Source organism: Lepidothrix coronata, unplaced genomic scaffold, assembly GCF_001604755.1.
Source record: "Lepidothrix coronata isolate B3197 unplaced genomic scaffold, Lepidothrix_coronata-1.0 Scaffold43, whole genome shotgun sequence".
Taxonomy (NCBI): domain Eukaryota; kingdom Metazoa; phylum Chordata; class Aves; order Passeriformes; family Pipridae; genus Lepidothrix; species Lepidothrix coronata.
This window is the reverse complement of record NW_016690223.1, coordinates 5,105,381-5,177,469: the sequence shown is the minus strand read 5'-3', so window position 1 is coordinate 5,177,469 and position 72,089 is coordinate 5,105,381. Positions and strand designations below refer to the sequence as shown.

At 39.8% G+C, this 72,089-nt stretch overlaps 1 long non-coding RNA gene across 1 annotated transcript; it reads left to right on the top strand.

The window, feature by feature from the left end:
- Window positions 1-39,163: 39,163 nt before the first annotated feature.
- On the top strand, window positions 39,164-46,404 carry LOC108496782. Its single transcript, XR_001874582.1, has 3 exons — window positions 39,164-39,269; window positions 43,868-44,107; window positions 46,268-46,404. It is a non-coding gene; the product is annotated as an uncharacterized LOC108496782 (long non-coding RNA).
- Window positions 46,405-72,089: the final 25,685 nt, after the last annotated feature.

Sequence of the window (72,089 nt, the reverse complement as noted above, 5' to 3'; positions counted from 1 at the left end):
TAATCAAGAGATGGAGTCAGAACACCTCTGTGTCTGTCCAGCTCTGCTGGTCACTGATGTCCTTTTTAACGAACTACAGCTCAGAATCTACCTTTGGTTTCTGTTTGTGTTGGGAAAGGTTAGGATTGTAGAGTTTTCTGTCTCTCGACTCCCTGTACACCACTTCAAAACCAAGAAATGGAGAGTGTTAGGGGTGTTGGTGTCTAAGATGAAGTATTTTCTGATTCTCTTAAAAGTGATTTCTTTCTGTGTTTCTCACAGGCAACAGTTCTATTTTTACATTGTAAAATATTGAAGTAGCTATTTTCTAAATTTTGCTTACAGTTTCATTTGATTTTTTTCAGTAAAGTATGTTTTCTTCTGTGCACATTTTTCCCGAGACAATCTTATTGTACTGATTTTTTCCTAGTTCTTTTGTGTTAAAGCTATTTTGAGGTCATTTTTGTATAACTTAATTTATACTTTATCCCTATGTTAGAGCAAGCTATGGAGTGGAAAGTGCATGCCAAAATGTATGAAAATTAAAAGTAGTAAGATGGTATTTTTAAGGTGTATTATGAACAATACCTCTCCAGCTGATTGACATAAATCAGGTCAAGTTATCTGTTGCTAAACTGAAAGTGAAATTATAAATAGTGATGCAGAACAGCTAGAAATATTCAGGAGCTTTCCCTGCTCTGTTTTTTAACCCTTCTATGATGTTATGGATAGTATACATTTATTCATTACAGTCAAAGTGGAATGTGGGGAGCACCAGCTAGAAATAAGTATGTTTTAACCAGCAGTTCTGGAATTCTAATAGATAAATAAATCTAGCATTTTAATTCTGAGCCATTAATTAAATATTACGGAATGTTGGAGACTGGTGAAGCTCTGTAACAGTGCAGAAGTCCCATCATAATACAAATATTTAAAAGTATTATAAGGGACTATTCAACACTCAAGAGAATAGCTACTTTTGCATAAGTCTTGGCAACAGAGTAGAACAGTTTGGATGCCATCAACAAAAGGTTAGAGACAAAGAGCATATTATTGTCAGTCAAGATGGTTTTATGGAAATGTGTTTTGTCAAACAAAACTGTCATCACTTGACAAGATCACAGATCTGGCTGATAAAGAGAGCAGAATGAATATAGTGTACTTAAATTTCTCAAAGACATTTGTTCTTATCACTCTAACATCTTGATGGGGGGAACCAATGAAACTTGGCTCTAAGAGGTTATATATTAGATGGATTAAAATCTGGCTTCATAACAGATTTAAAAGTTGCTGTTGGGAAGAAAGCAGGGTGTCTGTTTCCTGACAAGGTACCTCAAGAATCTGTTTGCTTTATATTATTCAGCATTTTAGCAGTGTTCTGAAATGTTATTTAAATTATTTACCAGCAAATAATATTGTGATTATACTACTGCATTATTACATAATAGTCTGAATTATCCAAGTCATCACATTTGAACATTTTCTACAGATAAATATTAACATAGTATGTGTAGGAGTAGAGAATATTGCCTATACCTATTCCAAGAAACTCCTGAAAATGAATAACTTAGAGCAGGAATTATGAAAGTGAGTACCTATCTTGATACATGTTTTTAATGAAGTGATGTGCAAAAAGTTTCTGCTATGAACACAGGGACTCTGCTAAAAATGGGAATAGTAGGTAAACATGCAGATGTAGTTTTACCTCTGTATGCAACACTGGTAAGAGTGCTATATTACTATGTCCAGCTTTGGGCTTTCTACTCCAGAATCAATATGACAACATTGGAGGAACTTCAGAGAAGGGCATAAAAATGATCTTTAGCTGGAAATGGATTTGAAGACATCGATATATTCCACTTATTTCTCAGTAGTCTAAAAGTTGACTTAATATATACACATAACTCTAGATTAGAACATGGTGCCCTGGTAGGGGAAATTTTCAACTTTCTTTGCAATACACAATGAAATAGGCAAGTTTACTCTAAGAAAGATGCAGTATTTAAGTGAAGGTATTTTCAGACAGTTTGCTAGAGAATGTGGTGTACTTGCCCTCACTTCTGATGTTTTGACATTTTAAAATTATCTTACTAAAAAGCATACTTAAAATTAATTTCTATAAAGCTGTGTTAAAATTGAAAGAGGTGATGCTAAATGAAGCCTGCAGGCATTAAAACATGTGAAAAGACCTGGGGAAGCATGCTGGTTTCACTGAGTTTGTTATCAAGGCTTTGTCTAATGGCAACATCCTAAATGTGTTGAAGGAGAGTGTGAGGCAAAATGTAAAGCCATGATTTGGAGGGAGGAAGAGGAACTGAAGTAATAAGGAGAGAGGTATTAGTGAGATAAGAGAAAAAAACCACAAACTGTTCAAAATGTCTGGAGAAAAGGCTAAGAAGAAAAGAGATGTTAGAGAATGAATCACTCCAAACAGATGCCCCAGTTTTAGCTTTTTTTTTTTTTTTTTTTGAGATTCTTTGTAAGCTCTCATGGCCATAACTTAAAAAAAAAAAAGTTAAGCCAATTATTTGTGTCTTGGGAACTTCACCAGCTAACTGAAACTATGCTTATCCTGCAGAGCAAATCACACCAGTGACTACAAAACAGCTTGAGATGCAAGTGTGTTTCCTGGCCTATGCATGCTTTTGTGTGTGTGCACACAGTTTTCAAGTGATGTGAAAAATGGTGCTTTGTATCAGTGGGGATGAAGGGTGCAACCAGGCACTCCTTGAAGAAAGGTTTGTCAGTTTGTATATTACATTTATTGTGAGTAGCTATTCCTTCCACCTTTTTTCCCTAGCAAATCTTTGTAACAGTAAAGTTGAAAGACAAGCTGAAAATCACATTCATATGCATGAAAAGCTTTTGAAGCAGAAAATTTTTTTTCAAACTTAAACCATGAGGACTGTAATAGAAAAAGACGAAAGCACTTTTCATCTACTGAACTCGCCTTGGTATGCTAAGGTTCTTTGTGCATTTGTAACCAGCTACATGCCAAAGCCAGCTGTTCTGGAGGGAACTGAAGTGTGCCAGACTTTCCCTCTAATTTGAACATGTGGAACATCTTCATGTCTCAGCAAAGGCATGTCTGATAGGCAAAACAGTGTGTCTCAAGGAAAAGACTAAAGGAAGTGGTGGCTGGTATGCTTCAATCCCTCATCAAAAATATTTTCTGATAGGTGTAAGGCAATGCCATAATAAGCCTCTGGAGAAAAACAGCTGCTGCTGAAAGTATCTGCACAAGATCTTCTGTGAGTCTTTAGCTTGGAGTTGTCCAGGTGTACGGCCTTACTGCCATATCAGGGACTGTTGCAACCATTTCCTGATGCAGTTAGCTTTTTGCTTGGTTTCCGTCTTCCCCCAAGATCACAGAATCTTAGAAAAGATTAGAAGGGTTAGAAGGGGTCTCTAAGCATATTCTCACCCAATATCCCACTGAGAGTAGGATTGCTGGTACTGATAGCCGGGTCAGCTATCAGTGGTTTTATTTAGATGCAGCTTGGAGATTCCCTCATCCTTCTGGGTTATATTTTCCAATGCTACACTACTCTCCTGGTGAAGAAACTTTTCCTCATGTTCACTGTGATCTTCCCAAGATGCTAAAAGCTGTGGCTTTTTTTCCTTACTAAATTTCTGAAGTTAATAAAATGTGCTACTTGCTGTTTTTTCTGGAGCAAAATTTCCTTCCAGTGCACTGCCAGGGCGTCACCTTCTAAGATGACTCTTTATGAGCATTAACGGGCAGTTTAAGTCTCTGTGGTCCATTCTTTGTGCTGGCAAGTCTTCTGAGAATGCAGCAGTATGGCCCCTTTCCATTGTTAAATGATTCTTTAATATCTATGGGCATCAATTTGACAGGAGATTACTATTAAAAGAAACGGCTGTAATACTCATCATAATCAGAGCCATTGCACCTCCACTGTTAATTTAGCTCACTTTGCATTAGATATTCACTGAACTGGTTAAGATAACTTCAGACATTTAATCACTGCGGTGTTATTAAATAGTTGCATAGTAATGTGTTCAGATGACTTGTAAACCTCATGCAATCAGAGGCCAGTTGGGCAATCAAAGCAGGTTAAAAGGAAAAGGCAATTCTGTCTTGCTGGCTTTAGCTATTTTATGTTAAAGTAAATGAAGCATGTTTTAATCATGGTGGGGTGGTACTAGATTATCAGCTCTGACACTGATGCCTTTGTTTTGGCCACAATATAAATGAACCCAAGTATGTTTCTGATGTCCTTTTCCTTTTTTTTTTTTTTAAATCTATTTGTGGTGGGGGTTGTTTAACCCTAAAATCATTACATGAAAGATGACAGGAGATTCAAAGAGATAGCTTATATAGTTTTTCCAAACTAGTGTTTCTGGTCTGGTGAGAACATAATGCTAATTTTACAAGAAAAACAGGATTAAATTTATTTTTAAGTTTTGTTTACCTTCAGTTGCATTTTTAAATCAACTTCATGATACTTCCTGAGCATAACACTTGATCTCTATTTGAGAAATACCACATGCTTGGTGGCATTCAGTGACAAGAATGAATGGTAGGTGATGGAAAAGCTGAGCAGAAGGAGTTAGAAGTGTTTGTATGTGACACATCACAGGAGGTTCTTGTGTTAGTTTGGTATAGGACTAACTGTATTCCATCTTGCTTTGTACAGTGGAAGCCTTGGCTTATTGTGCATTTTACTAAAAAGGGAAGAATGTGAAATACGCAGTCTCCTTCACTATTGCAATAAGCAGAATTGCTGTAGGATAGATATTTATCTTCGGGTTGCACAGTCTTGTCAAATCAGACTAATATTACATTATCAGTCAGATGTATCATCCATATGTCTGCCCATGCTTGCAAAGATGCAATGTGGAACAGAACTAATGGGCTTCATCCTTCTTCTGATAAATCCATTTCCAGGGCAAGAAGTGCCTGTGCATTTTTCAAAACTTCTTAAGAGCTGCTACCCCCATATAGTGTTTGGTCTTTTCCCTTTCAATCACCGATGAACTGCCTCCCCAGCTTGTTTTGGTGTGGTGCTGGTGGGGGAAAGGGAATGAAGTGCTGCCTTCTTTTTCCTTCTAACGAGCAAAATTCTTGACCATTTCAGTTTATTAAATATTCAATGGCACTTTTCCAGGGAGTGGTTTGTAGCCCATGTGTTTTCTCCAAATGTCTTGTGAAACTTCCCTTGTGATTTCAAATTAATATGGCTTTTTTTTTTGGTCATACTGAAATGTAATTTAATACTGTCTTTTACAGTTGTGCTCAGAGATGGCTGGATTTCAATATTAAGTGAACTGCACACTGGTGCTTATATAAATTATAAAACATGCTGAGATCTCCAGGGAAAGAGAATCATTAAAAATAGGGACTATTGCTGCTATTACTGTTGTTACTAGGAGTAATTATTACCTTTTTATTTCTGGAAATTCTATACAGCATTTTTCCTATAGGAGCTCTCCCTGTCTTGAGGTTTTTCTAGTGGTCTTTAAACTTTAATCTGCAGCCTTAGAAAACCTTTTAGGTACAGACTGAGACAGATTTTGTTACCAAAGAAAGCCCTCCTGCTGATGGAGCTCTGTGTTTAATTCTTGGCAGAGCTCAGGAAGCACTTGGCTTTGTTTGCCTGCTGTTGGTCTTTTTCACGTAGCCTTATGTGAGATCGTGAGAATTCTGAATTGCAGCTCAAAGGAAAGAGAAGCACAGTGTATTACAAGAATACTGCAAATAAATTATTCTATTTGGTTTAAAAGCTTGCAAGAATTACACAGAATATTCTGAACTGGGAGGGACTCACAAGAATCATCAGGTCCAGCTCTTAAATGTATGGCTCATATAGGGCTCAAAACCACAATCTTGGCATTATTACCACCATGCTCTAGCTAACTGAGCTAGTTTCTTAGTTTGATAAGCTTTTTTAGACCTGTATAAATGATGCACTTCCTTTTAGCAGCAGGACTAAAATGGTGATAATGTGGTCAACTATTCAGTGAGGTTAGTGAGATGCACATCTACACTCTTAAAAATGCATTTTGGAAGAAATGAAGGAAGCATTACACCAACAACTGTAGCACTGACATCTTTGTTTTCTTTGCATTTGTGTGTTATATAGTTTTTCATTACTTATTGAATACACTCTTATTGTGATACTGCCTGCCTCTTTGTAACAGGAACTGAATACAGCAGCAAACTAGTTTTGCTGTGGCTTATTGACAGTTTGAAACTAACAAAGATCCACTGATATAAGGGAATTTATATTAATTTATAGATATAAGGGTTTGCTCACTACTTCTGTTTCTTTCAGTTCAGTGTGTCCTCCTGTGCCCCATGCATTATAATCTTGCAAACGATTATTTAAATCAATCCTATCTGTGTCAAATGCTGGACATCTAAATGTGGACATTTATCTCAGGCTAGTTTCCCCAGGTTTCATAGTGATAGCAATGGGTTCTTTCAGGATGCAGCTAAGGACAATGTCATTTAAGCTGTAGCTATAAATTGTCTTTTTAATGCTCGTATTGCTGTCTCTGAATGGTATGAGGTGATTAACCTTCTAATTTAGACACCCAAAATCACATGATATGAAACCTACTTGCTTTTGGCATCTTACCATACTCTGCAGTATCTGGATACATGTTGAATGCTAACGATTCCACGTGCTGCTACCCAGAGATGACTTGCCATTATGACAGAAACGTGCTGTTATCAAGCAATGATGACTCAGGAGTGTCCCTGTAAGATGTCACAGTGTTGCATGACAACATCAGTTGTGGTCTTCAGGCACAGTCACTAAGCAGGTTCTTGTGACATGATACAGCCACACTATCAGATGGTCTTCTGTATCTCATGATAGGAGTGGAGCCGTGCAGCCACTGGCCAATAACAGTGTAGTTTGACACTGACGGATGAAGCTTTTTATATTGCGATGCTTGCTTATAATATTCCACTGTGTTGAATTTATTCACCTTGTGTGCCTTATGCAACAAGGCCATGATCCCAGATGAAGTCTGTGTTACAAGGAGTAAGAATGAAATACCGTACCTGTTATTTACACCTTCCTTTCATTTGAAGCAATTTAATTTCTGCACAGAAGTGTTTAATAGACTACTAAAATAGCTCTGAATTTGTGAGATGAAAACACAAGCACAAAATCCAACTACAGCAAGCTCTCTGGAAATTCTTTTCATTCCATTTTAAATGTGCTGCTGATGCCCAGCTGGGTGGAAGAGGAACCTGGTATGTACAAACATGGTAGATTTGTGATAGGTGACAGTTTATAATCGGAAGTCCAAAAGATGCGTACTATATCAAGTGGTGGGAAGAGAAGTGCTTTTTGCTTCTGTATGCATTATTAAGGATAATAACCATTTGGTAGGTGGAGGACTGGAAGAAACTTAGTGACTCTTTGTCTTTAATACCTTCTCTTTATAACAAATCTTTAAGTTGAAATATTTGAAGTTCATAAAAAGCTGGAAATTGTTTCAGCTTGGTTGTAAGCGCCCAGTTAATTTTACAGTGGAATCATGGATGGTTTGTTAGTCCTTTTTATCACTAGCATACCTTCTTGTTTTAAAAGTGAGGATCAGAAGATTACCTGGTTATTACCTTTGGTTCCTGACTGAAGGATTTCAGAGTATGATGTCTGTCCACAGAGCTAAGGTGGGATGCCCTGGTCAAAGAATCACTGACATCAGAGACTACAAATAGCTTAGAGACAGGGGGCACTGAAGGTTCATCCATTCGTTAGTTCATTCACTGTGCTGCAGAGACAGAAGAAGTTTTCATTGCACTGTTACAGCCTGGGGGCCAACCTGCTGGAAAGCAGCTCTGTGGAGAAAGATCTGGGGGCTCTTGTGGACAGCAAGCTGTGCATGAGCCAGCAGTGTTCACGCTTGGCCCTGCTGGCCACGAAGGCCAATAGTACCCTGGGCTGTATCAGTAACTACATTGCCAGAAGGCTGAGGGAGGTGATCCTGCCCTTCTACTCAGCCCTAGGGAACTTGCATCTGGAGTGCTGTGTCCAGTTCTGGGCTCCTCAGTACAAGGGAGTCATGGAGCACCTGGAGTGGCTTCAGTGGAGGGGAACAAAGATGATTAAGGGACTGGAGCATCTCTCTTATGAGGAAGGGCTTGAGGGAGCTGGGCCTGTTCATCCTGGAGAAAAATGACTGAGAGGGGGCTTAATTGATGTATATTAGTATCTGAAAGGAGGGTAACAAGAGGATGGAGCCAGGCTCTTCTCAGTTGGTGCCAAGCAATAGGACAAGAGGCAACAGGCAGAAACTGATGCACAGGAAGTTCCACCTGAATATGAGGAAGAACTTCTTTACTGAGCACTGAAACAGGTTGCTCAGAGAGGTTGTGGAGTCTCCCTTATTGGAGATGTTCAAGAACTGTCTGGATGCAATCCTGTACAATGTGCTCTAGGATGACCCTGCTTGAGTAGGGAGGCTGGACCAGGTAACCCACTGTGGTCCCTTTCAACCTGACCCATTCTGTGATTCTGTGAGTCTGTGAATTCTACTCAGTTGGAAATTCTTGGAAGAAGAAGTGGTGTTTACAAGAGTATTTATTTGTCTATGCTTTAGATCTGGATCTGGATTTTTGATTATTTGCTCCCTAAACACAAAGTTTTAAGGTTAGTTGGATTTAACCTGTTAAGTGTAGAAGCTTACTGAAAAATTCAGAAACAGGGTGATTTGGTACAAATCTGAATAGTAATACAAAGTCTGGATCTTGGTTCACACCTGAAATTTTTTCTCTGGCCAGTTTCTGTTTCTGAAGCTATGAAGTTCCCAAGCAATGGACTATCACTGCTGTTTTGAGAGGATTTGTTCCACTGTCATGTTTTCATTCCCATTGAGTAATGGTGTCCTCCCTTTCCAAACTTCCCAAGCATTTCCATTTGAGAGGCAAGACTCTTCCTCACTTTTTTTTCTGCCAGTGTGACTGGGAGTACTTAAGCACCCATCACATTCCACACAGCAGAACTGCAGGGTAAAGTTATCCATTGATCCATCTGCCTACCCTCCTGTCTGCGGGGGACTTTTTTATATAAGCTTTTATGGAGAAAATAGTATCACTAAGAAAACTAGATTTACTGATTTTTTTTTTCTCTTTTGGGATCAGCAGTCTCCCCCAGTTGGAGATATGACATGCTTGACTTTAGTAAACTCATTCATTCTGTCTGTCTCCCTCTAGTTTCTGAAGTACAGCTTCATATTTTGGTCATTTCTGTCCCAATGGTGCATCTGCTTCCATTTTTGCTTCCACTGCTTTTATGATTCTTCCTGAAGTGTCTGTTGATGTGACATTGGCTCAGTTGCCTTTTTCGCTGTCCTAGATGTCGGCATTTTAGCTGTTTCTAATTAAAGACACAGGCAAACAGCAAAAGATTCCAACAATCACAGCACTGTTATCTCCTCATCACTGGTCTGTCCCTGTACCTCCCTCTTACTCAAGCAGTTCTTACTGGCCTTTTCCTCAGCTTATGCATTGTTATCTGATTCATGCAGATAGACTGTATGCTATTCCTAAGAAGTTAATTCCACTTTTCTGAAAATTCCCCATTTCCCTTACCTACTGTGGTGTGACTTTTTGCCTGTCAGCCACTTCTGTTAAATGTAAAGATGCTCTTCCAGGAGAATCTGTGGATTTCAGTGACCACAGACTCACATGTTTGAAAAAAAAGAGCAAAAAGAAAAAAAGCAGTTGGTCTCTGAGGTACCTAGGACCAAACTCATAACTGGATATAATTGATATAATTTACGGAACAAATAACAATAGTGACAAATGCTGACCATGCGTATCAGTTCTCTAGCTAATGTAGTAGAGATTAGCCAAGTTAGGTTGGGCCCTATTATTTCAAGTACCTGATGATCTGTCGAAGGAAGGATGTTATTCAGAATTTGTTGCATATCCTTGGTTTTCTGTATAGTTTTCTCTGTATTAAGTACTGAGCCAGAGCGGGTCAACACTTGTCCTCCAAACACAAAGGAGACGCACAGCCTCTGGTCTATCACTTGTTATTTTCCTGATGGTTCAGGATAAGACCTCATAGTAACTCAGTGTGTTCTTGGACTGAAAACAGGGTCATGGAGAGTGAATCAGTCACTTCCTCTTTGAAGTCTGTGGTCAAACCTGCTCATAACCTGCCTGGAGAACCACATATGAGTGGTTATTACCACGGAGGTAGATCCTATTCTCCTAATACCTGGATCTCAGCTTTGACATGAGCCTAGAGAGGAAGAATCCTTTGATTCAGATCGGGAGCTCCATATGTGCAAACCAAATAATGCCTTTTTACAATAACAAATTAGTAATTCTGAAAGCATTGACCTCTTAAACTCTACTGTGCCTCCCTAGGATGTGTGTGCAAAGGATCAACCTTCATCTTCCATATGGACTGTAAGAGTCAGAAGCTTGTTATCCAGCCAGTTAGTGCTGAGAAGGGCTGTCCTGAGCTGCATTTCTCCCATTTTCTGGTTTCACATACTGTCTACAACCTGCTGCCAAATGTGAACATGTTCCTGTGTGCCTGAGAGTTAATGGAAGCACACTCAGCAACATACAAAACACATTTAGACTCATAAAACATAAATAATACCATTTGGTGGTGACATGCTTTTTTTAATGGATGGATCAGTCGTATTTCCATGCCATTATCTAAAGTCCCTGCCAGATACTCATTGGCTAAAGGCAACTAATGAAATACATTTTATCTTAAAAACCCTTCAAAACCTCAGAAAACTTTCTAGTTGTTTTTGAAAGCTGGTTCTCACTGAAATGAAAGGACCTCTTTGTCTACCCAGAAATATCCCTTCTGCTGCCTCTTCAGAGCCAACCACACACAATTGTTTGCACTGTATGAGTAAGGGCAGGACATTTCAGGGAAAAGAACTCAGCAACACTTCCAGTTGATACTGTGACCCTTTTAAACAGGGACAGACGTTCCTCTCTCGACCCTACTGGACCCTACAAAGGGAAAATGGGGTAAATAGAACGCTTTTACAGGTTCTAGGTTAGAATGGGCACTGCATTCCCAAGGTAATTAAAGCCAGTGGCACAAAATGAAGCACTAATTTGTTTAGTTGAATACAACAGGCCAGAGTTTGCCCTTCAGTTAAGTGCATTTGACTGTAAAACTAGACCAACACAAAGAAGGTTAGAAGGAATACATTCATAGAGTTATATGAGCCTTTTGAGCACTATGCATTTCTGAACAATTTTAATAATAGTTCCCAGTTAGTTACTTAGTTGCTGAACTTAAATTTATCTTTCCCCCAGAAAATGTTTCTGTGCATGTGGACCTTCAGATAATTCAGACTATGATGCCAGTATCTATTCATGTGGCTTAATTTGTGGTCTGGTCACAAGCATTTGGTGCCTGTGGCATCCGTCTCACTGATACTCAGCCCAAGTCTCCTGGTCTTGTTTCTTTATTGTGTAAAAATTATAGAACAGTTATCTGCATGTTACTTTGAAATTGAATCCTAAAATGTGACTATTGCAATTAGGAACTCAGAATTCCATTACTCTCACTGTAGAGCCTCTGTTTGTACATCTTCATGACCATCTTTCTTCCTATATACGTTCACCACTTGATGGCAGTACAACAACACTTATGGAAATAGTTCGGAAAAGCTTGGTTTGAACGCTTGCAGTAGCGATGAAAATGCATCATTTATGGCAACTGCTTACTTAAACTACTATGTGCCTTGTTTAAGCTGGCTACATCTGTGTAGATTCTATCGACAAGGCCCCAGCTGTGAGATTTTGGTAACGCGTATGTCCTACTTAACTCCATCTTCCACAAACGAACACTTCAGCTCCTTGTTTGTAGTAATATTACCTTTACACAACAGGCAAGAATTTTTAGCAATTAAGATGATGTCCTAGTGTTCTCTAATTTGTGAAAGCAATGCATGTAAAACAGCACTTATATTTCATGAAAAGCTAGAACCTAATCTCCAAGAACAAAGTTGGAGAAAATGTAGCAATTAAGAGACTAGAGCCATACCAGTGACCACAGTGGTTCACTTCTGGATTGGTTTGGTGCATACCCAGTTGTCAATTCAGTGCAGTGGAATCTGAGACACCTTGAAAACAATCTTGTTCTGTTTCTGATGCTTTGATCTCTTGTGCTTAATTGATGCTGACAAGTGCTGGAGAATATCTGAGTGCAGTGACCTCTTTTTCCTGTTTAATTTTCTCATTTTAGTTTGAAACTGGCTCTATGCAGTATATAAATAGTGAGGCTATTTACATACTGTGTTCAGTTCCAGAGGATCACCAGGCAATTTTCAACTTCATACGCTTGGCATTACTAAAATAAAGCTTCTGGCATAGATGCTTTGGCTGTAGTTATAGACAGAAATACGGACCCTGTGAAAAAGTGCCATGGGGATCTTTTATGTATCAAGAAAGAATAGGCTTCTTCTAAAGCCTTTTTTCAGAAATGGTTCTTTCTGCAAATCATGTTGCATAGTACTGCCTACAACTGCCTTAGAAGGATGAAAGGTTGGGGCAGCCCTGTGAGCATTTGACATTGAGTCTGGGAGTCTAATTATGTCAAGCCTGATGATGAGACTCTTAAATCATACTTCTGGCCATTTAATTAAAGCAATCAGGCATAAGACTGGCTGCAGAACCACTTATGGAGAGCATTTCCATCCAAGGCTGAAAATTAAAGGAAAAATGGTGCTGAGCATGAGTGAAACAACCTTAACTAGGCTGGGCTCTTGTGACTGTAAGGAGGTGGGTTGGGTGAGAACTGACATTAAAGTGAGGATTCTCAAGAAGTGGAAGTGTTAAACTCTAAGAGTAATCTGCATAAATCAAATGTTTTCCTGCTTTTACTTCTTTCATTTTATGAAATCATCCTATCCATGTTTTGTAGTACTTACTCTGCAGATAAGTGTTTGAAAACAAAGTTCTGTCTTTCTGCATTTTTTGTTGGTTATCCTACAGCCGTGGAAGGGTGCAGTAAAATGCATGAGGTGCAGTCCTAAAAGCAAGAAAACCCAACTCTTTCTAGGGTGGAGTACACTAGATTGGGTTTATACACTGCCATTATAGGTGTGTATATATATATATATATATATATATATGTATTTGTACTGGTTGCAGTGAGGATGAAGTTATCAAGTTAACTTTCTTCATAGCAGCTCATGTGGTGCTATGCTTTGTGTTTTTGGCTAAAACAGTGTTGGTAACACTGGTGTTTTGGCTGGTGCTGAATGCTGCTTGCACAGTGTCAAAGCTTCCCCCTATGAGTAATCTAGCAGTGGGCAAGAGGTTGGGGGGACACAGCTGGGACAGTGACCACAATTAAAAAAATGGATATTCTATATTCTATGATGTTGTGCTCAGCAATAAAAGCTCAGGAGAAAGAGGAAGGGGGGATGTTAGTGGTTATGGCATTTTTCTTCCAGAGCAACAAGTGGCTCAACATCTGCCTGCCTGCCAATGGAAAGCTGTAAATACCTCTATTTTGCTTTACTTACACACACAACACACATAGCTTTTAGTTTTCTTATTAAACTGTCAATAGCTCTTTACCTTCCTTTGATTTTTTAATTTTTTTTGGTTCCTGTCCCACAGGACAGTTGAGTGAGCCAAGGAAGGTTGGGTGTTTGGCTGCTGGCTAAGATCAGTTCACCACACTATTAAATCCTTCTCCTCGGGATTTTTGTCCAGTATTTTTTGGGAATTGCAATCATGCTGCCTTTTTCCTTCACTTTACCTAGCTTATCCTCCACTCCTAGATACCCACTATCCTCTACTCTTAGATAGGCCTGCCTGCAAAACAGGATCTGATGAAGTTGACGAATCTGTAAGTTGGAAACATAGTTTTTCTGAAAGAAGTTCCTTATGGACAGGATGGTACAAAGGAGAATATTCAACTGTTTGAAGTGAGAAGGTGTGATGACACTCACTAATGTCTTCTAAAGATTCCTAAGTATGAGGTATGTATTCCTAAGCAGATAGGTTTTGAAAAGCACCTGGCTAAAAAGCATCAGAATCTAAAGCCCTTTTGTGAATACTCTTGTTTCTGCAGCAGGCTGCACTAAAAAGCTGGGTCTGAGCATTAGGGAAAAAAAGTGGATCTGAATCCTTACTTTACAATTTATATTGTTATCACTTCCCACAATAGAATTTGGATTAAAAGATGACAGTGAAATTAGAGTAGGTTACAGAAGTTTGTTTATTGTTTCTGTTACATAAAACTTGATGGAATTTGCTTTACATTTTTGGACCAAGTCAAACCCGAACCTGCTTAAGAAGTTTAAAGTAAGTGTTCAAATTCTCTTAAATGAAAGGGGTAGTAGGGTCAAAAAATAGTGAAATTAGAGATTTAGATTTTTCTTGTTTCCAAACATCTAATGTAACTGCTCCAAAGTAATCTCCTGCACTACCAGGACAAGAACCCTGTCTTTAGAAATATGACATTTGAAATGTCCATCTTTCCATGGGAATCCGTAATTTGCCAATCTTATTAAAAAAAACCCAAAACCAAAACCAAAGGAAAGTTGGAAAAATAAGAAAGCAAAAGGATAAAAGTTGGTATGTGAATATTAGACTCTTAGACCTGTACCTATTGAGTAGCTGACCTTTGCCTAGGTGCATACTTGGACATTCCAAGGTTAACAGGGGCATTGCCACTGTGAGATTTTTTTGGGGACTCTGTGCTTGTTTCTGTTACACAGACTCTGTCCCAAAGTACGTACGCCAGTGTTTGAATTTCTAGTGTTACTAATTTCACATGGTGTTTCATTTCAATAGAAAGACAAAACTCTCAAACCACAAATAATGAATATATTTCTTCTTCTTTATTATTATTATTTTTCTTCTCCTTGTAGTGACATTAATAATACACTTGCATGTGGTTCATGCATCATCCTGGCTACTAAAAAATGAAACATTAGGCCTTGCAATTTTCCTCTCCCCTGCTCTTCCCTTTGTTCTCTAACAGGGAGTATTTTGAATGTCTTCAGTTCACGAATAGCCAAGTATCTTAGGATCACACTAAAGAGGCTAGTGGATTTTCTCCACTTGATTATGTCTCAGAATCACTTGCTTCTCTCCTTAGTCCTAATATGGAGATCATCTCTGGTCTGGGAAGGTCATGCAGAAAGTGTTCTCAAGATTCAAAAGAGCAAACAACACACAGTTTTCACAGTCATAGAATGGATTGGGTTGGAGGGGACCTTAAAGATCATTTAGTTCCAACCCCCCTGCCATGGGCAGGGGACCTTCCACTAGGCCAGGTTACCAGGTTAATCAGAGCCCCGCCCAGCCTGGCCTCCAGACAAGTATGCCCTCTTTGTGACATCTGATTGCTTTCTGCCTGCTCAATTACTGACCTCAAGCAGAATAGAGTAGGGGTTGTAGAAGAACTTTGCATTTCTCAGTCCTTATGACTGCACCCTGTACACAGAACAGATTCTTCATAATTTTAAGGAATTTGCCTTGATAGTAGGATTTGTGAAGCTTAGTTTGTCTTCAAATCTCAGGCAAATATCTGTTAGTTGATATGAATTTTGCAGTTTCAGGATTAAGCAGTCTCAAATTGCCAAAGCAAAACATTCCAAATCCAAACTGTTTTGTTCTCTCAGCAATGCAGAGTGAAGGCACTGCCTTTGCATCATAATCTAGCTGCAGTTCTTTGGAAACTGGTTTCTGGCCTGTGACTCTCTTGATGAATGTGATCAGTGTTGAGTTTGAATAAAAAAACCTGAAGACATCAGTAAATTCTATGCAATTTAGTGTTTTGGAATATATTGCACATAGCATCCATGAAGCACGACAGATAATTACTTCCAAGGAGCTATCTGAAGCAGATCTGCCAGTGCCTGTAAATTATAGCAGGTATTTCCCAGTCAACTGTGAATAGAGCTTTAGGTAAAATACATCTTGACTGTTAGGCCTGAAACCTCATTAATCTACAAAACTAGTCAGGATTTGGTAATGTTAAAACTTTAGGATCAGGAAAAGTGGCAACTTACCTAATGGAAGTTCACTGGCTGCAGAACATCACAAAATTTGTTCACCTCAGGCAATACTGAATTCTTAAAACTTACTATGAGTAGTGTGGGATGCCAGGAGAATGAGAGGTTTATACAGGTGTTTTCCCACTTGCCAGGTTAGTTTTAATTGCCATATGTGGAAGCCAACTTGTATTAAAGTGAAAAAGCAATGTGAGCCAAATTCAGAGGTGGCATAAATAGAGTATAATTTACAAACAGCTACAGCAGGGTATGTGCACAGCAGTCTTATGTGAGCCATGCACTGGGGGGCACAATGGCCAGTCTGTAGGCTGTGGATTGTGCTGATAGCTACTTCAGTCCAGTCCTTCCTTGTTTAGAGTTTGAAATCATCCAGTCCACAGCAATACACCTGACTAGTACATTTTCACTGGCAATTTGTCTTTAGCTCTGAATTCTCTCTACCATCTTTCAAGTAAATTTTTGTCACTCGTACAGTGTGGTCCACGGGCTGGAGGACAGTGATGGAATCCCTTCCTAACTGCTGTGATCCAGCTGCATCTAGAGACTTGTTCTGTGATAGGGACCTCTTTCTCTCTGCTGAGTAACCTGTGTGATGGAAGAGATAGAGTATCTTTTCTCCCTTTAAAAAACAGACCTCCAATTTTTTAGGTTGTATTCCATCTTTCACTTCAAGGCTTAATTTTCTGGAGTAGTGAAAATGCTTCAAATAAAAGGGAAATTTCCTGTTGTGGGATAACTGACAAACACTTCAACATGAGGAAGAACTTCTTTATATTGAGGGTTGCAGAGCACTGGAACAGGCTGCCCACAGAGGTCAATGTCTCCCTCTCTGGAGACGTTCAAAACCCACCTGGATGCATTCCTCTGTAATCTGCTCCAAGTGACCCTGCCTTGGCAGGGGCGTTGGACTAGATGATCTCCAGAGGTCCCTTCCAACCCTAACAATTCTGTGATTCTGTAGTTCTATGATTTCTGCTGTGCTATTTAATACAGTATTTAATACCTACAGTATGCCAACTAATGGTGCCAACTGTCAAAGCTGTAACAGATAACTTCCCATCTTAAACTATGTCTAGTGTTGAAAACACATCATGAAACTTGCCCATTTTTATTCACGGGCAGTTGAATAAACAGAGATTGATTATACAGAGATTGATATAAGTGTCCAGTCTTGTACTATCATTTATAAATGTTGAAAATCATGGTAGTGCATCATCAAAACAGAATGTTTCGCTGATACTTTTCATAGTTTTTAATGTTTATTTTCCTCAGTTTAAATCTTGACATAAGTACAGTTAGGTTTCAACAGCAGCTCCCTAAAGATCTTAGTATATCATCTCTTTCTTGTATTAAAACAGTGAAGTAATAGTTAATTGATTCCCGTGCTATCCCTGTAGACCTAATACAACTGCAGAGCAGGGAGGTAGATATTCTTATACCATCTATACAAAAAACTGATCTTAGCTGACCATTTTGCTGGAAATACCTTTATTACTAGTGCGAAGAGATGAGAACAGCAGCTTGAATGGTCAAAATTGAGACAGTAAAAATTGAGTGACTTTTAATATTGACATATTTGAATTGGTATTGGAGTATTTAGAAACCCCAAAGTATTTTGACTGTTGCTTTCCTGAGAGGGGCCAGACTGAGTGCTGGCCTTGAGTATATTCTAGGTGCTGGCAGCAGGGACCTGGGTAGGGAAGAATAGAGGGAGGCTTCACTGAGGACTCATTTCCTAAATGAATTAATGATGCTCCACTATTTTAACCATGGGAGTGAAAGGAGACTCTGTGTGTGTGTGTGTGTAATATGTCCTAAAATTTAAGACTGGGAATCTTTCTGTAACTGACAGTGGCATCTATGGGTGATCCCTTTGCTTTATATTTCCTCACCCAAAGCTATCTAAGCAGAAAATTGCCTGTAAAGCAGAAGCTTACTCCTTGCTCCAGTCACAAGAGGGAATAGAGAAGGAAAGAAGAAGATACTGGGTCAAAACTGGTAACTGGCAAATTACTGTAAAAGTCACCTTCCTCTGTGCCTGTTTTAAATCATTGACTCTTGGGTTCTCACAGAATCTGATAACATCTGGTTATAAGCAATGCCAAGGAAGAATTAGCAAATGTGTTGCTGAGGAAAAATGAGATGAAGAGCTCACTGTGTATCAGCAAAGGAAGTGGTATCACAGCCAGTTTTTGTGAGAAAGTATTGAGGTTTGAGGGTGGACAAGAGAAGGACGATGAAATTTTAGGAATAGGAGAACATTTTCCACAAACTCTAAGTGTGTGTTAGTGCCAAAGACACAATCAGAATGCCAAGAAGCTCAATAAATATGTGCTGGCAGCTTGTTCCAAAGATGAAAAAACTCATCATAAAGAAAATTATCCCACTTTCTGAACAACAAAAGGAGATTTTGTCTTCCTTCCCTGACTAGTTAAAGAACGGGAGGGATGGGGACTGTTTCACAAAATAAAGAACAGAGAAGCCTTTTATATTCACATTATTTTAAAAGCTCTAATTATTTTTTAGCAGGAAAACCTTATTTTGGTCATCCCCAGCAGGCACTGGTGCATGGGGCTGTACTCTCCTGTGCTGTAGGACACTGTGCTTGCCCTTGTTGAGCTTCATGATTTGTCAGCCCATCCTTGTCAACCCACGAACTTGTCAACCTGCCTCCTGTCCCAGCTTGTGGTGTGGTTAATCAAGGAAGCAGTGCCCGCATCTTGCCTTGAAAAAATCTTATTTCTAAACTTACGTAGTTTCTGCCAGCCTGTAAAGAAAAAGTAGGAAATTCCATCCACATTGAAAAAAGCTTGTGATCAGTAGAGAGTATAAACATTTTTTTGTCTGGGGAGGTGAACGGGATTGGGAATTCTGGGATATGGGTATTACCAGAGGTATTTCTTAACTGCTGGAGCAATAAACAAATCCATATCCTCATTATGAAGAAAAATAACTAGAAGTTAGTCTCTTGACTTTGCATTTAATTTCAAGGGCTGGCTGCCTGGATTCAAATGTGCACCTGAGCAGGCACCAGAGATACACCAGATACCTGCAGGTGTCCCTGGCACAGGAATACTGCCAGAACTGCTGTCCCTGCTGCCAGCAACACTTCACACCAGCGCAGGCACTGTGACTTCTCTGGCCATCAGAGCTGCATTGCCAATTTAAATTTCTTTGCATTTCAGCAGGAATTTTGATGAGCACTTCTTTCTTCCTTTCATTTATCCTGACTCCTACTCTGGTTACATGAATGAGTTAATTTACTCACATCTGCAGTGGGGACAGAATGCAATTTTCAACTGGTGCATTTTGATTTGTGAGTATGTGTGTATAGTACAAGCAGCATTACACTTACCTAACAGGACTAGGAAATGAAATAGGGCTAAGGTAATCAAATACTGTCACAAAAAAGGTAGATAGTGAGAATATGTGCTTTATAACTTGTCTCATAACAACAACAACAACAGAGTTCTTTCTGAAATCTAAGAGTAAAGCTTGTCTTCTCTGTATGCAGAATTTTCTGAGCTTCTTACATAGTAATGCCTACTCAGTCCTGAATAATTACTTTGAATTTGGGGATTAGTTCTTGATCTTCATGCTGGTGTGCATCCTAGGGTTGTGAATGTCTTGGGAAGTGAAAAAGCATAAAGTTTTAGAAAAATAGTTTAGTCCTGCATTAATAAACATCTTCCTGCATCATTTGCAATATCAGGAAAATAAACTGGTTTTCATGCATGTGAAAGTGATCAGAAGAGGTGAATGTGAACCTATTTGTATTGTTAAATATCTAAGGTATGAAAAAAAATTACATATTTTGGTAGAATGGGCTTTTAAAACTCTAAATAATTAGAGCTTTGCAAGCAAGTAGAGAATATTCTATTTTAACCTTCAGACTAATAATTGCTCCTTCAAGGAAAGAGACATACTTTTCTGAATATAAATACTTTTCTCTTTCAATCACCTTTTAAATCAATAATTTTGAAGGAGCAGATGCATTAAATTTTGTCACAGAATTTTTTTGCCTGAATTTCACAATGCTTTCCTTTTTTCCAGGTATGTCCTTCTCTATATGTTGCCAGCTTCATTACTAGGTTTTTGAAGACCTTGTAACCTTGAGGCAAAGCCATTCCATGCCTAACAAGTAGAGCTGTCTTGTCTTGAAAAATATGAATACAGAGGAAACAACCTAGAAAGTGCTGGAGTCCCTCCCCTCCTCCCCCCTCCTTTTCCTCTCATGAGTCTCAAGGGCTGCAGATAGTTCTGGTTACAAGTCACACAGTCATTTATCATAAAACAAGATGTAGGGATCTCTTCTATCTTTATAAGGAGCATGAAATAATTGCTGATAAATGCATGGGCTTTTCTATGATAAAGTCCACTTACATCAGGTTTGTCCTCTGATAATTTCCTTTATGTGTTTGCATCATGTTCTTCTCTGTCTCTTTGTGTCAGTACAAGTTGAAAAGATGAATTAAAATTAATGGTTGCTGAGATTATATTTTCCTCACTGTCACTACCAGTGTCCTGTGGAGACCAGTAACTCATCTTTTATCCTTACTTTGGTGTTTGTCACTTGTCAGGAACACAACTAGATCTTCTGATGCTGCCTGGAAGATTTGATTTTTGGTCCTTCCCTGGTGGTGAGAGGAGATAACATAATACATACACCTGCCAATTAGGAGAAAAATGTGCTCACATGCATTGTTTCTTTCCCACTTTGCTTTGAGAGGTTTCTGGCTTTACTTCTTCTGTGACAAAGGTATAAGGTATTAAAAATCAAAGAAGTTACTCCTGATGAACCGTAAGGTAGAATTGTTTCTGCCTCGACTTTCTGTGCTTGAGCTGCCACATCAGATGTATTGTGAGATCTACATATGTAAGAGATACTGTCCTGGTGGCTTCTTCCAGTTTGGAGGCATGTTACCTACTGTGATTATATTTATGACTAAATGTCCTCAGCTAACTGTGCCTTCCTTGTCTTTTAAATTGAAACCTTATGCTTCCACCAATATCCAGAAAAATAAGAATGCATGAGAGATCATAAAAAAGTTGTTTGTTTGTAGGGGACCAATTGTAATGTTTGGCTCTTGTTTCCTTGACTTGGAGAGAATGTATGGAGAGAGTGTAAACTGCATTTACAGTCAAGCAGAGGGTAAGATGTTGAACTCCTCAGTCCCAAAACCGATTAGTGCTAAACTGGCATGAAGTGGGGATCTGCACAAAAGCTCCTTATGAGCTGTAAACTAGTCAGGCCACTTCTTTGCTCAATTCCATCTTTTCAATGATAGTCCTTTGTTCCAAAGTGGTTGTTTCAGCTCCTACTCAGATTTGTGATTTTATTCCAAACCTCACCCTGGCTATCCTGTGTCCCGTCTGCTTTGCAGTCTGGTCTCTGTTTCCTTGCTTTGTCCTTTTGGACTTGATACCTGCAGATTAGCTGGAATCCAGATTGGGACTGAATGTTTGTGTTTTTCTATTGTTTTGAAATGGTGCATTCCTGGCTTTGTCTGTTTCCTGTCCATGGCTCTGTTGTCCTGTCCCCCAGACAACTTAGTTTCCAAGTGCTGGTAGGAAAATTCAAGTTTTCTAACAACAAATAACCATACCAGTCCATAAAACCTGTCAGACCTTGTCTGCGTTTATATGGTCTTTGTAGCTTAACTTTAACTGTAGGTATAAAATTACTTAAACTGTGGCTAGTTCTGGAACCAGATGACTCCTGACTGGCCTGTCCCAACTGTAATAACACAATTTTACAGTGGTAAGATGTCTTTTGCCTATCCTGTTGTTTTGAGCTTGTTTTTTAGCTATGTTATTACCTGATTTACTTTAGGTTTTACTTCGCTTTACTTACTTACTTGTTTGGCTCTTTCCCAAAAGATACATGTAACATTTTATTGTATCATACCTTATATAGACAAGGAGTTGTGGCTGGACTAATGTTGAGAACCATTAGGAGAGGAAAAAATGTAACTTGTTGATGGAGTATAAACACATGGAAGTACTCATAGAAGGGATACAAGACTCAAGGAAGGACAAGAAAGGACAGGACAAGAGCACTGAAAAGATGAGAACTTGACCTGGGAATAAAAGGGCAGACACTTCATTTTAGGCATTTGTTGCATTACTGGTGATCCACAATAGGAACTGGATCATTTGAATTATAAGGAGTATTTCTATTTTTTCTTTAGTTTGCTAGAGCATTAGTTAAATTAATAATAAAATATTTTTTCTTGGATTTTCACACAACTTACGACCTTTTAGTTGACCACAAAGAGATTTTATACGTAACAGCTCTCACTTTTCTATTGGAGTCTTGCACTGATTTACCTATAATCCATCTTGATCTTAATGGTCTAGGTAGAATATAAATATTCTTGAGCAGAGCCAGTATTAAGTGTGAATATACTGCTGGTTGCTTGGGGTAACAGTGGGAGTGGTGGTAAAAGCATAGAGGTAAACCAAGAAAGGAAGCTCAGTCTCCTAACATGGGCCATGTCTGTGTTTGACCTTCACTGGCTCAGGGATGTTAACTAAACAGCTGGAGGAACTTTCCTCTATAAGTGGTCCTAAGTAAAGAGAATGAGTATGTACTGTTTAATCTCTGAAATAAATGACAACATTTATTTATCCAGATGTTGTCTGCATCTTGGATCGGTCAAGGGAGACCATACAAATATTGGGACCAGCAGGAAGAATGGTGATGTGGTAAGAGGAAGGGCCTGAAGTCTTTCCATGCTCCCTGACTACTACTTCCTCCTGCTTGGCAGCTCTGCATTTTTTGTGTGTCACCAAGCAGGTGTTTGGAGGGTTAGCAGAAACACGCTGCGGGCGGAACCGATGGCGTTCTGCCAGAGGTGGGGAACTTGACATTTGTCTTTGGGAGAGAAGCATAAATTTTGCTGTGTAGCATCCTTATTGCTGTGCATGTAGAATACAGCGAGGAATTGCTTTGGAATGGAGTAGAGACCTCAAAGCAGAATACAGATTACATTATCCTGCCCAGCGTATTTCCACGGAGAATAAGAGAACCCTATTAAAAAATGAAAGACATAATTTACTCTTAGTTATCTCATATTCTGTCTCAGTTTTTAGACAGAATTGGAACACAAACAAAATATCTGAAAGATTCTTACTGCCCACTTCAGTGGCCTCAGTAATGTTGTATGTGAGATCAAGAATACAGAGCCCCTAGAGATAAACTGTTGCTGGAATCCCTAGTAGGGGTTAGAAGATTCTCTAATTCAAATGCTTCAGGAAGTCAAGAGTTGCTATGTGGAATCTTCTGGTGTATATCAAGTCTTCTGTCTCAAACTAAAAAGACCTCCTTCTTACTCGAAGGGATGAACCAGTTTCCTTCACCTCCTGCTTTGACCAGATATGTGATGGTTGCTGTATGCTGCTTAGCAGCCAATGTGTTCTTCAAAAATAGTGGCTGCACTCGAGCACTCAGTGAAGGAAATTTCTGTTGTGGAAGAAGATGGTAAGATTTATGAAAATGTACCTGAAAAACTTTAACAGAATCCTGATGGTCACTGCAAAAATAGTTGTTTTATCCCATTAGATTCAGGGCCAAAAATATATTTCTTGTTTTTGTGGTGTGGGTGGTTTTTTTCCTTTTTTTTCCCCCCCCTAATGTAGTTCTATTCAGCACAGAGCTGCAAGAAGACTTTATTAAAGGAAGGATATCATAGTGCAGCCACCGAGCTTGTATGCCAAAATGTCTCCCGTCCATGTACATTCTCTTAAAATCACATAAAGGAACTAGAGCTATATTTGGTTGGATCATATTTCTGATGGGATATTTTTAGCAAGGCTGTTTCATCACCCGCATTACAAAACAGCTGGGAGCCTAAGATGCGGTTCAGTGTCTTTTCATTAAAGCTTCCTTCCTCTGCAAGATCTTGGAACTAATAACTGTGACTAAAACAAATCTGCCCTCAGGCGAGGAATGCTGGACACAGAGACATTCATTCTCACTCGATTCCTTGTGGGAAGGTTGAGACTTAACTAACTTGCTAGTAGAAAAGGATAAATTTGCAAAGACTGTGAAACAGTAATTGGTTGACCTTGGACTGTGCCGAGAGGCTGGGTCATGGGCCAGGATCCAGGTGCAGCTCTGTCCCATGCCACTGTGACTGAATTAGCAATAATAAGATGGCTATAGACAAAGAAAATTCTACTGCAGTTGTCATGCTGGAATTTAGGGTGAGGTAACTACAAGAACAAAACTGTAGCACACAGTGAGATCAAATCTGAAATGGATTTACTAAGTGGATGGGTAGCATTTTCTGTTCAAACGTGTAGATGCTCGCTCATTCACTCTCCATGGAATACATCCTAGTCAGGGTCACAGCCACAATCTGTGCTGGGTATCATGGAGGTGGGGGAATGGAATGCTTATTCCAGCTGACCAAGCATCTGAGTGCTCACTGGGACCCAGTTGAAGGATTAAGGCTGGCAGAAAGCTTAAGCTTCAGAAAGCTGGGCTACTGTGTTCCAGATAGATGCTGGAGAAAGTTCAGGGGAGACAAACACAATCAGAAGGTCGGATATTTAATGAAGTAAAATGTTGAGAGCTGTCTTTCTGATGATTCTCAAAAAAGTGGGTAGTGAGATACTTAGGATTCATTTTTTATCCCATTGAAATATTTCCTGATTTCTGGAGCTTGTGACCTAGCTTGAATTTCACACCTTTGAAGTTTAGTGTGACTGAATTCTGAGAATCTGAGCAGCTAAAGAGCACAATATGTCTTTATGATTGCACTTGAACAGCACAAAATTAAGAAGTAACTGAACAGAATACTTAGAGAAACAGGCCTGTCAAAAGTGTTTGCAAAGAATTAAAGGTCTTCTGTTCCTTGAATTGAAGGGCTGAGTGTCCAACAGTGTTTGTGATATGATAGAGTTCAGAGTCTAATGCAAATGGATGTGAAAAAAGAAGCATCTGTCCTGCTAAATTAGTGTGATCCTAAGCAAGACAATTCTCTGTTCTAGATCTCAGTTTTCCATGTTTGTGCATTCCACGTCTGTTTCCTTAGAATTGCATGGGTCTGAACCTTTTTATTTCCTTTTGAATGATGTGGGTTGTGGGATATTAATGTTGCTTCCAGTTATACATTTTTTCATTCACAATTTTGGTAGACTGGTAACAACTGAGAGAATAATTTTGCTTGTTGTCATCTGGAGATTTGGTCAGTACTCTATTACTTCTCTAATATAATGTCTCAGAGTGTTTCACAGTTTAAAAATTATTGCCCTATTTTTCAGGAGAGCAATCCTAGGCATCAAGAAAGCAGTATTTGGCAAGGCACATGCAACCATTGTATAGCAGACCTTGGAGCAGAGTTTCCTCCTGCACAAGGACTTCTAATTAATGCATTCTGAATTATGTAATATATTAGTGGGTAGCAGCAAATTTCTGAATCAAACACTGCTTACTTTGGACAAAGTTTGGGTTTGGGTATGAGTCCTGGTCTGACAGTCTTACCAGATAGGATGTGTTTTCGAAACAACCAGAGCATTTTCTGCTAAGCCTGTCACATCCAATTGTAATCTTGTCAGACCTTGTGTCATGGCTGGTAGTAGAGCCAGAATCTTGTTTTGTCATCGAGTACTGTCTCTAAAGTATTGCTCCACAGATATATTGATTCCTTCCCAGATATAGTTTGCCATATAGTTGAGGATTTGGAGAGGAAAGAAGGATACAGCTTGCATCTGTCAAGAGGTATCTTCCAGGTTTCTGATGTTACTGGGGAAAAGCTAATTTACACAGCTGTTCCTGCAGCTAAACAAATCTCTCACTTCAGTACACAGATCACAAACTTCCCATCTCTCTAATTTCTAAGTAGGACCTATATATATTAAAATATGAGATTAAGCAACTTTCATAATGGATTTTATGAGCTTCGACTACCGAAAGTCAGTGGCAACTGAACTCATTGGATTTAGCTCTTTAATCAATTGACTACTATAGCAGTAGTCTTTGTGGTGAACAATAATGGTTCACATTTAGCAGATAAAACCTTGGAAGCCACAGATGTAATCTCAATTCTGTTATACTTTTACATACTTTTAAAGCTTTTCAGTATTCAGAGTACTGGATGGTTGAGGTATCCAAGAAAACAGAGAAGTTTAAATAAGCAGATGCCTAATAGTATGTGGTGTGGGGTTTGATGCTTCCCCTCATAAATAGGGCTTGGAACCCACTGCTCTCATTGCTATTGATTGTGGACCAGGTTTACTTGATTCAGAGTTGGGGGATTTCTTCATTATTTTCCTTGGTACACTGATTTCAGGTATAGCTCATCAGTCTCAACACAGTGATGCTGGTATGTGGCAGCTTGGGCTCAAGAATACAATTCCTGGAAACTGGGAATGGAGAGTGGGTGAAATGTCTTTGTGGAGTAAAATCAGGTTAAAGCAAGGAAGTGCAGCTGGCTTTGGCTGGCTACATATGAAATCATCAGGACATCTGCATATTCTGAATCATAGAGCCAGTGTAATGCCAGATAAAGCCTAGCAGGGTTTATTAGTTCGAGCTCTGATCTGTTCTTCAGTGACTGTGCTATTACTGGAACCAAGATGATACTAAAAGCAGTCTGAGCATATTTGTCATTCTGTGCTTTAATTTATTATCCATCTGGACCTGAACTTTCTCTGCATCTATGACACAGACAGCTGGATAATCCACACAAAGACTAGACTAAGGCAACTCTCACTTAACAGGTCAGGTGGAAGACCCTGCTCAGGCTTCTACTATCCTTTCTTTAACCACAGGGTGTCTCTGCCTACAAGAGGGCAATTAGAGGGTTTTAAAGTCTGTCATCATTGCCACAGGAATGTTCAGAATGGCTCAGTTTGGGTCTGTTCCAGTGAGTACTCTGCATTCCTGAAAGGCAAGACTGTCGCAGATGTCCTTTTACTTAGAAAAGCAAATCACTTAACTTGTTTCTCCTATTGGGTTCTCCTGGGGGCATAGGATCACAAATTAAATCAGAGTCTTGGTCCATTTCATACTCTCTTCTGTCTCAGTGTCCCCTGGTGGCTCAGGGGATACTACTGTCCCCTCTTGCAAGCGCATATAAAGTAATCTGTTCTTTGTATCAGACTTCCGTTCAGACTGACACTGATCTCTAGCTACCAGCTCTTCAGTCATCCTCATCAAATACTGAAGATGTTCCTGTGGTGTGCACCACAACCCTGTTAAAATGGGACTGTAATCCTTTGGGTGCCAGGCCTCTGATATGCTTAGTTCAGTGTTCCCTGCCTGCAAACCACAGGGAACAAATTTGCTTAAGTGAGTATGGAGTAAACTGTGAAGGAAAAAAAAAAAAGGGGGGGGAGAAAAAAAATGCAATCCACAGCTTACAAAAGTCTAATTCAAGGTGTATTGAAGTCTGCAGAGCAGTTCTCTTTCTGTGTCACTCATAGCAACCAGCAGTGTATCCTCTAATAGCCATGGTGAGATTGAAGTTTTGGTGATTGTGGTCATGTTGTTGACTCTCATCTTCTTTTTCCAGAGCCTTTCAGTGCTGCCCCAGATCAGAGCTTTGCTTTCAATAGATGGGGGAACGAGTGGCCTAAGAACTTTGAAGGAAATGCTTAATAAAAATTGATGGATAGAGCCCAAGAAGCTCCCCTTCCACTGTTCTTGCTGGGAGTAAAATTTTAAGCATTGTAAGAGTCATGCTGTCTCCTGAAGTGTTTTGTACCTGACATGCTCATGTTTGCCAGGTTTGAAAGGCAATGGAGAGGAGGTAGATAGAGGAAGGATGTTTGTTGAGGGAATTCAGAAATTAAATTAATTTGGTCTCTAATGGAATTTCAGGAAATACTAGCAAAGAGAAGTACCAGCACACTTTAGGGTCAGGGTCTCTCCTTTCCCCATAGACATAGCAGATAAATTTCTGTCCTATCAGTTAAATATCCATCTTTGAGGCAGCTATCTTGCTTGCACTGTTGTTTTCTGGATAGGATAGCAGAAAATATTTGTCTGAGTGAGAAGGAAATTGCTCAGGCAAGAGATTATTTTTACTGTTTTATTATGGTATTCTTTCATGTACAGATACCCCTGTCTGAGTGGTGGAGAGGCTGCAAGGTGCAGTACAGGCACCACGAGTCCTTTCCAAGGGGATATGTGTAACTTAGATAAACAGACCTGGGGACAGATCTGAGGTGGACAGTAAACATGTCTCAGGGAGTTTGGCTCTCCAACAAGTTTTCCTCCCCTTGGACCATGTCAGCATCTCAGCTGGTCATTCACATCTGTCCTCACAGTTTTCCTGTCACAATGAATGCAGGATTTAATGCAATTCTTCAGCAAGCAACAAACTCAGAAATAAATCTGTTGTTCCCAAAATGACAACGGAGTCTGGTTTGTGTTAGCAATACTTCATAAGACCTAAATAAATATCAAAGTGAAGGGTCACAGTGTATGCTTAATGTGTGAAAAAGCTTCATCTTCAGGTTTGAACATCACCTGGTGTAATGTAAGTAAACCACCACACTTGGTCAGGCATAAAAGTATACATTTACCTTACAGAAAGTGAATAATTTGTAGTAGTTGTTAATAGTGCTGAGGTGCTCAGTAATTTCAGAAGAAAGAACAATATCTCTCCAAAGGAAATCTCTCAGCTGCCTGGCTCAGTTCAGACTCTTGCCAGCTGGGTAGTATAACCTTTGAGCCTGTGCAGTGGATTTTTTAGGTGAGGTGCAGCATGCGCAGAATGGACCCACCCTTTAATCCTAAGGTTCATCTGCCAGGGCTGAGCGAGCTTGGGTGGTGGCAGTGAGGTCCTCAGGATGTAGGTTTAATTAGAGTATCCTTCTCTTAGATGGATGGCCTTACAGGGCTAAGTGAGCTCCATCTGCTCAGGTTTGGAATTGGAGTTGTCCTTCTCCTAGGATGACTGCCAGAAGGCTAGTGAGCCCATCCTGCCCATGGACATATTTTACTACAGGACTTCTCTTGCACTTCCCACCCACAACCCTCCAAGCAGGACTGCCCACTCTGCCCTCCCGCCCATCCGGGGACCCCATGGCCCACCGTACTCCCTCCCACTCCCCCAGATTGAACTGGCAATCCTCTGTGTGCTCCGTAGTTCCTCCTCACCTCTCCTCTGGGGCTGCAGCCCCCGTGGCTGCCAGAAGCCCCCTCGGGGTGGTGGGACTGGCCAGGAGGGCGGGCAGCCCCCTTGGTGGCGTGCAGCTGGGTAGTATACAGTGTGAAACAAGAGTTATATAGGGGTGGGTAGAAACAAATGAGTCTCTTACTTTCTGCACTGTAACGTCTATATTTTTAAATTGTGTATTTGTATTTTGCAAGAAGATTAATTTTATTTTTAGCTTGGCTTGGGTTAAGTTTGATTTCAGAGCCATCTTCTGGTTACTGTGGTTGGGTTAACTGGGATAGGTTCTTGCTCTTGCAGTGTCAGACTCTCGAATGCAAAGTAACCCCAAGGATTACCTGATGTTTCACTTTTGGCTAGGCAAGTTTAGGGATTGCTAGCATGGATGTTAGCGAGAAAGATATCTTTTCTGATCAGTGCATGCAACTCAGTGGTTTCAGAACCCTATATTATTGTGTATGTATGCCCTATAAACACCGAGTTCCTTCAATGTTTTGTTAAGTGTTTGGCATCTTCAGCCTCCAATGAAAGTAAATTCTGCCATATGTCTAAATGTTGTATGAAAAATGATTTCCTGTTGGCAGTTTTCAATTTCCACCTTCCATGGTTTGATTGCATATCTCCCTGTTATGGTATTATGCAACCAAAACCAGAAACTTCCCATCTCCCTTTCCCAGTATGGTTCCTTATTTGATGTACTTTTATCTTGTCTTGTCCTTTATGTCACATAAGTAACTCATAATTATACTGAAATTAAATAGATGTAGATACTACTTCCTCCTTATTGGGTCTGAATTACTAATGTTTCTAAATAAGTTCAGTCCTGAGGCAGATCTTGGAGTAAATTTGATTTTCACTTCCATGGGACTTCCACTACCCTTTCAGGAATACATATTTCCCATAAGACATCTACTTACACTTCTGAAGCTAATTTTTACTTTCTTCAGTTCATCTTCTATTTTCCCTTGTCTCTGCATGTGGTCCAGAAATCATAATAAGTATTGCATTTGGGGAATTTGAGCAGCAGCAAACTAGAAGACTCTCCAAATATCCTTACAAACTTTCTGCCTGCTTCTTCTTTTAATGCCACATAATTTATAAAGTACACCACAAATCTCTTGCTGAAGTGACAGAAGTTGCCATTCTGTTAACAAACAAACTGAATGTTAGAAAGCTCTGGTGATATCGGTCTGTTTATGGAAACCCTAGAATATGACAACCACTTACTGAGTATTTCAGACTAATAAAGTCATGCGCATGTTCTGGGCAGGGACAAACATTATCAATAAAATAAGAACTGCTTACTGAATCTCAAGGGGTTGCAGTAGTAATAGCTCGAGGAAATTTCTCTTAGGCTCAAATAACCTATGCATTTTGAAACAGGCAGGATTGGACTTCTGCTCCTTCTGTCATCAGATACATTGTCTATAATATCTTGCACACTGGCAACTGGAAAACTCTGGCTTTTCTGTTTTTTTTTCTAACTGTCTTAGAAAGGTGAGTAACAAACAACTTTTCTCAATTTTTTTTTCTTTCTCTCTTTCTTTTTAGTTAAGTTGGAGGAAACTCTTTTGAAAATTGCCCTTATTCTTCATATGCAGAGGAGGATATATCAGGATGCCAATATATATTAAACATCCTGCAGTGAGAGTTCTACTTGTAACAAATAAAAGTGAATGGCTTTGTGGTTTTTTTCTTGCAGTTTTCATGAGCTTGTAAAGAGGAGTTTGGCTGTAAAATATTCCTCATACCTTAAAGAAACAAATCATGAAAGTTTCTGAAACTGTTTTTAAATGTCAGGTCCTGAAAAAAAAAACCCAAACAAACCACATATCTTTGCATCTTTGGTATGAATTTACTGGCTTGATTTACTTTATTTGTTTTCCTGTGAAAAATTCCCTAAGTATATATGTTTGGAAATCCTTTAAACACAATTTTGATGTGTACGGAGGGAGCAAATGTCAAGGGAGGCTTTGGTTGTAATGCTGAAGAAGAACAAGCGATTATAATCAGTTCTCCATGAGACCATTTACTCGATGGTAGGACTGCATTTGTTTAAACAAATTAAGAAGAAATGAATCTGTTTGATATTGCAGTACATGTAAATTGCTAATTGGAGCTATGTCACAGGAACTGCGTCTTTGGTGAAGATTTGGGTTAGGGCTTGTTTTGTCTGTATGTCATGTTAAATGGCTCCAATGTTGATGGATCTGATACTTTTGGCATTGTAGCAGAGTTGCCTGCTTGACTGGAGTACAGTTGATTATCCTGAAGTTGAAGTGTGACCTCAGCTGAATTTGGATATTCCCAATGAGAGATCTAAATGTGGTTACTGGTTGGTATGTGACTGAGCTTAAAAACTGACTGCCAGCATTCCCCGTCTTTCTGATTCAAGTGATAAAATTGCAGCCTGCAGGGTTACTAATCCAACAGAAAAGCCTTTACTTCCAGTCCTGTAAAACACTCATACTCCAAACAACAAAATAGTAGAAACTAGGAGCCATAATATCTAGTCAGGAATGCTTTGGTATTATTCTCAGTGACTTCTTTTGTGGTTTTGCCTGTACCACAATGGTCGGATTTGGTTTCAGCTCTATTTCAAGCTAGTTCATTAAGGGGCTTGAAATGGCTCTGCTAGCATGGATCTTTTATCTGCAGAAACCAGTTTGGATGTGTACATGAATTACAGAAGGATCTGGCACGAGCTGAGCTGTTTTAAATACATATGCAGTACTGGCCTAGTGAAATGTGTCCCTGACCCTGCAGGGGATTTGGAACTAGAGGATCTTTAAGGTCCCTTCCAACCCAGGCCATTCTCTGATACTACAACAACAATTTCTGGATGCAGATATGAGGTGCGACAAATGTGAGGAGGTGAGGAAGCACTGGAGCAGCTTGGGTGCTGCAGGTCACAGGCAGGCACTCCAAAAATCAGTGCATGAAAAGCTTGTGTAAAACTCATCTAGATTAATCTTGTGCCCACAGGCAGTCCGTCACCTTCAGAGCTTTCTGCTTTGTGCCTCCCAACAGTTCTGCTTACAGGATTTTCCTCTGGGGGTGTGGGAGCACATAACCAGTGTCAATGGTGGTACTTTTTGTGCAGGGTTGTCTATGCATATCTAGGACAGAGAGAGACATCACTAGTGTATAGCTCTGTAGTGACTTACTACAAGAAAAGGAAGAGCTGGATTTGCAGTCATAAGTGGTGGATTTTTTCATTTTCTTCCTTCTTTATCTTTACAATCTTAAAGATGATTTTAACATGATAAAATGTTGCAGAAATTCTTATGTAGTAAAATGTTGCAGAACACCAGAAATAGATTTTTTTGACAAACAGAATACTTTCTTTTTAACAAGAGATTAATTTTGGATTAAGGATCTAGCCTTAAAACTGTTTTTTCCCAATAAATCTCTTATTTATGCAATTGGATATTTCTGATGAGGGGATAGCTAATGCCTCAGTAAAGTCTGGATTTGGTCAACCCACATGGTAGTTTAGATTTCCAGCTGTTAATATCTTTGTCTCTGTTGCTGTCATGGCTAAGATTCATGATCTCTGGATGAAATCAGATGTTGCTTAGTACCTTCATTTAGCAGTATTTCTGACTTCAATGTCTTCTGCAAGGATGTACAGAGGAGGATGTGATTATCAATTTATGTAGGATGATTGAGAAACAAGGGAGGGAGTTGTAAGGCATGGGAAAAATATGGACAGACACTTGCAATAAAAACATGAGGAGGTTTACCAAGTCCAAGAACTGGCTGGGGCTTATCCATGTCCATGCAATACTTGCAAGCCTGAGACATCATTTTTCACAGGGAGTTCTGGAGTGTAATACATCATCATTCAAAACAAACCAGCCATTCTCTGAAAGCTATTTAGGTCATGAGATGTCACCACACCTGACCATAACATCCATCATGCTGGGAAAACCAGTGACCAGCGCTTGGCATTGCAAAACACTGTTAGGCAGAAGCTATATTTATCTTTGTTAGAATTGACAGATTGCCCCTGTAGCTTCAGATTAGCCCACACTGACATACCAGCTCCATATATAACCAACCATTAGGGTGATCTCCTTTGGAACAAACTAGCTGCTACTCTAGCTTCAGGATTTCTGGGTTTGTTGATGGATTTGGAACACTGTGATCATATATAGGAAGGAAGATGCCTTTTGAAATGCTAAACAGCTCTTTTCCTTATCCCTAGCAATTATCTTTGGTTTTGGATTGTTTGCTCCTCCCTTCATATTTATTTCTTTTCTTGAGCCTGTGAGGGTATTTTGCAGTTGTGAACCATTTCAGCCTGACAGCCTTGCTACTGTTTATGCAGCAATGGAGCAAAACATACAGCAGTGCACTTTACATCAAATCTTCGAGGTTCCCACAAGACTGAATAGCAAGTTCAGTCTCGGTACCTCACTGACTCATTAGAGGTCTTTTGGGTTCACCAAACTTCTAATTAAAACCATTGCTTCTATGCAGAGGACACTTGTCCATTAGCACCGTGGAACAAACCAGGTGTTGAAGTGCATCTGTTGAAGTGCATGTCAGACCAGAGCTGATTTAGTGTAGCAGGCTGATAAGGACATATTTCTTTGTTACAGAAAGGAAATAAAGAAATAAATGTTTCTTTTCTATGTTGAGAATTGGGTCTCACTGATGGATGTTTCTGAGTGCCTGACTTTATATCAGGCAAAAGATGGAACTTTCTTTCTCTTTGACTGGGCTTTGTTCTTCTCATTTATTACGTAATTACAAAAGAATGGCCAGTAGTGGTCAACAGTGAATGCCAAAGCACTGTTTGTGCAGGTCAAACTTATAAACTTCCCCAGAGGATACTCCCAAGTCTTCATGGGCCTGAAGAGAAGTCTTTATACTTCATAGCCTTTGACAGATTTTCTTCCATTAATTCTTCCAATCAATTTTTAAATCTAGGCAGACTTTTCTAAGTTATAGAACCTATGGGATGAGTTCCATTAGTAAACTAGTTTCTACATCCTTAAGTGGAATGTCACTGCTAGAATGAAATCTGAGGAGATTTATGGGGAGAGAACCTTTACTTTAAATTACATTGCTGCTAATAAATATACAGGATATTGTAAAAATACATATAAATTTTATAAAACATGTTCAGGCCTGGATACTATTCAATGAAAAATTCTGAAGGTGTTCAAGGATGAATAGATGAACATAAACACTAGATGTAATCTTTCCCTGTCAGAGAGTACACGTGACCAAGCCCACATGGATGTCCCTGCTGCTGCCACTGGTCCCTTAGAGTCTATTTTTGGGTCTCTGTTTTTGCAGGATCTCAAGAGGCCGAGCAGAGCCCACACAAAGAAGAACATTTGGTGCTTTGTGCCCAGTCCCAGTGTACTGCTGGGGCTTTGAGGGTAACTTTCTGGAGGAGAGAAGTGGAGGAATAAAACTGAGAAAACTTGTGGCTCGAGATAAAAACCAGGGGTGTCTGTGGCCTGTTACTCTGATCCCAAAGACTCCCATGTGTGGGGTCTGTCACAGCTGTTGGACATGGAATTGGACATGAACATGCTTACCTGGGGGCCACCCACAATTCTAGGACCTGGGTGAACACCAAGAGACCTGTGGCTGCCACGCAGGTGCACCAGAGAGACCCACAGCCATTATGCAAGCTTTCTGTGCTTTATTGTTGTAGCCGTGCCCGTGTGGTGGCTGGCTGGTGGTCTCGGAGGGTCTGGCTCTAAAACTCGAGGTCTACCAGCTCTTCCGGCTCCTCCAGCTCCTCCTCCTCTACGGGACGGCGTCTGCGTCTCCTATTTGGGGGCCGGCGCCTGCCAGTGGGGGGGCTGCCTGTTTCATCTTGGCCAGCGTAGCCGGCATAGCCCCTCATCCGCGTGTTCCGGCGGCGGGAGCGGCTCTGGCCGGCGCGACGCGTCTTGTGCAGGTTTGGCTGGCTCCTGCTCCTGCTCCTGCGAGCCCTGCCCCTCCTCCGTCTGTAGCCGGCCATGGTGGTGCTGGCTGAGCGGCGTGTGGCTGCTCTGCTTTTATAGGGGGTGCCAGGGTGGAGCCCTTTGTGACACAAGGGCTTTACAGAGCCAGCCTCACCAGTGTTGTCACAATGGCTGCATGGCCATGCTGGCCACACATGGGCTCCATGGCTACTGGCCAACTCCAGCCCACATGAAGTGGGCAGCTGTGTCTTCAGGGGCCTTGCTTCACCACCAGCATGTGCCAGTGGGTCTGCTGGACACCAACCTGACACAGGAGACATAGGAGGGCTGGCCAGCAGTGCAGGTGGTGTGGTGGGAGGAGGCACCACAAAGACAGATGAGCCCATTGCGACGTTGGTGCTGGTAGCACTGATGATGTTTTCAGCTTTGATTGCACGTGTGGCTTTTGATTTCCCTAATAAACTGGCTTTTATCTAAAGCTACAGGTTTTCTCATTTCTGCTCCTCTGAGTCTCTCCCCTAGCCAGCTGGTGGGGGGGAGTGAGTGGCTTCATGGCACTTTGTTTCTGGCTGGGGTTAGGGCATGACCCGGTTCCATCATGAATGTCCAAGGGCTACAGGGGCACATCTGCTCAGCCGTGGCACAACATGGGCTGCAGAGTGAGAACCTGCAAACCATGGCCTTCCTATGCATCTGCAGAGGAATCTCTGCTGCTATGCCTGGAACACCTCCTCCCTTCCTTCTCTTCTGCCCTGGGCTCTGCAGGACTGTTTCTTGTATCTATTCCCAAAAGACTTTATTCCTGCAGCGCTACCACCTTTGCGAATGGGCTCAGCCATGGCCATTGACAAGTCCTTGGAACCAGCTGGCTGACGCGGGAGCTACTGGTGGCATCTTCTCCCAGATGCTCTCCCCACAGTCTTCTCAATTCCAAGCTCTCACAAACACAAGCCTACTACAGGCACAGAGGAGGAAGGGGGAAGCTCAGTAGTGCTGAGAAGCCTATCACAGGGTCCCACAAGGAGATCTGGGAAGGGCAATGTGACAAACCTGCCAGGAGTGGGAAGAGGGTGAGAGAACATCCGAGATGAGAGCCAGGAGTGGGACAGGAAGAGCCACCGGCGACTCTGTGTCTGGCCTTTACCCTTTATGCCCCAAAACTGCTGCAGGAGAGGGCACGAGGCGCTGAGTGTTCTCTGTGTGGGCTCTGCTCAGCTATTCAGGACCCTGCAATAAGAGGAACTAAAAAGGGAGCCCAGGGGACCAGTGGCCAGGAGCAGGGGTTATCCATGTTGCCATCATCATGTGCACTCCCCACGGGGCAGGCACAGCTGTGGGTTGCAGACACATTCACACCTCATCCTGGGCAAGGACAACCCTGGACATGCACATGCCACACAAGAACATCCTCCAACTCACAGATCCCACACGGGAACATCATGCCTGAACATGCACGTCCTGCACAAGAACACATCTGTCTGATCACATTCTTGGACATGCCCTTCCCTCACAGGAGTATTCCTGCTCCTGGGTGTGCACCACTGTTGTACACGCTTATGATCCCAAACACTCCCACGTGTTACTCCCATGCATTGGGTTGCTCACAGCTGTTGGACATGGACTTTTGCAAACTGAAAAGAAGCAGCTGCTCGCCCAGCAAAGCCCACGCCAAACTGAATACTGCCAAAGGACCTTCAGATCAGATAAGTTGGTGCCATTGCCCAATTATCCTGGGTGCAGATGTATACCTGAAGCTACAAACCGGATCTCCAGATAAGGGAAGAGGCTAAGAAGAGGCAAATCCTGCAAGGTGGGAGAATCCCTGTTAACATGCCATTGTCCTCCCTTTACATGATAACTCTGCTCATCTAGCCTGGGCTATGCATCTCAAATGTCGGACCACAATTGATGCTGACACAATAGGCAGCTGTAGCTGTCTTAGGAGATGTCAGAGACTCAATGAAATGTCCCGTGACACTATCCATTGAAAAACTCCCTGCACTTGAGCTGGAATTGTATAGTAACTCATAATATCTTCGGAGTTTAGGGGGAGGCTTCCCCCAGACCACCAGTGCAACGAAGAAGCACGAAGTTGCAACTACCAAGTTTCATTGCTGGATCCAGTGGGTGATGACTATATATATATATCTTTCCACCTTTATACTTTCTTTCCCTTTCTCTTCCCTTATGCATTTCCTTAAGTGTTATCTTTATGCTTTAATATTGCTATGCTTTAATAGTGCTTTATTGCTATGCTTTAATATTTCTGTATTGCTATAGATACTCTAATATTGCTGTATTGCTATAGATGATAACATTGAAAATGGCAACATAGCTGTTTAGCTTTGAAATAAAATTGTTCCAAAACAAACCTTACATATAAATGTTTATAAACACTGATTATTCAGTGTCGTTTTACTCTAATTCACCCCAAGGGATTTACTGATAATAACCTGGGTTACCCGCCTCTTCTGAGGTGAGTCGCAAAAGCCACCCATGATCCCAGGACCCGGGTGGACCCGAAGAGACCCATGGCTGCCACGCAGGTGCACCAGAGAGACCCACAGCCATTATGCAAGCTTTCTATGCTTTATTGTTGTAGCCGTGCCCGTGTGGTGGCTGGCTGGTGGTCTCGGAGGGTCTGGCTCTAAAACTCGAGGTCTACCAGCTCTTCCGGCTCCTCCAGCTCCTCCTCCTCTACGGGACGGCGTCTGCGTCTCCTATTTGGGGGCCGGCGCCTGCCAGTGGGGGGGCTGCCTGTTTCATCTTGGCCAGCGTAGCCGGCATGGCCCCTCATCCGCGTGTTCCGGCGGCGGGAGCGGCTCTGGCCGGCGCGACGCGTCTTGTGCAGGTTTGGCTGGCTCCTGCTCCTGCTCCTGCGAGCCCTGCCCCTCCTCCGTCTGTAGCCGGCCATGGTGGTGCTGGCTGAGCGGCGTGTGGCTGCTCTGCTTTTATAGGGGGTGCCAGGGTGGAGCCCTTTGTGACACAAGGGCTTTACAGAGCCAGCCTCACCAGTGTTGTCACAATGGCTGCATGGCCATGCTGGCCACACATGGGCTCCATGGCTACTGGCCAACCCCAGCCCACATGAAGTGGGTAGCTGTGTCTTCAGGGGCCTTGCTTCACCACCAGCATGTGCCAGTGGGTCTGCTGGACTCTGACCTGACACGGCAGAAGCGAGAGGAGCGGCCGGGCTCTCTGGCAGTGCAGGAGGCAATACACAGGCAGAGAAGCCCACTGCAGTGGTGGCAGTGGTGTCAGCGATGGTGTTTCCAGCTTTGATTGCATGTAGGGCTTTTGCTTTTTCTGGTAAACTGCCTTTTATCTCAAGTAATGAGTGTTCTCAATTTTACTCCAGCAGTGAAGGAGTGTCTTTGAAGTGCTTTGTTTCTGGCTGTGGTATGACCCAGCTCCACTGTGGATGCCTAAAGGTTGTAGGGGAATGTCTGCTCCGCAATGGCACAAAATGGGATGAAGGGTGAGAGCCTGCTAAAACATCATGTTCCCCAGTGTCCGAAGAGGAAACTCTGCTGCTATGCGTGGAAAACCTCCTCCCCTCCTTCTCTCCTGCCCTGGGCTCTGCAGGACTGTTTCTCTCATGTAGTCTTAAAGATGTTATCCATGGCTGCACTGGCCTTGCATCACTACAACCATGTGCGGGCAATTTAACCTTCTGTCTTATTTTATACTTTTGTATCATTTTATTCAAACCAGAAGCTGTTACTATTGTGGTAGCATAGGCTTAAAAGACCCTAAAAGCCCTTAAATGATACTCAATAAATAAATACAAACTAGTCACTTGCAGTGTTTGCTGATGGAAATTACTCCATGAAAATAAAATAACCTGATATGCTTCAAACTTCGTAGAATGGTGGCTTATAATCAGCTTATAACTGTTGGTGGAAACATTGCTTCTGCTCAAGTGTGTATTATCATTTATAGGGGAAAAATTCTGCGGAAGACCTAAAGGGAGCTTCTGAAAACTGTCTTGGTATTTGCGCTTGAAGAAAAGCTCTCTGAGAAGTAGATGAGGTCTACTTTTCATCCTAATGTTATTTTTTATTTCTTCTTATCTTAGACAGGAGAGGCACAAAGTAATTATAGTGATAGTACTGTAAAATACTGCAACTACAGTGCCTTCCCTGGTGCTGTGTGTGAGTTTGGCCTCATGATTCAAGAGCAGACGAGGCTTCTGCATTCCAAGGTCTGCCAGGAACTCCCTGTAAGTGTAGCTAAACAGTTTCATTTGTTTTGGCATTAGTTTTTCTCAGTTGTAGTTAAAGACTGACTTAATGGAGATGCTATGAATTGGTGCTTATGGATATTTATGAGATTGAGGCCTCTCTCAACTATTTTTTTAATGGTCTTGGGAATCTGGAGTGGTCGCAGTTGACTGGAAGCTGGCTAACATTGTCCCAGTTTTCAAAAAGAGCAAGAAGGATGACCCTGGAAACTACAGGCCTGTTAATCTCACTTCAGTTCCTAGGAAAGTTATGGAGAAGATTATTCTAGGAGGTACTGAAAACCACCTAAACACAATGCAGTCACAACCAGCATGGCTTCATGAGAGGAAAGTCCTGTTATCAAACCTGATTTCCTTTTATGACAAGGTAACCTACCCAGCTGATCAAGGGCAGTCAGTTGATGTACGCTTTTTGGATTTCAGTAAAGATTTTGATACTGTGTCTCACAGGATCCTTCTGTACAAAATGTCCGGGATACAGCTGGATAAACACGTCAAGTGGTGGGTGAGCAATTGGCTCACGGGTCAAGCGCAGAGGGGAACATCAGACTTGTGACCTATCACTGGAGGGGTTCCACAGGGCTCCATCTTAGGCCTTGTGCTCTTCAACAGCTTCAAAAATTACTTGGACACAGAACTGGAAGGGATAGTAAGTAACTTTGCAGATTATACAAACTTGGGAGAAGCTGTTGATTCCCTCCAAGGGAAAGAGGCCCTGTAGAGAGACCTCAACAAATTAGAGGACTGGACAATCACCAACCACATGAAGTTCAACAAGGGAAGGTGTTGGATTCTGCACCTGGGTTGGGGCAACCTGGGATGTACATACAGACTGGGGAATGAGATGCTGGAAAGCAGTGCCATGGAGAGGGACCTGGGGGTCCTAATCTACGGCAAGTTGAAGATGAGTCAGCAGTGCCTTGGCAGCCGAGAGGGCCAACTGTGTCTGGGGGTGCATCAGGCAAAGCATTACCAGCTGGTCGAGGGAGGGGATTGTCCCACTGTGCTCTGCACTGGGGTGGCCTCACCTTGAATATTGTGTGCAGTTTTGGGCACCACAATATAAGAAAGATATTCAGCTATTAGAGCGTTTCCCGAATGGCCTGAAGCTGTGTCAGGAGAGGATTAGGTTACATATTAGGAAAAAGTTCTTCACCCAGAGGGTAGTTGGGCACTGGAACAGGCTCCCCAGGGAAGTGGTCATAGCACCAAGCCTGTCGGAGTACAAGAAGAGTTTGAACAATGCTCTCAGGCCCATGGTGGGATTCTTGTGGATGATCCTATGCAGATCTAGGAGTTGGACCTTGATGATCCTTATAGGTCCCTTCCAACTCAGAATATTCTGTGATTCTGTATGGTTAAATTGAAGTCCTAACATATTTAACTCCTCATTTTTTTGGTAGATGATTTCAAGTATGACTGAACTAAAGTTTTAAGTAGGACATGTGAAAGTTTGATCAGAGCTTAGGTTCTTTAAATTTTGATTATTTTAACCTCTTGGTTAATAACTACAAAGTGTTTACTTTTCTCTTTTTGTTGCACTGAACTGAAGGCATATTAAAAGTTTCATGGGGATGGAATCATCAAAAGGATGATGGAGTGAGTTCTCTTATCAGTAACATTTGTTTATTTTAATTCTGTCCTTGTCCTTACTTGTTATTTCATAAATGTTGATGAACAGTCAACTAATTCTTGGTATGCTTACTGAATTTTTTTCAATTTTCTTTCATAAAAATTGAGCTATGATGTCATCAGTAGATTTAGATAAGTTTTTCTTCTCACAACTAGAGGAAGAACAGGAATGCCGATCAGAAGTTTTGAAAACATTCCTGTTATGGTGGTGGGAGACAGCAGTTTCTTAATACCTGGAAACTTATCTCAATTCCAGTCAGTTAGGGAATAGCTCGATGGAAGTGAAATAGCTGGATGCAAGCGAAAGCATCCAATGTGTTTTTAGTGGTTTATGTGAAAGGGGCCATTGAATTTTGGTTTTTTTACAAGATTTTGTAGCATTAGAATTACTACCTGTGATACTGTATTTGAACAGTAAAGGTTGTGTTTTATGTTTCAATAACATTGAAAGCTTAATGTAGTTAGTGTTACAAGAGGTTTTTGCTCAAGGACCAAGAGTAAGTGATATCCACAAGTGTGTGAGTGTATCATTAGACTTTGATCATTTCCCCAGGGTGATTGTACCATTTGGTGTTGATGTAGCTTTAGTGGGACATGCACCCTGTGATAGGAAATGTTTTAATTTGCAGGCCAGCTGATGTTCTGAGCAGGAGAACAGGGGCCAAATGGCCTATGAGAACTAAACTTTTCTCATAGAGCTGGAAATTCTGTCGACTGGGAAGAAGAACAGAGAGAATTCTGACTCCTCGTTTTTGGAGATAGCTCTCATTTTGCCAAAATAAGCATAATAAGCCAGACCTGTACCTAATAGTAGCTCACTTAGCTTTTATAGATTTCATATATTTGCTGCATAAACCCGTTTGTTATTTGTGTTGCTTTTACTTGAATTCCTTTATTGGAGAGTCTGTGAACCCCACTCAGGACTAAGGCAGGCTATGGAAAGGCTCTCAGTCAATTTAATGGGATCAAAATGGAAAAAGACATAATTTTTGAAGTACATGAGATGTAATAGTAAACCCCTGAAACTAAACACTGCTTTATGATTAATAATGAATGTTTCTGGTATATTTGATTAATGCTGTGACCAATACTATCTTTTTGGAGGCTTAAGCTTGAAGTGGACAAAAGAATGAAATTAAAAGGGTGTTCTTGTATCAGTGTGGGATTGGTTTCTGTTACTACTTTCCGTGTCATAGTTGTCTTAGTATTCATATTAATCTAGGTGTATTTAATGACAGAATAAGCTGGTGAATGTAATGATAGGGCTTTTATCTATACTTCAGCCAGCTGTGGTGAAAATATTGATTCATTTATATTTTCTTATTCTTTGGAGTAAAATTACTCTTAAGACTGACTACCAAAATAATTTGCTGTAGCCATAACCTTTACCTGGTGTAGTTAATGGGAAATGTGTCAAATAATTTGCTACAGCTAATACTACTAGATACTGAGGAATCAATATCTCTCTCATCTTTAGTTGCACAAACCCCTTTTGTCACTGCGGGATGTAGGCAGTCACAACTGTATCAGATCTTTCTCATGTAGATATTTAAGCATTTTCCAAGTAATTTATTACCTTCTTCCTTCTTTTTCAGTTACAGGTTGGTTAGGATGTATTTGTTGCAGTAATGCTTCATTATATGCATTATTCATTTCTGTAAAATACTTTCCAAATAAAGGTTACTTAAAAATGGTTCGGTATAAGTAATGTATCTCTTTAGATACCTTAAGAATGTGATATCCAGTACTTAGTGGTGCTACAACTCTGCAATGAGGTGAAGGTCTGTCTCCTTGTGACTTTTTAATGCTGTCTGTTCATTTTGTTCATTACTATGAGCAATTAAGCCCTTTCAGATACTATTCCTCATGATGACATTTTAAAGCTTATTTATCTCAACTCAGCTTTGCTTGTTTTGCAAGTAACAGTGAGCAGTTTAATAAATTGCATCACTGTTGTAGAAACCTGATAGCTTGAATCATTATTCTTGATGGTTGCTGATTTATATACTTAAAACACCATGTTACAAAACTGGCTTAGAGTCATCTCTGAAATGCTTACCACATGCTATAAGCTAGCAGATTTTATGGCAAGGCCTGGAAAAGGTTGACTGCCAGAGCAATCAGAGTGATGCCTTGAAGTACAATAGTGCAACCTGAACATAATAATGCATTTGAATCAGCTGCTGCATATAAGATTCCTCAGCTGTTATTTGACAATTTGAAAATAGAAGGGAACAAAGTACTGGCAAACAGATACGCTTCAAAAAGATTATTAATAATGGGGCATAAGATATTTTCCAAAGTGCCAGAAAAATGATCAGCTGGGTAAAGGTGCTCACACCTTTTCCTAAGAAAGGACATAGAATTCACTAAAATTTGAAAGGAAATAAGAGTAGACTATAACAACTGTTCTAATAATTGGTAGTGGAGAATTTTGCATCTTCTTTCAAAACACCTCAAAATGTTCATGGACATTCTCAGCATTGACAGTTTATTACTACGTGTGTTTTCAAGCAGCATGAGTAACATGAAATGCTACAAAGAAGACAGAACCATCGAAATATTTAAGCATCTCACAGAGGATTTTGGATTAGGACTAGTTTGAACTGAAAACTGAGAATGTCTTTCATAGAATTATAGGATCATTAAGGTTGGAAATGACCACTATGATCATTGAGTCCAACTGTTAACTCAGCACCACTGCACTGATCACTAAAGCATGTCCCCAAGTGCTATATGCACATGCCCTGTGAACACTTCCAGGGATGGTTATCCCACTGCTTCCCTGGTCAGCCTATCTGAATACCTGACCAGCCTTTCAGCGAACAATTTTTTTCCCAATATCCAAACTCCTATTGGCACAACTTGAGGCCATTTTCTCCTGTCCTAACACTTGTTACTTGGGAGAAGTGACTTACCCCCACACTGCTACAATTTTCTTTCAGGTAGTTGTGGAGAGAACAAGGTCTCCCCTGAGCCTCCTTTTACCTAGGCTGAACAGTCCCACCTGCCTCAGCTGCTCCCCAGTTGACTTGTGCTACGGACATCTCACCAGCTTAGTGGCCCTTTTTTGGACATGCTCGAGAACCTCCATGTCCTGTTGTCAGTGATGCAAAACTGAACACTGGATTTGAGGTGCAGTCTCACCAGTGCTGAGTACAGGAGGACTCTGGTACTTTCTAGAGGTGAGTGAAGACTTAAACTGCAGTCTATAAAGGCAAAATTAAACTTTATCAGTAAAAATAATGACTTAGAAGAGACTTAATTTCCTTAATTTTTTTTTATTCTACTGTGTGCTTAGTCAATGCCATCATCATTCTTTTCTGTCTGCAGTTAATATCCTGAAGGAGGTGAGAAATTCTTTATCTAAACTTTAGTACTGTAATCTTAAAGAAAGTGCTTCATAATGATATTTTTAGTATTAATGTGATCTATTATACCTGTAGCTACTAGCCAGTATGACACAAAGGGATGATGTTGCAGGCTTATGAAATAGCGCTTAGTTTATAGAGTATGACAGATACCAACAAAATTATTCTGGAAGAAGCTTAGGCTTAGCTTCTGTAAAGAAACAGAAGGGAGTAAACAGAGAATGGAGGTATTGTACAGGTGGTGCCTAAGAACAACCCTACTGGCTCAGATCAAAGTATTATTTGTCTCAGCAGTCTGATTTAACATGATCCATCAGCAGTGGTTTAGAAGAAAACATAAAAACTTCCCCAAAATACTGTCCCAGATACTGAACCTTTCAATGGTTTTGTCTTCCATAATTCTGTCATGCCTTTTTCTGAAGCTACACACATTTATTTTTATATTTTAGTTTGGGGTTTTTTTGGTGGGCTTACAGAGGAACATTGAGGACTTGATTAGCATTTGGGTATCAGGCAAACAAAATGGTGAATGGAAAAGAGAGCAAAAATGGAGATCTCAGTCAGATGAGAAACAGGGAATTGTTCACACAGAATTTTGATGTTTGAAGTAGGAGGCAATTTAGAAGTGAGCACAGCCTAGATGGGCTATTCAGTAGAAAGTGAGCAGGGTAGTTTCAAAGCCTGAAATGACAGGAAAAAACCTGAATTACCTCTTTGTACTGAGTCTTCAAAGGACTGTCAACATGTTGGCAGATACCAATTTAAACCAAAACATCTCCATATTTTTATTTTGCAGTGCATATTTTTTATGATTTTTTTTAAATGCCTCCAAAATGTGCTTGTGAAATCTAGTACTTTTGTCTCAGCTGAGCCAGTTCTTTAAAGCTGGCCAGCTCTGGAACAGGCCCTTCCAAACTCATAATTATTTGCTGTTGGCAATCAGTAAATTCTGGATGCCATTTCTTTAGGTCAGAGACTTTGCTTTCTGGATCATGGTGATTTTTGCTGGGTTCTTATTGTCCTCACTTAAGCAGCACATAACAAACTCCAGCAGAAAAAATTCATTCTCAAAAATCTGGCATATTGACTTCAGTGGAGTAGAACACAGATCAGAAATAAAGATCCTGTTTTTGTATAAATATCATTGATTTAGAAAAGGGAAGAAAAAGTAGAAAATGAAATGCAAAAATGACGTATTATGTAATTTTTTTCCTAGCTAAAATGTGTTTTATGAGACCCTGAGGCACTTATAACTCTTCAAATTGTCGTTAACCAGCAAGGCCCTTTTATTATCATATTTGGAGAAAAAAGACTGTGCATTATATTTCTATTTTATAACAAAGCAACCCAGAGAGGTGAAAATTTTCTGCTCTCCTTTTAGAGACCAATGGTTGTTTTCTGCTCGGACCACACTAGAGATTGGGGGTAAAAAGAAAAGGAATTTTTAGGAGTGTTGAATTGACTATTTAAATTCATTTTACAGTATCTTACTTTCCTGACATGTTTACTTTACAGATGCTTAAGCTCATGGCCATGACTTATTTTGAATGGCAAAGTATATAATTAACATCAAGGTGAAAGGCGATTATGCGTATAAATACTGCACTATGCCCTCCAGAAACCACTTATGAAGCCAATTTAGGTTACACATAGTTCAGTCTCTCAGAAATCCTACTTAATAAAGCCCCGAGGCACTCTCTTTTACTGAGCAGTTAACAGAAAGCGAGTTCCTTGTGTGATTGTGGGGAAAAGAAAATTTTTGGAAAAGGGTGAAGAACCATATGAGACAAACAAATGTTTCTTCACACAGTTCTGCTGAAAGCTGAAAATGCAATTTATATGGGCAGTTAAGGTGGAGAATAACATAGTCCAAAAGTACTACAGTGAAAGTGCTTGTATATGAAGTACAGTGATTTATGCTTGAGATATTCTATCCATCCCCTTCTATCCAGTTTTTCCTGACTATTTAAATAGATGTTTCCCAAGAACACTCCCCATGAAGACATACTGAAGAGGGGTGATTCTCAGCATTTGGCATATCAGTTGCACCATGAAACCCCTTGGAGGTCCTTGCTTATGCAGACACATACTGACAATTTCAGAAGAGCTGAATGGCAGTAAGCATTAGATTCTCATTTGCAGTCATCATTTTCAGAAATCCAGCCCTAGAAAGACGAGGTTTTATTCAGTCAAGTAGTATGGTAGTCACTCATTACAATTTGATTATTGACAATGTAGACAGAAACAAGCTACATATGAAAACATTGTGCAATAACACTATATAAGAACCATGTGTTATCGTGTGGTACTGGAACAGTTGTTATCAACTTGATATATTTGGATTTCAGCTTGGATTTCTGACGCTGGCTAGATTATGGACTTTTATGTAAGACATCTTTATGGTGCTTCTGCCAAAACAGGACTTTGTGTCATTATTCACTGATTTCTTTGGACCAAGATAATTCCCACTGGTATCCTTGCTGGTCAGAAAATCAATTATATTAGGCTCATAAACATACATAATTGAGTTACTACTCCATTTTTTAAGCTCTCAAAATGCAGAGAAATGCTGTTATCAAATCAAGATACAGTCATGCATCTTATATATTTAATAGTTACTGTTGTAATCAGCACTTATGAGGAGAGAAAAAAAGATTTGCTGTTGTTGTATGATCAATTATATTTTCACTGTTTATTTTGACATCTATTCTTGTGATAGCTTGATTTGCATATATACATAAACTCTGTACACATCCACACAAGATGAGCAAATTTTGCAGCTGACTGGTTGTTTCAATGTCTACAGTTACCCACATGCTATACTGATTTTAGTGCAGTGAACCCCATGGTTGGCACTTACTCAGTGTAAGGCAAAGCCATTGCAATGCTGCTTAGTGTCAGAAGGGACTGCATTTCACTGTGCAGTAGTGATGTGGCTATAAGGTCTGCAAAATAGTTTTAAATATATTTTTTCATTATTAAAAATATATGAATTCACTGCCCTTGTAGAATAAAGGACAGATATAAATGCTCTTCTACGAGAAGACAAAGGACAGTAGTTGGTTAGGGTGAGTGGTTCCTGTTTCGTTTGTCATTCACATGTTCTGTGTCTCCCCAGCTATCCTCTGAACATACAGCAGCATCAGAGGTCAGATGAGGGTTCAGCAGGAGCTAAGCATTGAACTCTGAAGTCCTCTCACACTGACACCTCCAGCTGACTTCTGGTGCTAACTGTTCTCCTTTGAAAAGAGAAGGGGGACATCACTGCCCTCCCTATCAGCATGGTGGGGGTACTATAAGGAATTACTGCGACTACTTGTACAGGCAGGCAGGTATTGCAGCTTTAGGCTGTCTTCTTTTTCTATGCACAACTGCTCTGAAATTCAGATGATCAGACAGTCTCACAGCCTGTAGTGTAAGAAAGGCAGGAAAATAAGGATCTATTCATTAGTTGCCAAATGGGTAGTTTTCAGTGCTGCTTTCAATGAAAAAATACAGCCTGTGAGGTTTTTTCTGCTAGTGGCACAGAGGAGATCTCTAGATGTGATAATACTGGGTTGGAAGGGATGCATTAATGTAGTCTCCTTCCACTGTTGAGAATTGGCTTGTTAGGGACCTTTTTTACACTCAGAGGACACAGGGAACATGAAATTTGTCTTTCCTTGGTACATAATGTCCCTTTTAACTTAAACTACTTAAATAGTACACCCTTAGCACCTTCCAAGCCACATTTCCCCAGGTATAGTTTACTTTTATGCTGTTTCATCCTGTACCTCAGTACTGACTGGCCCACTGATCTGCTTCCTCTGCACTCATCTCTGTGCTGCCTGCTATTTTACATGCTCTCCCTTTTCTGTATAACAGCCTGCTCTTTCCCTTGTGAGCTCTCTCCTTATGCAAACCCCTTCTTCTAACTATTTTTGTGGTGCTGACAGGAAACGAAAGAACAGTAGTGAGGCAGTTAGATGGAACTGACAGTTCAATTATTTATTTTTAAAGAATGCATATATTAAAGAATTCAAATTGGATGGGCCAGATCCTTATCTGATATTGCACTTTTATGTCAAGAGAGTAGCTCTGAATTGTGCCAGAGAAATCTCTCTCCTAAGGTGTGCCTTGTCTTTTTTTTTTAATGGTAGTTGATTTTTCTGGGAACTCTTGCTATGTGTGCTGTTTCAGCACATATGAGTGATAGTAAAGAAATCTTTTGGCATTGAATCCAACTATTGCTAGACAGGTAGTTGTGTCCTTGGGGTACCTTAAGCCCCAAGAACGCCTGGCAGCACAGCGTGTGCTGTCTCAGATCATGCCTGCAGGACTTCATCAGGGCAGTGCTGCTGGGGCACTTTGCAGCACAGCAAGGGGATTATACAGTTCTTTCTGAATCGGAGATCACACCAGTAATCCATCATTTGAAAGTTTTAAAAACAACAGAGTGCTATTATTGAAAAGACATAATTGTCACTGTTCAAAATAACACTCTCACCTATTATTTAGCCAGACCCAGAACAAATTGTCTACAAGAGCACATATTTTATTAAGTATTCTCTCTTGTTTCAGAAGCATGACAAGCAACTATGAGATAAAACTGCAAAAAGCATCTTTGGCATCTTCTTGTCCTGGAATGTTGTTTTCTGGATAAAGCTTAGGTTATACCTATTCTGACCTTGGAATAACTTTCAAAATCAGGGCTATTGTTCAGTTCTTCCTTTAATGTTCTTTGTAATTTTATTTTCATTCACTTCCTGTGAACTACAGGATGGTGAAGGAAGAAGTGGCAAAACTTATGAGGACAGTGAGGCTGCTCAGTATCTTTTTGAATTGAAATCCTCTCACACATCTGATTTGAAGGCAGCTGTTTTTGTAGCCAACATGAGGAAAAATCAAGACAATGTGCAACTCAGATAAACTTTCAAGTTTATGTGTAGGAAAGATTGTTTTTAGCTGTAAGTAGAACAAGGAACTTCTTGCAGCTGCGGAGACTCTTTGTACAACATACAGTTGTAGTTCAAATGCTGTCCAGGTCACTAGTGCTCATTGTTCAATTCTTTTTGAGCTACTAGAAAATAGCAGAAGATATCACTACTGGTGCCCTAGCTGATACTGTCACCTGAGAGACAAGACAGAATAAACTAGAGGTTATGAACTTCTCTGTCATCTACAGAATTGGACCCATCTCACTGGAGAGACAGCATTGCAACTGGCTGCGTTTTACTTAACCAGTGGATGAAAGTGTTTAGTCTCCAGCTAGAACTGTCAACCAAGCTTGAAAGTGACTTTTAAAAATTTAAGCCAATTTATAGCTGGCTGAGGTTTTAATTTTATTTAAAGACAATTATCAGTAGAAAGATCATCTGCCTGCTTGGCTGTCACCAGTCCCAGGCTGCATATACAGTACAGCTAAGTATCAGCATTTCTAGGAAATTGGATGTACTCCATGTGAAGGATTTATTCTTGGAACATAAAACTCATCTCGGAGCCAGTTCAAGACACTAGGCAGAACAGGTGCTGACCAAAGGACATGAGTCTGTTGATCACGACCGATGATCTGTTTTGCCTATCTTGTATATGGCATCATAAGTACAACTACTGAAAATCAGCATTGAAAGAGATTATAAAAAGGCTAACATGGAGGGAGAAGGCAGAAAAGTAGTTTATCTGTGAAAATTACCTAGACATAAAATTTAGAAAGTTGACGTAATAATATACCTTAATTTCTCACATCTGTCAGTGTGCAGGGAAGGTATACTGTGCCACAGTTCTACATGGGAAATTTTGACAGAATCTAGGTCTGCTACAACCATTCAGCTAATGCAGTTATGTGTGATGACCTTCTCAGAAGGCATCAGCAGGTGAACCTCTTGTGCAATGTAGGACAACCTCAAAGAACTGGAGTTTCATAATGTTCCTGTTGACATGGCTGTGCTCAAGCAAATAGAAATATCTGAGAAACATCTTCTTTAGGCCAGTGGGAAATGCTGGGATTACTCTGGCTCTCTACAGTCACCCATCCTTTATTTTCTTGCTATACATCTCTAAAATAGAAATTCATGAGTACTTGAGACTCACAAACATTTTTCATATATTCAATACAGAAGCCATGTATTAAAGAGCATATAGAAGAAAATAGCACTTGTTTTTTCCTGGAACTGAAGATAAACTGAAATTATTAGAAAATCCTATTCTAAGGTAGTACCTTGAATGAGAAAATATCAAACCGTTTAAAGCAAGTTCATATCAGGATAAATATCCAAGGTCCAGCTTGTTTGGTTTTTTTTTGGTTCAGCTGAGTTTTCTGTGAAGTCTTTGCATTATGAGACCTTTCTTGTAATTTCTGTTGACGTCTGTAAGATGGGATGTATATATGTTGTTACAGGGAAAAGAACCAATACATGAGAGCCTAGAGAATTGGAAGTGTTCAGCCAGGAAAAGAGGTTTCAGGGTGACCTAATTGCAGCCTTCCAGTACCTGAGGGGAGCCTACAAGAAAGATGGAGATATACTATTTACAAGAGGATGTAGTGACAGAACACGATGGAATGGCTTCCAACTGAAAGAGTAGGTTTAGACTAGATAACAAGAAGAGATTCTTTACTGTGAGGGTGGTGAGACACTGGAACAGGTTGCCAAAGAAGTTGTGAATGCCCTTTCCCTGAAAGTGTCCAAGGCCAGGTTGGATGGAGCTCTGAGAAACCTGGTCTAGTGAAAGGTGTTCCTGCCCACAGCAAGGGTGTTGGAACTGGATGATGTTTAATGTTCCTTCCAATTCTGGCAAAACTATGATTCTATAATAGAAAACGCAATGCCTTAATACAATAGAAAATACTCAAAAATTATCCTATTGTATGTTCTTCATCCTTTTGTGGAGTTTTTCTGAATTTGAAATAAAGTTGGTTAAGCCTCTGAGGACTGTTTTCCTCTGTGTAGATACAATTAGTGGTGTAGACACCATTTTATATTACATGAATATGCATGCAACGCTTTACAGAAAAGTATTTGGTATCTCAAGGAGTCTATAGTTCAGAGAAAGAAGAGAAGAAGCTATGCTGGAGGGTAAGACCCTATAGAGATGGAGACATCTCAAAGTTATTGTTGGAGCAGGTGGTATATCTGAAGTATGTAGGCAGTGGCTTTTACAAGTTCATCTTTTTTTCTTCATTATTTATTTTCTACCAATGGGAAGCTGATATTTCTGCTTTTGCTTCCTTTTTTCAGTAACTCTCATATGCTCTTATGATTTTATTTTTCATATTATCATAAGCTGTGAACTTATGAAGAGAACATGTGCTAATGCTATTTCTGAGAGTCACAAGTCACAACTATTCAGATACACTTCAAGAAACTATGTCATTTTTCATGATGTCTTTAGACTAATTTAGTAGACAAAAGCAACAAAATGAAATGGAGAAAGAGATCAAAGTTCAGTTGCCATTGTATCTGCCATCACCTACTCTTGAATACAGAAAATTATTTAATTTATGATACTAATCTGATCATTGTCCTGACTGAAGCAACAGGACTGTGGGATGTTACCGTGACGTGTAGCAAGAAATCTAGCTGTGCATGCAAGACTACCTTCAGGCCGACATTCTGTGGTTTTGAAATAATTGGAGAGAAACAATTAAGGCTGGACATTATTGTTGTTACTCTTGTATACTTCAGGTACAGACCCATGAAAAATAAAAGGCTTTTAGGCAATTTGTTATATGTTAAGTAAGTACAAACCCCCGTGTCAGATGAGCTTTAATGGAGCTTTCAGTGACAAACATATGGAATGTTGTTCTGGCCTTATGATAGGTAGCACTTTGCTCTACCATTTGCAGAAGGCTCTGCTGCAGCTCCTGCCCGACTTTGCCACTACATAGTGTTGGCTTATTTCTGATGTGAGATCTGACTCATGTCAGGAAGCAGCAAATTGTAATTTATTTTTAAAATGTAAATTTTTCATATTTCATTGCTGTGTTATAAAGGCTTCTTCATGGTTCCACTGTTTGAAATAAGCCTCTGAGAGTCTTTTTTTGCCATCACAATCAGAGTTCTTGCCCAAATCTAGGCTGTCAGAAGCTGACAGAGCTGGGGATGAATCTGGGTCGAAGGTTTTGAAAGCAACTTTTGTCAACTCAATACTCTTGCAGCTGCAGGAGTGATACTTGATCCCTCCTACTTGATCTCCTCACTCTTGTGAGCCTCTGGTCTCAGTCCCATTTATGGGTATATTAGGAGGACAGAACAGGTCAGAACTGAAGTGGGAAAAAACCAACCAAGCTGACTTTCAGGTCACCAGTTTTACTATGTCAGAATGAAAAACATAACAGGAAACATGTTTTTCAATTCTGACATGGAAAATTCAAAATCCACTTGACTGAGTTTGTGGTGTGGGGCTTTTCTAAGTATGTTGTTTGTCATAAAATATTCACTGCTCAGAATTACTCAAATTCATTTTTTCAACCTAAAACGTATTCCACCAGTGTGTCGGAGTGTGCTGGCTCCAACTGGGCATAAAAAATTGACATCATATCACATCAACAATTAAGAGGGGGATTGGACAAGGTGATTTTTTAGTTAATCTCCATTACTATGGATTTTTTTTCTTGTCTATTTGAAATATGCATAGAAAATTTAGGAAAGGAAAGAATGGGAACCCTCAGTAGGCACAAAAAGGTGCGCAAAGTGTCAGCCCTATTGCCCAGCTCAGCAGTGCTGATCTATAGCCAGAGTTTCCTTGATATTTGTTAACCTAATGATTTGCTTCGAGCTTTCAGTCTTACATGGCAGCACGACAGTACAGAGCATTTCCTGGAGTTTTTTCAGCTTTGGGATAGACAGTAATAAATAAATAAATGTGGACCATTTGTATATATGTGAGAAAAGGAAATTAGGATACAGTTGTGCTTGCTTTTTGCCAAAAGTTTTCAAAAAGAGTTTTATCCTTCCTCCACAATTATCTAGTAATTCAACTCATTAAACTCATAAAGTTTAATATGCTTAGTAAACCAGCTTAACCTGCGCTAGGCTCTTTACCAAAACTAAAAACATGTTGGTCCAATCCAGGGTTCATAAAGGTAAAAAATGAGAGAATAGCATGTGATCTTGCTTCTTCAGCAGCAGGTTATTTTCTCTGTTAACAAGATAATGTATAGCTTCCAGTATATGGGAATAAACACATAGTACAAAGTCAGCCTTCTCAGTCTGTGGCTCAGTGGTGTCTGTAAGAACAGTGCAAGTGTTAAAACAGCTAAGGGTAGCAACATCTCCTTTTCTGATGTCATAAAAAGAAACAAACCAAGGAATAAAAATTTAGGGGGAAAATAAAATAATTGCAAGCACTATATAGTAAAGACAATTTTTTTGCACCACTATTACTACTGAAAATACTTTTAACCTAATCAAAATGTTTTCCATATCAAGTGACAAAGTTAGTCCAGTAACTTTTAAACTATGTTTTGTAGATACTTCATGGTGTCCTGACATACAAAAGGCAGGGAATTTACAACCACGGAAAGGCAGATCAGTAAAACTGAATGCAGGTTATACATAACATTTATTTCTCATTATTGATTCTGATTTTTTTGGATGCCACTCCATTTGCCTCTGCAGTAGTAAAATGAGACTTGTCAGCTTAATGGCCAACACCTAACTTGCTAAAGATTTCTCAGTCTTGTACATGGTACTGGGTTTCTAGTGATGTAGAGAAGTGTTTCAGTGCAGATAAATTGATGCCCTTCAGGGAAAGTTATAGTGGTCTTTAGCAGAGAGCTATTGCTAGAGCTTGCCAATCACAGGTGCACTTTAAGGTTTATAGAACCTCATTTTGATTTTCTAAAGCTTATGCTTTTTACTATCATCTCCTTTTTTTTGATTTAAAGAAAATAATTGCCTGCTACTACAATGTCTACCCTCTTGTGCTATAGAAAGCTTAGCAATATAAATACCTTCCTTATGCTTCTCCATCTGACTGCTGTGCCTCAAGTGCCTTGGAAACCTTCCCCGTGAGCTTAGAGAAAAGAGGAATTTGGTGTCTTTGTTATGTAAATCAAGGGAAGAAACAATTGTTTTGTGTTGCCAAAACCCAAGGCACTACAGGGATTTGCATTTTTTCATTTAAGTGTGTTTTGATGACTCCAGTCCCAAAATCCCTCTCCTTAAAAATGTGAAGTCAACATAAATTTTACTGAGATAAAGAAACCCCTTAATGCTGGAGGCTCAGGCAGCCAGACTCTCTGCATGGTTGATCAGTGCTATCAGTCAGTAGCTGTACAGACTTTCTTTGATTAGGGCTCATTTAATGACAAACTTTTCTTTGCAAAAGCCCTTTGTGTGTCCTGAGAACTGTAACTCTGCCCCAGAAAAACTCCACCAGTGGCCTGGCAGCATACTCTCAGATTGGACTACAGGCTCTTGGCATTTGGTTCAAGGCTCTTCATAGACATTATTTTCTGGATCCAGCTACATGTGTGGAAGAAGTTACTGACCTCAGCTGTGCTTGGTTGCTCTGGTATTTCTGCTGATGTTTCTAAGGTCAAGTAACATTGTAAAGAACACAGTCTAGGGTCTTTTCAACCTTAGTGGAAGAAGAGCCCAATGTAGGATGGGGTCAGGATGCAGCACTGGTGCACACAACTGATTTTCCACAGCCACATCAGATGTAAAACAAGATTCCTCTTCTCCAGATGCTCTCAGCCTAAGGAGACCATATCCATTTTGGAGCTTAACTGTGCTCTATCAGCTTTCTTTAGTGTAGGTGCTGAAAGTGCTCTCTAGTTTGCTGATTCAGGTAAAATCATGCAGGTCAACTCAACCATTGCTCAAGATGACATACTTGATTTTATCTGAACAAATAAAGAAGTGTTGAAGGGTTCAGCTGACGTATCTGTAGATGTTTTTGACTCCAACAAAAGGTGGAGCCAAACACGGTAAGCATTCTCTTCTACGGTGGCATAGCCGGATCTAGCAGAAAGCAGCTGTAACCTTCAGTTCATTCTTTTCCAGAGAAAAAGATTATTTTTTTTCTAATTCAGTGGCTTAGAAAGCAAATAGGATTGTTCTAGATTCATCCAAATGCTTAATTTACAGCAATCAGATAGTAACTTTAAATTTCTGCATGATGTTGGGCAAAGACCTTTGCTGTCTTCCTTTCAGCTGTAGTGGAACAAACACTGGGAGTGTTTATGAGGCATTTTGATTCAGATCTCTTCTCAGTAATCCTGAGTCTAACAGAGAAATTCTGCTTATTAATTCTGCTTTGAAGCACAAACAGGTAAGCAGCAATGTCAGATCTCATTTTACCCTCCAGAGTTTGTCACTGAACAACTCAGCATCCCTGAATTATTCACAACACAGAGTACCAGCAAGTGTCAAGATCAGTAACCATCAGCCAAACAAGAAATCTGGGCTGGGAGTGGTAGTTTTGCACTGTCAGGAGAGCCTGAATTTGAGAAATTAGATGTTCTTGCTATTTCATGTTCAGAACAATTTAATAAAAACAAAAAACACAGGCCTGGCCATCTAGGTGTTTTCGAATTCACCCATTTATTCCATTTGTAAAAAAAAAAAAGGGTTTTCTTACCTTTTCTAAAATTGTTTTTGTTTCAATTGTACCATTGTACCTGCAAAATAATTTCATTGATGATTTTAGAATCTTTTCAGCTTCATGTAGATTAAACAAAAGTTAAATTCTGGTCCCAGTATCCACATGTACTCTGGATAATTCTTGCAAAAACTAAAGCTAGTGCTAAGGACCACAGCCTTTGGTGATCTTCAAGATTCAGTGCACTACTATAATAGCAGGCCCCTATAAAACAGTTTAAGTTAATTCAGCTGTAGATTTTATTTCCATAGTAGAGTGTCTCGAGGCTTGTCAGAAACTATAAAATGATGGATAATTTAGATGACTGACATTCTTGAAAAAGCATTTGCCCCTTTGATTGAAGAAAAATGTCTTGTTAAAAATAGTTTGAAATCAGGACATGCTAATTAAACTAGGAAAATATAAAAGAGAAATCCCACTAAAATGAATTCTGATTATGCGCAGCACCAGCCTTTCTTTGTCTCTGGATGTTTCCACTAAGCAGAAAGAGTGAATCAATACTTGTAAGTGCTATGGCCCTTACATGTGCCCTGAGAAGGTTGAACAGCTTCTTCCATTGGATCGGGAGTTCTCATCAGTAATTAAAGAGTATGTAAGAGCTGTGTTTGGGTGGTGAGATTGTTAGCATAGGGTAATCTCATTTGTTTGTTGTGATACAAATGATCCCTGTTTCTTCAGACTGATGATGTGATTCCTGCTGTACAAATAAATTTTGTCTGATGTGGCTGTGGGGATTCAGTTGTGTGCACTGTCTCTGCAAAGAGTGTGTAAGCTTTGTTTGTGCCCTTTTTCCAGCAGAGTAAGGAAACCACCAAGGGTGTTCTTTATTATGGTAGTTGACCTTAGAAAGACCAGGGCTGTCAGCATCTCTTTTTTTCTTGGTTTCAGTTCTGGTCTCTCTGGAATACAGAGAGGAACAAATGGGAGGGAAAAATGGGAAGTTTTCTTTCAAAAATAACAAAGCCCAAACCAACCAGAGAAATCCTTCATAAGTCATATTTTTCCTACAAAGACAGGAAAAAGAGACAAATCAATAGCTGTAATTTAAAAAAAAATCGAGTGATTCTTTGACTCTGGCAGGGTGATAAAAGTAGACAGATAGCAATGGAGTAAAATAGCTGGGGAGCTTTCATATACCTTCAACATGCTGGTGAGGGGAACTGAATATTACACTTGAGAGCTCTTTCCTACTGCTTGTTAGCCAGTTCTTGTTTTACCCAGTACTAAGAATATTACCTCCATTTTCTTTAATGTTTATGCAGGAATTCAAATAGATACAATAACAGGAAAAATTTTCTTTATCAATTAATCAAGATTTGCTGCTGTTTGTAACTTGTGTTGTAATATTCCTTCTGACATTTTTCAGTCATTCCTGCGCAGTTTCTGGAAGAACAGTACATTCGATAGAGACTTGAATTGTTCTCCCCTCAATCCCAACTCAGTGCTCCTATTTCTCCTTCTCCTGCCCTGGACTTTTTTATGGTACTTCAAGGTTTTTCTATATGTCTAGACGACTGAAATATTAGAAGCCCATATTTTTCCATTTCAAGTCATGTTTAGCTAAAAAAATAAACTTCAACAAATGCAACGTATTTTGGTGATACCAGTCTATATCATGTTCTTAGGCTCTGTCATCAGAGCAAACCTGCACAATGAATATGGTGTTTAGAAAATTAGGAGGTAATTTAGAAAAAGGAATACTGGCTGGAATTGATGGGAAAGAAACAAAAAAGATAAGAACTGAGGGGAAAAAATGTTGGATACAGGTAATGAGGAAGCTGCTTTGACTGAAGAGAGGAGTTAAGTTACATAATGTGGCAGTGATGAGAAGCTCTAGAGTTTATGATTTACTATGTCTGAGCTCAAAGGTGTTGGTCTATTTCTTGAGTTAATGAGTAAGGAAGCCTGTAACTTACTGGACAGCTGAAAACATAGTTGCTGTTTCTACTGATAAGGAAATAAAGTTTTATTAGGACTGTAAATTTCGGTTTTCTCTTTTAGTGAAGCTTTTTTATGCTATGTGAGCAAAAGCTGAAGACCATGTGGAAATGGCCTGAAGTTGTCTCAGGTGTTAAGATAGTGTGGATGGTGATCCAAGGGTAGAAAGGGAACATTTGGTACAACAGACACAAAGTTAGTAAAAAGAATGGCTGTATTGCACTGAGCCTTACAGGTTATACTCACAACTGTGACAGTCCCAGTAAGAGTCTGAGTGTGCCTCTATGTGTGAAAGGGGTGATGCAAACTCTTTACCCAACCCAGAGCCACATAATGCAGTGGGAGAGGGAAGGAGATACTATTTGAAGATTCTGGGTGAGTAAATCTGCCTGAGGATAGCTGGAGTCAGGATGCAGGTCTGTCATCTAGATTGTTCTAGCCTGTACTGAGAACTGGATATTTGTGCTTTCTTTCCCTTTTTGATTCTGTGCTTCTCAGAGGTTAAAGAAAAAGAGAAAAAGAGAAAAAGAAAGAGAAAAAAAGATGATAGATTTGCCAAATCACTTTTTTTCTCCCTAATGGTCTTGGCAAGATACAGACTGGGTTTTGTCACCCATAATCAGGCTAGAAATTGCTTTTAAAATAGTTTGTCTGAATTTGATTGAAGTAAGCACAAAGAAAAATGCTTCACAATGCAAGTAAAGGGTACAGGAATCAAATCTTCAGGACGTTGTCAGAAAATAGAACAAGATTAGAAAATGAAACAACTGGTGTACATGCATTTTAAAGCATAGTGTTCTATAAGGCAGAAAAGGAATTTTCATGCTTCCTATCCGCCAGTTTTTTTCTTCTTGCCAATAAGTGCAGTAAAATATATTAAAGACCAAGTTTTTAAATTTTTTTTTTTTACATTTTTCTTTCAGGGCTTACCTTTTCTCAAACTGTCTCCAGCTTTAGAATAGCTACCGAGTGACACAAGAAAACGTGAATTTGTGTTTGATCATCTGTTTTACCATGTAACTTGGCATAAAGGAAGCACAACACTCCAAAAGTTTGATTTTCATTTCCTTAAAAAGTATTCGTATCTTTTCTTGAAATTTTTTCTATCTGGAATAGAAGGACATCTTTCCTGAAAAAAACTCCAAAAACTTCAATTAAAGAGTTTAGAGATTCTCTAAGTCAACTTGAGGAGCAAGAATGGGACAAAGGAATGACTAGTAAGGAGGGGAGGCAAAATATTCTTATCTCTCTGTAAATTAATGACTTTTCTGTTGTGACAGTCTATAATAGTGAAAGTGTCTAATGCATCATCCTTGCTGTATTCAGAAGTAAGGACTAAATTCCGTGCAAGTGTCTACAAGAAAGCACGAGGTGCTGAATGCTTTGTAAGTGGCTCTTAAATTTAGTGAGGAGCTATGGCTCGGTTCAGAATAATGGGAAGTTAAGTGCTTTTTGTCTTAGAGCTGTCAGTGAAGGATGTCATCCTCTATCTATAATGGATATAATACTTCACACAAAGTATTAAAGTAATGAGGTATTATGCTAAGAATGTTTCTGCTATTAGAAATCATTGCCACTAGAGTCCAGCCACTCATGGCTCCTGCAGTTCTGATGATATTTATGTCAGTACTTGTCAGCTGTGTGCTTTATGGGTTCAAAATGTAGTGCACTACCTGTTTGGTTCTGGGGGGTGAAAGTATCATACCTACTAACACAGGAGCATTTTGGAGAAGATGAAGGAGGTTTGGACTGAGTTGAAATGAAGATTAAAGCTAAATAAAATATATTAGTTTCAATTTAAGAACATATAATGGACTTAGCTAAGTCTAAAAATAAAATAAATGTAGAATGTGAGGCTCATTGCACTAATTCTTTGGAACTTGCAGTTTCTTACTACCTGTTCTGGACTGTGCAAAGAGGTCAGGGTCTATATGGGATTGCTTAGAAAAGATGTAGATGGTACTGTGTATCCTAAACAGAGCTGAGAGATGAAAAATATTCAAGGCAACAGTATGTCTGGCATAGTGTATTATGGGTGAACTAATTTGTTATGCTGCTTAGAAACTCTTTGTTCCAGAATGAAAATAACAGATCAAAGAAGTTAGTTGTTTACTAACGGCCTCAGAAGTCTTTATTCTTCAACAGAATGGGAACTGTTGGTAGTGGGTGAGCTGGAGAATATATTCACATGTATTCCTGAGGTGCTACATTTTTTCTTTAATGAATGATCATAAACACCTCTTTCATATGTCATGTCTAAAAATCTGCTCTTACCACTAAAAATCTAGTGTGTGGCTTGGCAAATTCAGTCATAGTTATTCTGTTGGTTTTAAAAGCACAGTCTTTCCTGTCTTCAGGGGAAAATTATGGTGGTGGTGGTAGTGATGCCTGTCAGAAGTAGCAGCCTGCACTAAGTTATCCCTTCCATGGGCTGTGATGCTGTCCAGAGTCCCTCTGATAATTTACGCTAGCCCTCTGAGGTATGTGTGGCTCTGGTTTGACCTGGCTGTGAGGTTTGGACAGATGCAGCTGTATTGTACAATGAAGGAGGGATTTTACTGCTTTAGCATTCCTTATCTGTTACATCTGTGGATCTCCTCATAGAATTCAGTTTACCCCTCTGCTCCATGAATCGGAGCCCCCAGTGGCTTTCAGAGGGATAGTGTTGTTAAATACTAGGACCCTCGATACAGTGTCACCTGATAAGGTGGAATTATCAGTCTCTACATTACAAAGCATTTGCACATAAATGAAGCAATAAATGCTAAATTTGTATGAAGCATGAATGTTTAATCAATAATGAAGAAAATGCTTTTAGATCTGTGCTGTTCATGTAGGTTTTTAATGTTGTAAGCAGGAGGGTAGAAGAGCAACTTCAGGAGCAGGAGGATTTACCAAACAAGTTTTTCAAAGGAAGAGAGTCCTTTGATCTTACAGTGTGGCAAAGAGCTAAATAATTTTAATATCTATCCTGTGTGGAAAGGGCATGGAGTCAGGTGGGTGATCATGGGCTCTTCTGTCTTTTTCCTTCACTTATACATTCACAGAAAGTTGTCTTTTGAACCTATAAATCCGTCTCAAGAATTGCAGAAAGTAGGTGGTGTCCAAAACCCAAGCAGGCAGAAAAATATAACTTAAAAAAATTTTTTTTCTTCCAATTCTGAATCCTGGTTCAGACTTTCTGGACTTGTCAGCACAACTAAAAAGTGAATTAATTATATTAATTATATATAACTTTATAACAATAAATCAACGAGTTTGAATAGAAGAATTGTGTGTATGAGGGCATTTTAATTTGTGATGCCTGATATATGAACTTAAATTTGTCAGATGCAGGTTTCCACTCTGCCTAATATATAACTTTCCCATTTCCCATGCTTTAGAGATATGGCTGAAGTAGGATTAAATTTTCCCTGTAATTATACTTCTGGTAGTTTTCTTCTTCTGTGTTACATAGAGCAGTACAGGAAGGCAGAGTGGAAAAACAAGGAAGAATCCAGCCTTTCCAGCAGGATCACGCTTTGTGATGGATTGAATTGCTTTTCTTCAGTTTCTCCAGCTACAAAATTGCTCTAACTTCATTTAGCAAGCCGACATAGTGGTATAAGCTTGGCTCATAAAAGTAGTACATGAAGGTTAAATGTAGCTTGTAAATAGAATTTGTGCTTTTCTGTAGCAGGGAAATCATGAAGGGTGTGCTAGATAGAAAGGGATGGTCATATTTGTGGGTCACCATCTTTAGAATGTTTTACATTTGTTTGCATTATTGTATTATAACTAAAAGAAGTCCATCTGTTTGGAACTTGAATTTACTTCGTGAAAACGAAAAAGCAGAAAAACCTGAACCAGTGTCTGAGTTCAGCAGGGAGTGCCCAGTGCAGCCAGACCTGGGGTGGGCAGGGGCTGCCAGCAGCCCAGGGCAGGCACAGAGAAGAGCTGGGCAGAAACACAGGTAGGGGCAGCCCAAGTGCTTGCCTGAGTGAAGACCTGGAACTATGTGTTTCTATCCATGTTTCCTGTTGCAGTTTAATAGAAGAACCTGTCAGGGACTTGGGTAATTGTCCAAACACGATCTCAAAGGACGGTGACAGTAAGAATTAAGGAAGAGAAGCAAGAAACATAATCTGACAGATAGGCCCTCCTTGGACATAGGTCTCTTTGTACTTTTTTTTGTGAGGAGCTGAACACATAGAGACTATCGTGACTAAAATATTGGAGGAGTGAGAGTGCAAAAGAGAGAGAGTACAGAGGAACTTTTGTTTTAAGCACAATTGTCCTAGCACAAAATGTTTATGGTATAGGGCACTGGACTGAAATAATTATTTGTGGCATTACTTTTAATTGCTTTAATAGAAACATTTTTTAACCTGCTGGCAAGCATTGGAAAAACTCAGTCAGCCTAGGGGAAAGAGAGATTTTTGTGTGTGGCCATTTTTCTTTATATTGTGTAATGTACAAACCATTTTTTCCCTGAATAGAAATTTGTAATTAAAACAAATTAGAAAGTGGCTGGGGGATTTTTATGAGGAAAGAAGTATATATGGAGGGTTTGGCTTTCTGAACATGAATTTTTTTGTAGTGTCTTTATAAGACCTGAATTTCCTTTTAGGGTTTATAGTGCAGTGTATACAATTATTTATGAGATACTGGAGTATGATAAATAGAGCATTTTGACATTAAAAAAATACCCCCAAACCCACCCAAAGAAACCTCAGGATTGGTATTACAGGCCTACTTAGTATTAACACTGACCTTTATTATAAAACTCAGAATAACCAGAAATACAAAAGAAGTTATGCTATATACATAGGTAAATTGGCAGAAGCAAGTTTAATGTGATGACCAGATATGAATAAACTTGTTCTACCTTTTACAAAATTGTCCTCTATGCATTCAGTGTAAATGTTCAATTTTTTCTTCATCAACCCTGCAGGAGGAAACAGATGCATAGAATAGGAATGTAGAACCAGTATATAATCAGTGAATCCATCAAGGCTTACACAACTCTGTAAGAGACATTTAGTCTATAAAGGTCTAGGCAGCAACTCTGCCACAAGCCCACACACTTCACAGCAGTCTACATAAGCTCAAAATCCAGAGGGGACCAAAAGCTGTAATCCTAATGTGCTCCTCAAACCCGACTGTTCTGCAGTGTCAGAGAAACATGAATAATACCACCCATGAAGAGTTCCTTCTTCATAATTTAAAAGAAGGCTGAGCTCTTGATTTTTTTGGTTTTTTACGAGAACTCTTAAAAATGTTCAAATTTCTTCCTAAATACCCTTTAAAATATTTTAAAATTATTTTAGTGAGCTCTTTTTTTCCCCACAACAATGCTTTTGGAGTGAGTTATCTGTAACGTGTTTCCTACACCTTTCTTTTCTTTAGGGATTAAAATACCTTTCATATGGCCTTTTCCCACACTTCTTAGTTCTGACTTAGCCAGTCTCATACACTCAGTGTGAGCTTTATTTTTTATTCACTCTGCATGTTCCCAGCTGTTGCAGCCTTACCTCAAATATTCATTGCATAGCTCTTATGGCCTCTCCTCTTCCTCATCTTTGACACTGTATAACAGATGTTTGGTTCTGTGCTCTGCTGCCTAGCTACATCTGCCACCTTTGGGAAAAGAAGGGTCATGAGAAAGGAAGAGAACTGTGATGCTGCATGCCAGCAGCTATGGGTGAATATTTTCTCCTTGGCATCCCTTGTGAAAGTGCACTCTCTTCTGCTGCGTAGTGTTCTGCCCTCCCCACTACAGCATAGACAGAATTATTTCAGATGCAACACCTAGGGTGTGAAGGAACATGCCAGGAGCACAGTAGGTCTAAACATCTACAGAGCCCCATTAACCAGCACATTTGGGGTGGCTGTGACTTTGGATCCTTACCCTGCAACCTCTGAGGGAAGTGTCTTAATGTGGCTACATTGGTGTGCAGACCAGAAAGCTATGTCACGGGACTGCCTTCTGTGGACAGCTCTTGCTCTGATGTCTGCTTTTTTCTTTTACTGTCATCTTGGGTTGGTTCTTATTTCTTGAGGAAGTACCTGGTGTTTGGACACAAAGGTGTTTTGTTTTTTTAAGTTGACTGTTTTTCAGTGAGCTTGTGAGGTTGTGTATGTGCTGCATGTGTGTGTTCATTCTGTACTTTACCAGAGGACGTGGCCTTGAAAAGGGCCAGAAACATTTTTCTTCTTTTAGAAGACAAAATGGGATAGGAAGGTCAGCACTGGAAGAATACATTTCCTTCATTAGACTTATTTCATGGTGTCTGCATGGTCACTTCTGGAGCCAGAATTAATTGGTGGATATTGTTCTGTGCATTTTAATATCAGGGTGAATGTTTTGCTATGTGGAACTTGTAGAGATAATGAAACCTAACAATACTAAATTAAAAAAGCCCCAATTGCAACAACCTTGTTACATACTAAGACACCTGAATGAACAAACGTGCGTAGAATGAACAGGCAGAATTAATGGGGAGAAATGCACTGGCATTCAGACCAAGGCAAAACACAATTCAAACACCGAAGACTGCTGAAGTTCTTGGAACTTACTTCAAAAATACAAAGCCAAGAAAATATATAGCTAAAAGGTAAAAAACAGGCTAAACCCACCGCATATTTCTGAAGAGGGGCACTTCAATCCTACGCTACCACTAAACACCAATGTGACACACTTTGTATGCATAGAGCAGTGACACACTGAACAGTGAGCAAGGACTCTCCTCTTTCCTTCTATGCAATTAGCTTCCATATTCATGTGTTCATGCAGTGGCACTATTGTTTTTGGCTTTTTATGTAGCAAGAATGACTTGTTGTCAGAGAAGAATATTCCTACAGACAAGATTTGTGTGTGTTCTTTTTCATTTGTTATTTTATTGTGTTTATTGCCTCATTTCAGGATAGAATGTTTTAGCATCTCCTGTTACTTGAATATACAGCATCATCTCTCATTACGATGTCTAATTTTAGTATAGCTGACTAGATATTCAGATTTAGTATTTTGATCTCACTGGCACACCCTAATAAACTTGGAAGCTGAACTGTTTCTGAGAGGGACGTATTTCTAAAACACTAAAGAACTACTGTTATTATAGAGGGATTTACTTACTGCTATCTTTGCAACTTCTCATGTGAACTTGGATGATTTATTCAGACTTTTTGCCCTTCACTTTCCATTTATAAAATTAGCGTGTCCAATTTGTCTGCTGGGAAGTGGATGAGCAAATACCAGTGGTGCTGCTGGGAATCTTCTGGCATTAACTGGTCTCCAAAATGTGACATGAAACACCTTTTCCTTGCTTTTTCCCAACCTTGTATTCTTAAATTGTAAAGAGTCTCTCTTTCCATGTAAATAATTTATAGAGAGGATCTCCAGCTTGACTGAGATCCCTAGAGATTATTCTAATACAGGTAAAAAGACATATTAATGTCTTGCAAGGGAAGCAAAGGAAGTCTTTCCCTCCATGCTTTTTTATTTGATCCATCTGTTGAACTTTCCCACACCTAAAATGCGACATGCACACATCTAAGATCCTGCTCTGTCTGCGTCTCTCACTTTCTCATTACAGTCAGTTGAAGCTTTGTCTCTTACTCCTGACACAGTGGGAGCAAGGTCTACCAGCATGGGGAGAGGAGCCCTTGGAGACTCTTTTGTCTGGTGATCCTCTCTCATCTCTCGTCTCTCTGTATCTCTTATTACACCTCATCCCCAGGGAAAAGATTCTTTCACAAGCCCTTTGGTCAAAGAAGGCACCTCAGCTGTCAACTGTTAAAACTTACATGAAGAGGACATTTGTTGGTGTGAAATACATGCAAAATGCAGCAGGGATTATAAAATATTGAGCAAATCTACATGAGAGAGACAGGAGTATAGAAATTCCCTCAAGTTCTCAATTCCTCAGTTCTTGCTCTGTGTTCTTGGCTTGGCTTGTTTCAAGGCAACACAATGGTATTTACTTAAAACATCATTTACATTTTCAGATCTTGCTTTGGAAGAATTGCTATTGATGCCTCGGTTTATTTTGCATAGAACTTGGTAACAGCTCAATAAAAATTAAATTACAAACCACTCATTATTCCTTAGGAAATATTAACATTTATTAACAGTGTATCCAAAATTAAGTAGTTTAAAACTGGTACTTTTTAGAATTAAAGTGGGAAATATTGGTTTGTTTGATCTACGGTGTAATTATGCTGAGTAGATTTTTTACTTACGTATTTCCATTGTATAACATTACACATTAATTGATATACATATTGTAAAAAAAAAATCTTCTATTCTGTCTTGGAATCCAGTGAATCCTGTGAAAGATGAATTTTGTTTCCAGAATTGTTGCAAACAAGGAGGTAAATGGGAAATGAAGCTGATTTTTATTATGAAATTTCAGTAAAAGCATGGAATGATGACAGTTCATTCTTTGCCATAAAGAATTTATGACGTAATTATGGGAGTTGCAATAATCTTGTTTCCTTAGGAATATCTGAAAAGATGAATTTGTTCTTATATAAATATTGCAAAATTGACAAGTTGAGGGTCCTTACCTAGATTTGCTACAGTGTGAGTTCTACATGCTCACCACTTTTCAGAGCTCTACCTTGGTTTTGACTGTTTCTAGAGCCACTACTGTCTTTGTAATATCAAAAGCTGACATGGGTTATCAAAGTGTATTTCATAAACTTTCCCCAAACTTTTAACTTCTGTTTAGTTTTTAAAACTAGAGATGTAGAATTAGTGACATAAGATTTTTTTATCTTCCTCTCTATTGTTCCTACTTTTTGTTAGTGGAAACAAACAACTGAATTGTTTGCCTTTTGTTTATACTTTTTTCTTTCGCAATGATATTTCAAGACTTCTACCTCCAAATAGCTGTACTGTCAAAAAGGAGTATAGAAAAGTGATAAGAAAGCAATGAAAGGAAGTCTGAATGTTATTAATATGTTGCATTCAATTGCAAATAGGAGTGCAAGAAAAATGTGAGAAGGGGAGGAAGAATAAAAATAATGAAAATCTTTTGAAGCACATTTTGTTAGGTTTTGGGGGCAAGCCGGGCAGGAAATGTTATCTTTTGGAGATATGAGAATTATTGGGGAGTTTTTAACAAATATTTCTCTTCCTCCTTCCCCTTATAATCCAGAACTCCTCATTATGTTTTAGCACTTTCAGAGACTCAATGAAAGAGAGTACAGAGCCCCAAAGGCCTTGTTTCTAGCTTTGTTTAATACAGAGAAATTGCCGGACTGTTTGGAAAAGCTGGCTCTTCTGTTAAACTGGTGAATCTACCGGTCAGGGGAGATCACATATGAAGTTTTAGCCATTGGGGAGCAACAGGTTGCTATAGAGAAAACTTCTGAGTTTACCTCGAACTCCTGGGTTTTTTATGCTTATCATAGAGTCCTGTTCTGCTGTTGGCTCTGACAGCAATTTGCCACTAGAAATAACCATTTACCCATATCCACTACCATAGGTACCAAAAATATGAATAGCAATGCCAGCAGGTTTTTGTGCATTCTGTCTTCCTGGCCTTATTCATTAACTACAGCATATTTTCTCATAATTGGTCAATTACTGCTGTTAAAAAATGGTTTATTAGCACATTAACCTACATTAATAGAGTCTTGTCTGAGAACTGCCAGAGATAACCAATTTCTCAAGCTTTATAGGTTTCAGTTATCCCTTTGTGTAATTCTCTGGATTAAAAAAACCAGGAGGATTTTCAGAGACCTGATGGTGAGAAGTATCTGGCATTACTTGGATCTGCCATACATATGGCATTATTCTCTACTCAAAATTGTATGTTCCTCACAAGGCCTTCTGGAGTGTTTTAACTATCTGAAAATGTTGGAGAAAAATCTGTTGTGGTTGGGCTGATGGAAAAGACTGATCCAAGAGCTCTAGGAACTGATGTCTGTTTCCTAAAAATTACAAAAAATAAGGATCTATGATGGGAAGTGTTATATCTCAGTATAGATGGGATTTGGAGAGTAGAAGGCTATATTTGACATCACACTTGCTATTTAATAATAATATTTAGCATTTAAAAATGACTCAGAATTCCTGAGCAACTGTGCTTGATGAAGAGACTCAAGGTACTAAAGGAGACAGGCAAAGAACCATTGGCCAAATGCTACCTGGTGCCCCAGAATCTATTGTTGATATGCCTAAACAAACTCTCTCTTCATCATTTTCTCTGCTAATTATCCTCTTAATTCCAAAGTGGGTGACAAGATGGACAGTGTCTGTGAGGGCCTGGTGTATGTTTCATGGTGTAAAGAACAAAGGTACTGAGCAAAGAGAAGTTAAAACTTTGCTGCATGCTGAAGCAACAGACAAGAGGTGTCCATTACTAAACAGTATTGTTTAACTTATTCATCAAAGACTTGGATGTCGTGAGAGTGCCTCCTCAGCAACTTTGCTGATGTCACTAAGCTGGGAGGAGCACATGAGACCCCAGAGTGCTGTGCAGTCCATCAGAAGGACCTCAACAGGTTGGAGAGATGGGCAAAGAATTACAGAATCCCAGAATAGTTAGGGTTGGAAGGGACCGCTGGAGATCATCTAGTCCAATTCCCCTGCTAAGGCAGGGTACACAGGAGCATGTTCAGTTGGGTTTTGACTGTCTCCAGAGACAGAGACTCCATGACCTCCCTGGGCAGCCTGTTCCATCTGAAATTCAACAAAAGCAAATGCAGGGTCCTCACCTGGGGAAGAATAGCCCCAGGCACCAGCACAGGCTGGGGGTCAACCTGCTGGAAAACAGCTCTGTGGAGAAGGACCTGGAGGTCCTGCTGGACAACAAGCTGTCTGTGAGCCACTCGTGTGTGCTCTGGGATGACACTGCTTGAGCGGGGATACTGAACCAGTGACCCACTTTGGTCCCTTCCAACCTTACCTATTCTGTGATTCTGTAAAGTGACTTCAAATTACAAGAACCAGGATTTGGCCTCCTTAATCATTCATATGCCTTTAAAACCCTCAGAGGTATCCCATGAAATAGGTTTCCACAGGTAACAGTCTTCTCCTGATTATATTCTAAGTGGAGTATTTTGTATCTGCCTTTTCTTGTTGCTCTGGGTGGTATTTAGCAACTGTTCCTCCCTAGAATAGACCAATTGCCTTGTTAAACTTAATCTCAATGAAATAAAAATACTACCTCATTAATACTAAGCCTAACCTTCCTGCTAATTATCATCCCTAGCAAAGAGTTAAGTGTCATGATATTTTACTTTCATGGCTGGCTATAGTTTTTCTAGTTGGTCTCATTAGCACTGACTGCCTTTGAAAATGCTTTTCAATTAATATAATTTTCACATATTTTTTAACCCTCCAGTTAAGTCCAAAAGGATCTTGATCAGGAAGAATTGGTGCGTGATGGGAACTGCGGAATCGGGAACCACCAAATAACTCAGCACGGATTGTTTCCCAGTAAAGAGTATTTGTATTAACATTCAGTTTAATTAAATTAATTGTTCAACTAAGTAAGACTTTTGCAGAGTTTAGTGATATTATTAAGCAGTGTTTCTGCTGTACATAGGTATGGAATATGAAAACACATGGGCATTCTTTCAAATCTGAAGTCAGCTGCATATGGTGCTAGATGAAATCACTTAGAAGGTGAAATGGCAGTGGAAAAAAAAATTTGAAAGAATTTTCAGGGACTTCAGGACTTTGATTTTGCAAATTTTTGGGCTTACAATTTTTGCCACCCACATACAGCACCCTCAATACAGGGAAGTTGTGAGTGGTGTTCTGACAGAAGGAATTAATCTAATCTAACTATTTACCTTGTGGTCTTTTTGTAGCTGAATGCCTTGTTATATGATGAACCAATTAGACAGATAGCTTCTTCATGAGCACCACTGAGAAATAGAAAATTTTCCTGTTTTGCCTCCTCTACTCTGATCAAATCCCTCTAAGAGTCAGTCATCTCATCTGTTATTCCACTTGTAACTACTGAATGGTAGAGCTGTTGAATTTGCATCCACTCCTAATACATAGGATCTATTAAAACTGTCAACTATGCTACTATTTTTGTGCATAGGTGCAGATGCCATATTGTAAAGAGTTCAGAGATGACCCAACAGGGATATGATTTATGTTTGAACTAAATAGATATCTCTTTATTGGATGATTCCCAAATAGAGTGACAAATAACCTCCTTTAAGTAGTTCTTGAGCCTTGAAACATATGGACTCATCAGTGGGACTTAATTAAGAATAATTAAATTGAATGCAGTAGAAGGAAATATGGATATTTGTGCACGATGATGACCTGAAACCTTCCAAAGAATTTTTGCATTTCTCTCCATACTTACCTTGTATGCTTATACATTCCCGTTTTTCTCCTTGCTAACAGACAGAGAGGGCTGACTTGTATCGAAAAACTTTTCCTGAGAGATGACAATAGAGGGTTGTAAGGCCCCAGTCTCACTCAGCAAGTTTCTTAAAGGGGATTTTTTCTTTTTATACCCTGAGAGGGCACGAGGGAGAAAACGAAACAAGGTTTTTCAGGAGGTTAAACAACAAACTTTTACTGGCAAACTTTAGAAAATAGGAAACTTGGCAAATTTTAAAGGCAACATTCAATCACAATAAAGCAGTTCACGAAGCATTAACTTAGCAAACTCCAGCCAATCCAACTCTAAGTTACCTAGATTTCAGGAACAGGAAATTAGGAGAAGAGAGAAAGAAAGCGAGAGAGAGAGAAAGCAAAAACATAGCTACCCCTTTGGTTCCATCATGGTCTTAGCCAAGGACAGTAGGGATGTGATCACACACATCTTTTTGCAATGATTTTTATCTGGTCTGGCCTCCTGTGGCCACCCCCCCACGTGGGCCTCTGGTCTGCTATCCATTCTGGAACAGGGTTAGGGGCTCCAGGGGTGGCGAGTGAAGCATTACTTGTGGTGTGCCAGTGACTGACAGCCACTGCTGGGTTGTACTGGAGGCTCTAGGGAGGTGGGGTGTGTGAGCAGTGCACTGTCCCACCTTTGCAGAACTTGCTCTGCCCTCTCCCCCCAACACAGCTTAGTTGTTTTGAGCCAGGAATAATTTTTTCCAGTCTCTTGCAAGGGTGAATACCTTTTTTAGCAGCATCGTGAAGCAGTCAGAAGAATCTCACAGTCCTTGTGTGCGGCAGCTCGACTGTTAAAGGATGCAGGAAACAGCATTTCACCACAGGTCCGTGGGTGAAAAGGCTTACACTTCTAAGAAACAACAGTGAAAGAGGCTGATGTTCAGCCTCAAAATGTGAATCTTGATTTACTACAGCAAATGAACATTGTTAGTATCACGAGTACTCAAGAAAATTCATCATGTAAAAAAATACACTCTCTTTTATAGCCTCTAGAAAGCCTTGGGGATTTGAGGCCTCTAGAAATTGAAGTTTTAAGAAAAGCTTAAAGATACAAACTGATCCATTATACAGCTATAAGAGAGTAAAAGTACAATGTACAGGGCAACTTTTCTTGCAACTGCATTACCAGCCAGTCTTATCAGAACACAGGTGATTTTAAAGCTTTTTGATCCTTTTGAGAGGAATGCCTCCTGTCATGGTTATGCCTGTCAGAATTTAGGTTTTTAGCAAGAAAATGACATCAAGAAAATGACATTTTTTAAATCATTATAGGGATTCTCTTACCTCATTGAAAAAAGAAATTTAAGACAAGGTGTGTGTTTATATTATGGCTTAGAAAAAAAGTTTTTCTGCTTTTGACTTTAAAAGAGCAGGGAATCCTTTCTGATGCAACATCCTCATCAGAGAAAATGTTGTTACATAGTTCTGTTTGATCACTTCTGCATGAGACTCAGTGTAACTGTGTGCACGTATCCTCTAAATTTGATTCGTTATTGTAAATAAAATCACTCCACTGAGTAGGGAAAACAAGATCACCCCATTGAGTAGGGAGGAAATGAAGAGGTGAAGTTCCCAGTTTTTCTGGTCAGGATGTCAAGGATCAAAAACTGGGACACAGCTTCTAGGAAAATTATGTTGACATCACCGCACCTCTCTGAGTTAGTACACAGTCCAGTGGAAAAGTAGCATACACACAAGATAGTATCATATTAGATCTATAGATGGCAGCTACTGAGAGAAACTAAGCCTACCTAAGGAAACTCTTGTAGGCACTTGCGATACTGACTGGGCTTTCATGCATCTAATCAATTTGTTTTTCTCTTGAGATTTGCAGTATCCATTTCTTCTCTGCTGGTTACAATACATCATCTCCTGAACACGCTGGGTTCCTGTAGACATCACTGCTAAGGTGTG